Raw genomic sequence first — 72,089 nt, 5'->3', positions numbered from 1 at the left:
AAAGCGATCTATTTATGGGTTGAAACAAGCTTCGAGGAGTTGGAACATCCGTTTTGATGAAGCCATTAAATCCTTTCGTTTTATCAAAAATGAGGATGAGCCATGTGTATATAAGAAGGTTAGTGACAGTGCTATCACTTTCCTTGTCTTATATGTGGATGACATACTGTTGATGGGTAATGACACAGGTATGTTGACGACTATAAAGGTATGGTTGTCAAATACATTCTCCATGAAAGACTTAGGGGAGGCAACCTATATTCTTGGGATTCGCATCTATAGAGATAGAGCGAAAAGAATAATTGGTTTATCCCAAAGTCTATACTTGGAAAAGGTGTTAAAGAGGTTTAACATGCTTGATTCCAAGAGAGGATTGTTACCAGTGAGACATGGTATCCATCTTTCTAAAGAGATGTCTCCAAAGACACCAAGAAAGAGATAAGATGGCCAGATTCCATATGCTTCAGCTATTGGAAGTTTAATGTATGCAATGTTGTGTACTAGGCCTGATATCGCATATCTTTATTAGTTTGACTAGCGGTATCAACCCAATCCAGTTTGGAACATCGATAGTATCAAGAATATCCTTAAGTACTTGAGAAGAACTAAGGATTTATTCTTGATTTATGGAGGTGGAGACTTGCAATTGGATGGTTATACTGATTCTGATTTCCAATCAGATATCGATGATAGGAAGTTTACCTCTGGATATGTGTTCATTTGTAATGGAGGAGCAGTCAGTTGGAAGAGTTCCAAACAGAGCACGACTGCAGATTCCACTACAGGTGAGTATATTCTTTGCATCGGATCTTTGCAAAGAAAGTCGTTTGGATAAAGAAGTTCGTGATGTAACTTACAGTAGTTCCTTCCATTGAGTCAGCGGTTCCACTACCCGTGATAATAATGGAGCGATCATACTGAGCTAAGGAACTAAGGTCTCACCCAAAATCCAAACACATAGAAAGGCACTACCACATTATCAGAGATATAGTTGGGCGAGGCGATATAGCCATGCAGAAAATAGCATAAGCTGAAAATCCAGCTGATCCATTCACTAAGCCTATGTCACAGACTCAGTTAGACCGACATCTTGAGAAGATAGGTCTAAGATATTGTAATGAATGGCTCTAGTGCTAGTGGGAGATTGTTAGTAGTATGCCCTAGAGCATATCATTTAGTATGTATCTTGTACATATTTTTATTAATAAAAGGCATTTCCACTTTTCCGTTTACATAATATATTTATGTGTAATAGAAAAGGTCCATTGATATTTTGTTAGAAATATTATTCTTAAGTTGTTAAGAATATGAGTGACAATATTTCTAGCACGAAGTATCATAAATAGGTTCACAATCGAGGATACTTCATAATGAGGACATGACTTATCCAGAAAGATTGTATTCATGTTTGTTCCCAAGTTATTTATATGAGATATAAATAAGATGGAATGGTGAGTCTCATGCCATATAACAAACATTATAGGCACTTATAAATGATAAGTAGGCCGAACCAGTGACACTTATGACAAGCACATGGAGTTTACTCTTGTCAATGTTTTGTCATAAATCATATCAGTGCATATAATCTTTAGACCTAAGATAACACAGTTATCTTGTATATAGATAGTTTGAGTTTGATACTGCTTTCATACTTGTACTGTGTATGGGTATATGGGCATGTGTTGGCTCCTACTAGTTATATATGGATCAAGATGGAATCTGTTCCTCTAAGTAAATAGAAATAAAATCCTATGTTCATTTAATTGTTCTTGATGTTTCAAGTTCCTGGCCAGGACAGATAGATTTATTCAGAAAAGAGTTTCTGATGAGAAAATCTTTTTAATCAAGAACTGGAATTAAAAGAGAACATAATATTCATAGCAAATGGAGTTTGACATAAACCATGACTCCAGCTTGAGTTGGGATTTTGTAACAGAGAGATTCTAGTGCATGGTAACATATGATTATAGGTTCATTTAAGGTAAACCTTATTACTAATTGGGTGGCCATGGCATGCTATGCTAGGTGTTAACCATGGTCTATGAGGTTCATAAAATGATTTAGAGAAATCATTTATGGTAAGAAAGAGTTCTGATGATATTAAGAGTTGATATCATGTCTCATTGCCAATTAGTGATGAGCCTAGTAAGTCACACACATACACAAGTAATCACCAATTTAAATATGATTTAATTAATTAATTAAAGAGTTTAATTGATCAATTAAATAGGTTTGGTTTGCAATTAAATTGCAAAGTCCCTAGCATGACTTGAAACCAAATCTAGATTATTGGATGTATAATATAAGTTAAATTTATATTTAAAGTGTTTAAATATGAATTTAATTAATGAGAAATTAATTAATAGAGATTAATTAATTAATTTATATTTGATATAAATTAATTAGAAGAAGAAAATAATTATTTTGGGTTAAGAACTCAAAATTAAGACACAGGGGCATTTTGGTCATTTTGCAGTGTGACACGTGGCACCATGAGATGGTGACACATGGGATTACACATAAGCTTGCCAAATGTTTTTTAATCATGTAAGATGATTAAAATCAAGATTAAATATAGGTTTGACACTTGGCACAATGTGATTGGGTCACTTAAACCTAGAGCTAATCAAAAGGTGACATGTGACAAGGGTTTAATGTGTTAACCTAGCTATTTAAGTGTTGTTATGAGAAAATAAAATACAACCAGCAGCCACACACCTTTGTCACGCCACTTTGAGGGTTTTCATCTCTTCTTCTTCATCTCTTATCAATTCAAAGAGATTAGCCATCAATCTCTTGAATTAAGAACACTAGAAATTGTTTCTAGTGTCCTGTTTACATCTTTAATCTCTTAAAAGGCAGAACTTGATTTTCTAATTAATAAAAAAAGCTTTAGAAGCTATTCAAGGGCTGCCATAGGTGTTCTTGGTGTGGACAAGCTAGAGGGACAACATCTGGTGTCCTGAAGATGAATCTCAAAGGCGCAGACATTTGCGATTGCATCAAGAGGTTAGTGTAATCGTTCTTGATTTAATCTAGGGTTCTAAAATTAATCTGATTAATTTTAAAATCTTAAATGGCAAATAGAGATCCAAAAACATATTAAAAGAGTTTTAATATGTTGTTTATCATTGAAATCAAATAGATAAAAATAAATCTTGCATGATGCATGTGACCCTAGGTGAAATTTTTTGAATTCAATGGTATAAACTTGTGTTTTTCACGCTTCCGTTCTATCACAAATTACAATCAATTCAATCGCATAACCTAGCTCATTTACATGTCCAAACTCAAACTCTTGCACACATGTACAAGCTGCCATAACAAGCACCATAATTCAATTATATGATTCCATAAACCAAGCCATGAAATACATATTTTGGGTTCACACTTCAAGTTGCCGAATTGTAGTCTTCATCAATTTGCTTTCCAAGCTTCCAAAGTTAAGTATACATTCACATATACATCTAATATGCATCACCCAATTTATTCCTACACACATAAACACTTAATCAACCCTTTATTCTACCATTTTCAAGCAAGGATAAACTATTCTTATGGAGTTTCCATGGCTGCCAAAAATAAACATCTCCCTTAGAACATCAAACCTCAAAAATCTCTTCGTAATTCAAGTACCCATAACATCCTCACAAACTTTAATGAAGCAATAATAAAAAACACATACTTACTACTTTGGAAACTCTTCAAAAGTTCACCAAAACTTGGTCTTCTTGCTACCTATCTACTGCCCAAGGTGTATGGGCAACTTTTATTGAAGGAAAGTGCAAGGAAGGAGGCTTGGATCAAGCTTGCATGGAGCTCCAAAACCATGCGGCCATGGAGTTCTTCATTCCTCCATTTTCGGCTGAATTTGAGAGGTTGAAGAAGAAGATGAATCTGGTGTTCTAAATGAAGAGTAAGTGGTCTACTTATGTGAGTTAGTGGGGCACTATATAAGATTTAATATTAATTTAATCTAAAGTTTCATTTTCCTTCATTTAACTCTCAATTTTTGCTATTTACATTAGGTACTACCAATTTAATTTTTCATGAAATTTTTCAAGTGTAATATCATGTATTTTTAATGGACATTTAGGTCAAAAGACAACTCGGGGTGTCAAATGACCACAATGCCCCTGTTCGGGTTGCATTCCCGATTTTTCGGTAACACCGAGTTTTATCGTTTTCTCTATTTCTCACTTTTCTTTGTACTAATTAATTTATTTTTCTTTTGATATTTCTAATAGTATTTATACTTCAATAGACATTTATTTAAGTCCTAAAAATATTTTCAGGTTTCCCCGCGGTCCAGGGCTAGTCAATGGTCCATGCCGCGACTTCCCGGTGCGGCCACCCATCGCTAGGGTTCTCAGCTCGTTTAACTTGGTTACATTTCATTGCTATTATTTTTCCTTTGCTTTTCTTGTATTTTTTTTTCTTGTATTTCATTATTTTATGTCTCCTCACTCAAATCTAAGTGTAGTTATAGGCATCCTAGCTGTCTAGACAACACTGGTCACAGGAACAGTAGAACGCACTACCGAACATAGGGGTGTTACATATTTTTCCAAGAAAATTGCATCTCTACTTATCACAACTCTTTGTGATTGTGGAAGATAGAAATAATATCCAAAACTGTCTTTTGGATATCCAACAAATCTACTTATTTCGGTCCTTATTTCCAATATATTAGTTTTCAGCTTCTTGATAAAAGTTGGACAACCTCATATTTTAACATGTTTAAGGGATGGTTGTCTTCCATGCCATATCTCATTAGGTGTGGAAGAAACTGATTTAGTTGGAATCCTGCTAAGAATATACAATGCAGTTTCTAATGCATATCCCCATAAGGAAATAGACAAATTAGTGAAGCTCATCATGTTGCGTACCATGTCCAACAAAGTACGATTTCTTCTCTCTGACACACCATTCAACTGTGGTGTACCTGGAGGGGTCAATTGTGAAATTATTCCCTATTCCCGAAGGAACTCATCAAACTGGGTACTTAAGTATTCACCAGCTCAATCAGATCGAAGGGTTTTAATACTTTTTGCTATTTGATTTTCTACTTCAGCCTTGAATTCTTTGAACTTTTCAAAGGATTCAGACTTGTATTTCATTAAATACAAATATCCAAACCGAGATTTATCATTAGTAAAGGTAATGAAGTAGTAATATCCACCTCTAGCCATTTCTCTAAATGGCCTGCACACATCACTATGTATGAGTTCCAAAATATCTTTAGCTCTTTGCCCTTGTCCCACAAAGGGAGATCTTGGTATTTTGCCCTGAAGGCAGGACTCACAAGTTGGTGATGGTTCATTCCCTAAAGTGGACAAAATCCCCATCTTTCCAACTTAGTGATCCTATCTTCTGCTACATGACCTAATCTCAAGTGCCAAAGTTGTTTTAGATTAAGGTTGATATTTTCTATTGCATTAATTTCTTATTCGGTGCTTGGAGCTGTTTTGCATTCATTATCAACATAATAAAATCCATTTTGCAAGGAACCCAAACATACAATTTTATTACCATAATAAATTGTATATACATCATTTATGAATCTAAATTCATAACCATCTCTAGTTAAACTAGATATAGAAATGATGTTTTTATATATGTTGGGTACATACAAAACATCCTTTAAATATAAAACATTATCATCAAAATGACTATGTACAATAAGAGAAGTAGATCTGATGGCTTTGGCATCAACACTTGATCCATCGCCAATCTTCAGCCTTACTTCTCCATGATCCAAGCTCCTATGATTTACTAGTTCCTGCACATCAGAAATTATATGTGAATTAGAACCAGGATCAATGACCCAAGTAGAATTAGTATGATAAGCAATACCAGAATCTAAGAAATAAGAAACAGCTATACCTTTAGAAGGTTTTGCCTTCTTGTTCTTCACCAACTCTAGGTATTCTGGGCAATTTCTCTTCCAGTGCCCATCCTTTTGACAGTGGAAAAACTTTACCTTGTCAGCAGGAGCTGCTTCCACCTTCTTCTTCATAGTTTGGCTCTTTTTGCCCACTCTACCAGAAGGACCAGGGACAGAAGGCGACTTTGTAACACCCTCACTGTAGCAATTCCGCACAGTCTACTGTTCCGGTGACCAGTGTCGGTCCGGACAGCTAGAACGTCCAGAAAAATATATAAACTAAGGTAAAGAACCATAATTAACTCAAATATTAATAAGAAAAATTTAGGAAAAATTTTTGAAATAAAATACAACCAAGTTAAACGAGCCGGTGCCCAAGCGATGGGTAACCAGAGTGAAGTTGCGGTTCTCGCAACGAGGAGCCCTAGACCCGAGGGAAAAATTATAAAATAATTTTTGGGACTCTAGAGAAGGGTCATTGAGGTTCCTATGGCATTAGAATGCCAAGAAAATACTTAGAAAAATTTTTCAATCGGTACAGACAATTTTGACCCGTTAAGCCAAACGGAGGGCATTTTGGTCATTTCGCCTTCAGAGGTGATTTTTGGCCGACTTGTCCAGTTAAGTAAATAATTATTATGATCTAAAATATGAATAAATATTGCTAAAAATTAAATTGAAAATGAGTAGAGAAAAGAAGAAAAGAAAAATGAAGGAAATTAGGGATAATGACATCACATGATGTCATTTACATACCCTCCACCAATCACCATTCAATAAGTCTTTTTTTAAAGAATTAAAAGAGACAAATGGACCCAAAATTCTGCTGTTTCCTTCTTCTTCTTCAGCCAAAACGTGAATCTCTCCCTCTTCTCCCTCCATTGATTTTCAAACAAAAGCTTCAAATTTCCATGCTTCCTCACCCTAAAACCCCTAAGTCCCTTCACTAAAAACTTGTCTCTACCTCTTGGGAAGTGTTTGGCAGCCAAGAAGAAGAAAGAAAGTGAAGATTGGGACTTGGAAAAATCTGCCTACAAGAGGTTAAAGTGAGGTTAGTGCACATATGTATTTAAAACACATGAATTCCATGTTAGAGATGTGTAATAGGTAAGAAATTGTGGAATAAATGAACCAAACCCATGTGTATGAATGCCATGAATTTTGGCAGCCATATTGAAGGAATAGAAATGAGGGTTTTTTTGGACTTAGAGTGGATTAGAAATGATGTTTAAGATACATATACACAAGGATAATAAATTGGTATGCTAACTAAGGCATCTTGTAGAAAACATAAGGTGAAGCTAGGGTTTTGGGGGAGTGAAAATTGATTTGGCTTATGAAATTGTTAGAGCACATTTTAATGGTCATTTAGTGACCATTTAAGGTAAGTTGACCATATTATGGACTGAAAAATAGGATTGCAAAGTGAAGTTGTAGGCTGCCCTAGGACAGCAGCAGAGGGACTGAAAATTCAGTCCACTTGCACTGCCATAACTTGGGCTGTGTTGGTTCAATTGGTGTTTGGTCAATTGGACATGAAACTAGGCTTATAATGGCACATTTTTTCTGAAGAAACCATGCCCAAAAGACCAAAGCAAGAGGACCAAAACTTGGCCCCAATCCGGACACCCTGCAACAGCCACTGCAGAATTGACCAAATGAACAGTAACTGTTCATTTGGCCATAACTCACTGTAGATTTGGTTAATTGACCTGAAATTTTTACAGCAACAAGATAAGATATAGACAAACAACTTTCATGAAGAAACCTACCCCAAATAATGCCATTAACCCATTCAAATGATTGGGCAAAATTAAGTTATCAAACCTGCAACTCTGCAGATTTACATTTGAACAGTAATGTTTGGATGACTATAACTCCCTCTAGAAAACTCGGATTTAGGCGATTCTTGAACCGATGAAAACCTAAGGCATAGAAGAACATTTCATATGAAGAAAGTTAGGCCAAATTATGAACTTAACTTGATCAAATTACTGACTAAAGTTGGACCAAAATCTGCCAAAACCCAAAAGTGCAGCATGAACAGTGCACGTGAACAGTAAACTTATTTTGGCCATAACTTGAGCTACAAAACTCCAAATGGAGTGATTCAAAAAAAGAAATTCAACTAGACAGAATAAGGAACAACTTTCATGTTTACCATTTCCTCAAATTCCCACTGCAAAAATAACAAATGGAACAGTAAAGATGAAGCATGAAAACCGAAAATTTTGCTCAATTAGCATTAAGCTTAAAAATGGTATTGGCAACCAATACCAACAAGTTTGAAATACAAAATGTGGTATGTTTGGGGTGTTAAAACCAATACACCTATTTTCTATCCAAAAGTCAATATTTTTGTTGACCAATGAGGTAAATAGTGACACCAAAACTAAAAATTGGCAATTTTGCCAAAATGACCTAAACTTTGAGAAAGTGACTAAAACCAACAAGTTTTGAATGCAAAATGTGGTATGTTGGGAGTGTCAAAACCAATGTACCTATTTTTTATGCAAAAGTCAACATTTTAGTTGACTAATGAAATAAATAGTGACATGAAAACTTGAAATTCAAAAATTGTGAAACTTAAAAGTGCAAAATGCCCTAGTAGGCCTAATGTGATTGGTTTGGATAGATTGGCATGCCAATAGGGTATTGTTTTAGCAGTACTGCGAAAGGCTTTATGCCATATTCATGGCTTTATGCCCGTATTCATGGCTTTTATGCCCGATTATGTGATATCATGGCTTTTTAGCCATACTGACTGCATACATGGTTGACGTTCTGCGTCCCATGGTATGACGGCCCGAGGCACCGCGGTGTCGGTGCCAACGACGTTATCGATCCGATCGTTCAAGATAGGTTACTTGGGCATGGAAAAGTATAATCAGAATCGAACTGATTGTTAAAGAAAATACGAAAATTAAATATCAGGAATGATTACGATAGAATACAAAGAAACTCAAGATCAGGAAGAAAATAAATAAACAAAATGCATAAAGAAGTTAATATCATAAAACGTAATTAGCCCTCGACTAAACATTAAGTTGGTAATTATTCAGTTCTTATGAACACAATGGCTAAGAAATTATGATTTTTATTTGCATATTATTTCTTTCTATTTTATTATTTGCACCACTAAGCTTTATGCTTAGCGCGTCGCTTTTGCAACGCGTAGGTACTGAAGATACTGATCGAGAGCCAGTAGACCACAGATTGGGTAAGTCCATCCTACAGTTCTGCATAGTATCCGTGTCACCTCACAGGCTACAGTGCATTGGTAGGACACTAGGTGTTATTTTGGTATTTTGTAATTGATCTTATTTTCTCATGTATAAATGAACTTATGAAATGTAATTTGATGCTCATGTAAATAATGAGAATTGTGTTTGTAAATGAAAAAGTGAATGTTTATCTGTGATATATATATGATTATCACATGAAATGAATGATTGAGAAATGAATGTGAACTGAAAAATATTGAGATTTTGATAAATGGAGTTGAGATGAATGAATAAGAATATAGGAAGTGTTTTTCACAGGTTCCGAAGAACGGTTTTCTCCATTTTTAGCCGGTACTCTGCCGGATTTTCTTTAAAATTTTCGGAACCTCAAATAAATTACAATTTCAATAAATGAATTATATTTCACAAATTATTTTCAAAACTATGATAAAAATGAATTAAGATAAAATAGAGTGCTCCGGCACACTGAGTGGCATAACTTGCTCGGCTACACTGTAGTCGGGTAAGGGGTGTCACATTTAGTGGTATCAGAGCGCGGTTTAGGCTTTTCTGGACCTAGATAGATTGCATATCATGCACAGCATTCATAAGAGTCGAGGTGACACTATTGCAGATCTGTATTTCCCGTTTATTTTAGGTTAAGGTATGGAATAAGAAAGTGAAGAGACAATGAGATAGCGAATGGAGATGAGAAGCAGACTGTATTTAAGATGAAAAAGGATGAGTGCAGAACTGTTTAATGATAGGATTGAGACTAAGGAGAAAGTGAAGTAGGATAACATGGAAAGGTAAAGAAATAAAGAGGTAGTAGCTCCTCGGCTATTTACACTGGGTAAATTTCGAGGACGAAATTTAAATGAGAGGGGAAGAATTGTAACACCCTCACTGTAGCAGTGCACGATCTCTTATTCATTGACGATTTGGTCCACAGCTAGAACGTCCGGAAAAATATTTAAACTAAGGTAAAGAACCATAATTAACTCAAATATTAATAAGAAAAATTTAGGAAAAATTTTTGAAATAAAATACAACCAAGTTAAATGAGCCGGTGCCCAAGCGATGGGTAACCAGAGTGAAGTTGCGGTTCTCGCAACGAGGAGCCCTAGACCCGGGGGAAAAATTATAAAATAATTTTTGGGACTCCAGAGAAGGGTCATTGAGGTTCCTATGGCATTAGAATGCCAAGAAAATACTTAGAAAAATTTTTCAATCGGTACAGACAATTTTGACCCGTTAAGCCAAACGGAGGGCATTTTGATCATTTCGCCTTCAGAGGTGATTTTTGGCCGACTTGTCCAGTTAAGTAAATAATTATTATGATCTAAAATATGAATAAATATTGCTAAAAATTGAATTAAAAATGAGTAGAGAAAAGAAGAAAAGAAAAATGAAGGAAATTAGGGATAATGACATCACATGATGTCATTTACATACCCTCCACCAATCACCATTCAATAAGTCTTTTTTTAAAGAATTAAAAGAGACAAATGGACCCAAAATTCTGCTATTTCCTTCTTCTTCTTCAGCCAAAACGTGAATCTCTCCCTCTTCTCCCTCCATTGATTTTCAAACAAAAGCTTCAAATTTCCATGCTTCCTCACCCTAAAACCCCTAAGTCGCTTCACTAAAAACTTGTCTCTACCTCTTGGGAAGTGTTTGGCAGCCAAGAAGAAGAAAGAAAGTGAAGATTGGGACTTGGAAAAATCTGCCTACAAGAGGTTAAAGTGAGGTTAGTGCACATATGTATTTAAAACACATGAATTCCATGTTAGAGATGTGTAATAGGTAAGAAATTGTGGAATAAATGAACCAAACCCATGTGTATGAATGCCATGAATTTCGGCAGCCATATTGAAGGAATAGAAATGAGGGTTTTGTTGGACTTAGAGTGGATTAGAAATGATGTTTAAGATACATATACACAAGGATAATAAATTGGTATGCTAACTAAGGCATCTTGTAGAAAACATAAGGTGAAGCTAGGGTTTTGGGGGAGTGAAAATTGATTTGGCTTATGAAATTGTTAGAGCACATTTTAATGGTCAATTAGTGACCATTTTAGGTAAGTTGACCATATTATGGACTGAAAAATAGGATTGCAAAGTGAAGTTGTAGGCTGCCCTAGGACAGCAGCAGAGGGACTGAAAATTCAGTCCACTTGCACTGCCATAACTTGGGTTGTGTTGGTTCAATTGGTGTTTAGCCAATTGTACATTAAACTAGGCTTATAATGGCACATTTTTTCTGAAGAAACCATGCCCAAAAGACCAAAGCAAGAGGACCAAAACTTGGCCCCAATCCGGACACCCTGCAACAGCCCCTGCAGAATTGACCAAATGAACAGTAACTGTTCATTTGGCCATAACTCACTGTAGATTTGGTTAATTGACCTGAAATTTTTACAGCAACAAGATAAGATATATAAAAACAACTTTCATGAAGAAACCTACCCCAAATAATGCCATTAACCCATTCAAATGATTGGGCAAAGTTAAGTTATCAAACCTGCAACTCTGCAGATTTACATTTGAACAGTAATGTTTGGATGACTATAACTCCCTCTAGAAAACTCGGATTTAGGCGATTCTTGAACCGATGAAAACATAAGGCATAGTAGAACATTTCATATGAAGAAAGTTAGGCCAAATTATGAACTTAACTTGATCAAATTACTGACCAAAGTTGGACCAAAATCTGCCAAAACCCAAAAGTGCAGCATGAACAGTGCACGTGAACAGTAAACTTATTTTGGCCATAACTTGAGCTACAAAACTCCAAATGGAGTGATTCAAAAAAGGAAATTCAACTAGACAGAATAAGGAACAACTTTCATGTTTACCATTTCCTCAAATTCCCACTGTAAAAATAACAAATGGAACAGTAAAGATGAAGCATGAAAATCGAAAATTTTGCTCAATTAGCATTAAGCTTAAAAATGGTATTGGCAACCAATACCAACAAGTTTGAAATACAAAATGTGGTATGTTTGGGGTGTTAAAACCAATACACCTATTTTCTATCCAAAAGTCAATATTTTTGTTGACCAATGAGGTGAATAGTGACACCAAAACCAAAAATTGGCAATTTTGCCAAAATGACCTAAACTTTGAGAAAGTGACTAAAACCAACAAGTTTTGAATGCAAAATGTGGTATGTTGGGAGTGTCAAAACCAATGTACCTATTGTTTATGCAAAAGTCAACATTTTAGTTGACTAATGAAATGAATAGTGACATGAAAACTTGAAATTCAAAAATTGTGAAACTTAAAAGTGCAAAATGCCCTAATAGGCCTAATGTGATTGGTTTGGATAGATTGGCATGCCAATAGGGTATTGTTTTAGCAGTACTGCGAAAGGCTTTATGCCGTATTCATGGCTTTATGCCCGTATTCATGGCTTTTATGCCCGTATGCATGGCTTTTATGCTCGATTATGTGATATCATGGCTTTTTAGCCATACTGACTGCATACATGGTTGACGCTCTGCGTCCCATGGTATAATGACGAGGCACCACGGTGTCGGTGCCAACGACCCGTTATCGATCCGATCGTTCAAGATAGGTTACTTGGGCATGGAAAAGTATAATCAGAATCGAACTGATTGTTAAAGAAAATACGAAAATTAAATATCAGGAATGATTACGATAGAATACAAATAAACTCAAGATCAGGAAGAAAATAAATAAACAAAATGCATGAAGAAGTTTATATTATAAAACGTAATTAGCCCTCGACTAAACATTAAGTTGGTAATTATTCAGTTCTTATGAACACAATGGCTAAGAAATTATAATTTTTATTTGCATATTATTTCTTTCTATTTTATTATTTGCACCACTAAGCTTTATGCTTAGCTCGTTGCTTTTGCAACGCGTAGGTACTGAAGATACTGATCGAGAGCCAGTAGACCACAGATTGGGTAAGTCCATCCTGCAGTTCTGCATAGTGTCCGTGTCACCTCACAAACTCTGATTGCATTGGTAGGACACTAGGTGTCATTTTGGTATTTTGTAATTGATCTTATTTTCTCATGTGTAAATGAACTTATGAAATGTAATTTGATGCTCATGTAAATAATGAGAATTGTGTTTGTAAATGAAAAAGTGAATGTTTATCTGTGATATATATATGATTATCACATGAAATGAATGATTGAGAAATGAATGTGAACTGAAAAATATTGAGATTTTGATAAATGGAGTTGAGATGAATGAATAAGAATATAGGAAGTGTTTTTCACAGGTTCCGAAGAACGGTTTTCTCCATTTTTAGCCGGTACTCTGCCGGATTTTCTTTAAAATTTTTGGAACCTCAAATAAATTACAATTTCAATAAATGAATTATATTTCACAAATTATTTTCAAAACTATGATAAAAATGAATTAAGATAAAATAGAGTGCTCCGGCACACTGAGTGGCATAACTTGCTCGGCTACATTGTAGTCGGGTAATGGGTGTCACAGACTTCTTCTTATTGCTTTTCTTCTTCTTCTTGGTCTTACTAGAAGAAGAAGAAGCAACAAGTGCCACTTCCTTTCCCTTCCTGCAAGGTATATTGCCTTGGCCAATGATAAGAATGTTCAGAAGACCAGCCAAAGTGCACTCCTGTTTAGTCATATGGAAGTTTGTGATAAAACTTCAAAAAGACTTTGGCAAGGATTGAAGGATCAAATCTGTTTGAAGAGAAAATTCCATGGAAAAATCCAATGCCTCCAGCTGCTCTATAAGCCGGATCATGGTATGGATACGTTCTCCCAAATCTTGGCCTTTATGCATTTTCATTATGAATAGTTTTTTTGATATCTCATATCTAGCCAACTTATTGTTTTCACTAAACAAGTCTTGAAGGTGACTCAGTATTTCAGAAGATGTTTGCATTTTCTCATGTTGTTTCTGTAACTGATTAGTCATTAAAGCAAGCATATAGCACTTGGCTTACATGTCACCTTTATGCCACTTTCTCAAAGTGTCATGTTTTTCTTCTGTGGCCTCAGGTGGTAGTGCACTAGGAATCTTAGAATCAAGAATGTATCCTATACGCTCAAGATAGAGAACAATTCTCAAATTCCTTAGCCAATCAGAAAAGTTAGGTCCGATGAGCCTATTGTCATCTAGTATGCGTGATAACGGGTTGGACCTTTGTGCCATAATTATCAGATTCAATTACTGCAGAAAAAGGCAATATTCATATTAGTTATCTTGTATCAAGTAAATTAACTACCAATATGATTATGGTCTTTCAATCAAATTGGTCCTCCCACTAACTTGGCGACTTCTACACTTTCAAAGTAGGAAACATAAATCCTAGTTGGATGGATTTCTAGTGGGTGATTGAATTCTTATATATTGTTAACCATCCTCAAATCACATTTTCTTGGATACTTTTAACAACATATAAATGAACAACACTTGCTCATCACATCTTATGTGAAATTCAATCAATAAATTTTGGCTCCTAATGCTTAAAACCTCAGGTGCATCCATTTTTGGCCTTTCTTGCATTAGTTAAGTTGAGCCCACTAGGCCAGTGAGTATGGAAGTTTGAACTTTGTTGACCTCAGGTACATCCATTCTTGATCACCAAAGTACCCACATGCTCACAACATCACATGCTTTAACAATTAAATTTAGAAAATCTCTTAGACTACGAAAACTATCCCTATGTAACCATAGCTGACAGTCTAAGTATCTAAAATTTCCAAATTTAATTGCCCTCGTGGAGAGCTATGATATAATTACCATAATTATATCATTACCAACTTAATCATTTGTTGGAAGATTTTGTGATCAGCTTAATTACTATTAAGGTCTCACTTTGCACATTATCCATTTGGCATGCATATATCTCATACAAGCATCCATTCATATACATCTCATGCATACATGGATAATAAATAAAATGGTATGATCATGGACTTTCTAAGGGATTCAATTCTAAGCCACCAAGAATTGAATTAAGGCATTTCTTGAAGGAGCGAAAGCATGAAAAATATAAGTTTATATCATTGAATTCAAAAAATTTTCACCTAGGGTCACATGCATCATGCAAGATTCATTTTTATCTATTTGATTTCAATGATAAACAGCATATTAAAACTCTTTTAATATGTTTTTGGATCTATATTTTCCATTTAAGATTTTTAAAATAATTAGATTAATTCTTTAGAACCCTAGATTAAATTAAGAACAAGTGCACCAACTTCTTGATTCACTGCAGTGTGTTTGACACCTTTGGGATGTGTCTAGGACACCAGATGTTGTCCCTCTAGCTTGTCCACACCAAAATCTCCTATAGCAGCCCTTGAACAGCTTCAAAAGCTTTTCCTGTGAATTAGAAAATCAAGTTTTTCCTTTTGAGAGATTACAGATGTAAACAGGACACTAGAAATAATTTCTAGTATTTTTATTTCATGATATTGTTTGCTAATCTCTTTGAATTAATGAGAGATGAAGAAGAAGAGAAGGGATGGCAGCCAAGGGTGGCAGTACAAAAATAGAATGAGCAGCTTGTGGTGTTTGTTCTTTCATCCTTACACTTATATAGCTAGGTCACCACTTAAAACCCTTGCCATATGTCACCTTTTGATTAGCTCTAGGTTTAATTGACCCAATCACATTATGCCAAGTGTCAAACCTATATTTAATCTTAACTTTGATCATCTTACATGATTAAAAGACATATGGCTCTCATGGTGCCACGTGTCACCCTATGAAATAGCCAAAATACCCCTGTGTCTTAATTTTGAGTTCTCAACCCAAAATAATTATTTCTCTTCTTCTAATCAATTCATATTAAATATAAATTAATTAATTAATCTTTATTATTTAATTTCTCATTAATTAAATTCATATTTAAATACTTTAAATATAAATTTAACTTATACTATAAATCCAATAATCTAGATTTGGTTTTAAGCCATGCTAGGGACTTTGCAATCTAATTGCAAACCAAACCTAATTAATTAATTAATTAAACCCTTTAATTAATTAATTAAATCATATTTAACTTGGTAATTACTTGTGTATGTGTGTGACTTACTAGGCTCATCACTAATTGGCAATGAGACATGATATCAACTCTTAATATCATCAGAACTCTTTCTTACCATAAATAATTTCTCCAATTCATTTTATGCACCTCATAGACCATGGTTAACACCTAGTATAGCATGCCATTGCCACCCAATCAGTAATAAGGTTTACCTTAAATGTGAAGGAGTGGAAGCATGAAAAACACAAGTTTATATCATTGAATTAAAAAATTTTCACCTAGGGTCACATGCATCATGCAAGATTTATTTTTATCTATTTGATTTCAATGATAAACAACATATTAAAGCTCTTTTAATATGTTTTCGGATCTATATTTGCTATTTAAGTTTTTAGAATTAATTAAATTAATTTTAAACCCTAGATTAGATCAAGAACAAGTGCACTAACCTCTTGATGCACTGCAGTGTGCTTGGCACCTTTGGGATACGTCTTTAGGACACTAGATGTTGTCCCTCTAGCTTGTCCACAGCAAGATCACCTATGGCAGCCCTTGAACAGCTTCTAAAGCTTTTTCTATGAGAAAATCAAGTTTTGCCTTTTGAGAGTTTAGAGATGTAAACAGAACACTAGAAACAATTTCTAGTATTTTTAATTCAAGAGATTGTTTGCTAATCTCTTGGAATTGATGAGAGATGATGAAGAAGAAAGAATGGCCACCTCAAGGGTGGCAGCATAAAGGGAGGCAGCAGCTGGTTATTTTTTGTTCTTTCATCCTTACACTTATATAGCTAGGTCACCACTTAAAACCCTTGCCACATGTCACCTTCTGATTGGCTCTAGGTTTAATTGACCCAATCACATTGTGCCAAGTGTCAAACCTATATTTAATCTTAATTTTAATCACCTTATAAGATTAAAAGACATTTGGCAAGCTTATGTGTAATGCCATATGTCACTATCTCATAGTGCCACATGTCACCCTGTGAAATGACCAAAATGCCCCTGTGTCTTAATTTTGAGTTTTCAACCCAAAATAATTATTTCTCTTCTTCTAATCAATTTATATCAAATATAAATTAATTAATTAATCTCTATTAATTAATTTTTTGTTAATTAAATTAATATTTAAACACTTTAAATAAAAATTTAACTTATACTATACATCCAATAACCTATATTTGGTTTCAAGTCATGCTAGGGACTTTGCAATCTAATTACAAACCAAACCTATTTAATTAATCAATTAAACTCTTTAATTAATTAATTAAATCATATTTAATTTGGTGATTACTTGTGTATGTGTGTGACTTACTAGGCTCATCACTAGTTGGCAATGAGACATGATATCAACTCTTAATATCATCAGAACTCTTTCTTTACCATAAATGATTTATCTAAATCATCTTATGCACCTCATAGACCATGGTTAACACCTAGCATAGTATGCCATGGCCACCCAATTAGTAATAAGGTTTACCTTAAATGAACCTATAATCATATGTTACCATGCACTAGAAACTCTCTATTACAAAATCTCAATTCGAGCTGGAGTCATGGTTTATGTCAAACTCCATTTGCTATGAATATTATGTTCTCTTTCAATTCCAGTTCTTGATTAAAAGATTTTCTCATCAGAAACTCTTTTCTGATTAAATCTATCTGTCCTAGCCAGGAACTTGAAACATCAAGAACGATTAAATGAACATAGGATTTTATCCTTATTTACTTTGAGGAACAGTGTCACACCCTACTCCTCTGTAAGGCATAACATGATCCCGTATTATACCTAATGAATTACCAACTTTGTCTACTGATAACCCATTAAATACACTATAAGGGATTTTTAAACTTTTCTTACTTCATTTTACAGTGGTGAGCACTATTTACAGGTGTTAAAAACTTTTTATGAACTGACTTGAAACAGTTAACACATTTAGACTATTAGTAATTTCTGTAAAAATTTTGGCAGAGTGCCATCTGTATTTTGGATAAAACAGTTCTTCAAAAAACCTGTAAAAGCACTTCAATATAATTCTCAATCTCCACTTCAACAGTTAAACAACACAAATTCTTTTTCAACTGAAATCCACAATAATTTTTCAAAGACTGAGATAGAAGAAAGATAATACAATTTTTACAAGTCAAAATACTCATAATTTACTTTACAACTTCAATGTACAATTTTAATTTACAACTGCTCAAAACCAAGAACAATATATACATACAGTGAACATACATTACAGTTTAAAATGAAAAATGTGGTATACTCAATATACCCGATGATCTCTCGCTGAATGCACTAGTAGCCTAGTCTGCTTACTGTCATCCGTCTGTCTACTGCGGCAATGGAAAGCTATCGCTGAGACAATGTCTCAGTGGTGCACAACATTAACAAATACAACTTTAAATCAAATTTCATAAATCATATAAATGATGGATACATAAAACCATAGTTAAATTCAAGACAATGAGTGTCATAAGGAATTTAACACAATATCACATTAAATCTCAGTAATCAAAACATAGTTAAATTCAAAAGACAGTTAATGTAACACCCTCTCGGTAACCACTCCGTACATCCTACTGTTTCGGTCACCGGTGTCGGTCCGGACAGCTAGAACGTCCGGAAAAATATTTAAACTAAAGTCAGGAACCATAATTAACTCAAATATTAATAAGAAACACTTAGTAAAAATTTTAGAAATAAAATACAACCAAGCAAAACGAGCCGGTGCCCAAGCGATGGGTAACCGGAGGGAAGTTGCGGTTGTCGCAACGAGGAGCCCTAGACCCGGGGGAAAAATTATAAAATAATTTTTGGGACTCTAGAGAAGGTTAATTGAGGTTCCCATGGCATTAGAATGCCAAGAAAATACCTAGAAAAATTTTTCAATCGGTACAGACGATTTTGACCCGTTAAGCCAAACGGAGGGCATTTTGGTCATTTCGCCTTCCGAGGTAATTTTTGGCCGACTTGTCCAGTTGAGTAGATAATTAATATGACATAAAATATGAATAAACATTACTAGAAATCAAATTGAAAATGAGTAGTGGAGGAAAGGAAAGAAAATGAAGAAAAAGCTTAATTATGACATCATGGTGATGTCATTAAGAAAAGTTTGACCAATCAAAATTTAACCATCCATTGACTAACAAATAAAAAGGCAAATAAAGACAAAAATAACACAAAATGCAGCAGCCATCCCTCTCCCCTTTCACCAGCCGAAAATTCTTCTTCTTCTCCCTCCATTGATGTGCCATCAAAAGCTCCATTTCTCCTTTGTTTCCACCACTAAACCCTAACCCCTTTCATTAAACCTTGACCATATCACTTGGAGAAGCTCTTGGCAGCCAATAAGGAGAAATAAATTGGAGTTTAGGGCTTTGGAAATTCTGCCCAAACAAGGTTAGTGCATATATGTAGTTAAAATACATTAATTCCATGATTTAGGCTTGTAATGAATTAGAAATTGTGAAATAATGAAACAAATTCAATGTGTATCTCCACCAAAGAATTCGGCAGCCCTAATAGAGGGATGGTTTTGGATGTTTTTAATGGACTTAGCATGAATTGGAGGTTATGTTTAAGCTATATATCTACATAGATGTTGAATTAGGGTGCTAAGTGAGGTTTATGGGTAAATTGCATTGGACATTAGGGTTTTGAGGCATGAAAAATTGACTTGGCTTACCAAACTATTAAAGGACACTCTAATAGTCAATAAGTGACCATTTGAGGTATGTTGACCACAATTTGAACTTAAAAATGGAGTGGCAAAGTCAAGGTGGGAGCTGCCCTATGACAGCAGCAAATGGACTAAAATTTCAGTACAATTATACAGCCATAACGTTGGCTGTGTTAGTCCAATTGGTGTTTGGCCAATTGGACATGAAACTAGGTTTATAATGGCACATTTTTGCTGAAGAAACCATGCCCAAAGGACCAAAGCAAGAGGACCAAAACTTGGCCCCAATCCGGAACCCTGAAACTGATTCTGCAGAATTGGCCAAATGAACAGTAACTGTTCATTTGGCCATAACTCACTGTAGATTTGGTCAATTGACCTGAAATTTTTACAGCAACAAGTTAAGATATAGACAAACAACTTTCATGAAGGAACCTACCCCAAATTATGGCCAGAACCAATCCAACCAAGTGACTCTAGTTACTGTTCATGCACTGTAGATATGGTAATTTTCTGCAGAATGCACATTCGGCCAGCTTGGGTCTTTGGACCATATCTAGAGCTACAAAACTCCAAATGGAGTGATTCAAAAAAGGAAATTCAACTAGACAAAATAAGGAACAACTTTCATGTTTTACATTTCTTCAAATTCCTATAGTAATGTGTCCAATGGAACAGTGAAGTTGACTCACCAAAACTAAAAATTCTGCTTGTGTTGAGTTACACTTTGGAATGGTATTAACACTTAATGCCAACAAGTTTTAAACACCAAATGTGGTATGTTGGGAGTGTCAAAGTCAATGTACACATTTTTATTCTAAAAGTCAACATTTTTGTTGACCAATGATGAATAGTGACACCAAAAATTTGAAATTCACAAATTGAAGAATTTAAAAGTTTCAAATGCCCTAGTATACCTAACAAGATTGGTTTGGATAGTTTGGCATGCCAATAGGGTTCAGTTAGCAGTACTGCACATGGAAAAAATGCCATTCTGTGATTTCATGGCTTTTAGCCATTCTGACTTTGCATTGAGACTTGGCCTTGTGCCTGAGTTTATTCTGACTTGGTAGTTGTTACATTGCACACCGGGTGATGCATATGCGGCCGATGGTGTGATGGCCCGAGGTACTAGATACCCGGTGCGGTTTACGTTATCGATCCGATCGTCTAGTGTAGGTTACTTGGGCAACCAAATGAATGAAAATGAGCAATGTAGAAGAAATAAAAGAATGGATATATAAATACATGACAAACAAAACATGTACATGCAATACATATTTATATCTGTTATTTCTTGTTATTTTCTTATTGCACCACTAAGCATTATTGCTTAGCGCGTTGCTTTTGCCATGCGTGAGTCTTGGAGATCGATCGTGAGCCCGATGTAAACCACAGGTGGGTGAGTCCATCCTGCGATTACATGCGATGTCCGTGTCACCTCACTACCTGCAGTGCATTGGTAGGGCACTAGGTGTCATTTTGTCATTTTGATATTTTGTAGCAGATTTTTATTGTTTCATATGTATTTGAACTCATGTAATATATTTTGATGTCCATGTAAATAATGAAAGTTATGTCTATGAATGCAAAATTTGAGCATGTATTTATCGCTTGTATATGAGAAATGGATGTTTGTGAAATGAAAAGATTATTGAGAATTTGCTATTGAGAAATATTGTTGAGATTTTGGATATTGGAGTTTGAGATGATGGAATAAAAATATTGGAAGTGTTTTTAACAGGTTCCGAAGAACGGTTTTCTCCATTTTTAGCCGGTACTCCACCGGATTTTCTTTAAAATTTTCGGAACCTTAAATGAATGATACTTTTGATAAATGGTTTAAATAAATTGTATTTCATAAATTATATGCAAAAGCATGATATAAATTAATTGAGGAATATTAGAGTGTGCCGGTACACCGTGTGGCATTACTTACTCGGGTATACTGTACTCGGGTAAGGGGTGTCACAGTGAATGTCAATAAGAATTTAAACTCCAATTCACAATATCACAATAAAATCTCAATAGTCAAAACATGGTTAAATTCAAAAGACAGTGAATATCAATAAGAATTTAAACTCTAATTCACAATATCACAATAAATCTCAATAGTCAAAACATGGTTAAATTCAAAAAACAATGAATGTTAATAAGAATTTAAACTCCATTTCACAAATTATCAAATCGCATAATAACACAATTTAGTAGAATAATTTAAGAATACAGTGTTCCCAATTCATTCACAACTTAAGCCATGACACAAAATTTCTGATCAATGCCGCGTTGTACACCACGACAAAGCAATCACAAACCCACTAATCAAAATCAATGAGGAAGGGAGCTAGCTATATAATGAGTACTCATCCGATCACCTCAACTGGTAAACCAGAGAGGGAGAAAAATAAACGATCACGACTCCATAAATGGAGAAGGAAAATAAATGATCACAACCCCATAAATGGAGAAGGAATGATACGATACTCTCATGCTAAGTGTGAACACAAAATCAATTCTAAACATTTTATTCAAATGCTTCATGAGAATCTAATAAATTTCCAAAGTCATAATTTCATTCACAAAATGGCAACACAATTCATAAGTAACTTCAATTTTCACAAATCACACTAAATAATTTTTTTCCACAGTTTCAAACCATTTACAATGCTTTTCAAGCAATGAGTATCCATTTAAACACATTTCCATAATTAAAAACAATAATATACAAATAGTCATAATTTATTTCAATTGAAAAATTTAAAAGAAATAACTGTTGTGCACAAACCTCTGATATCTGTCTCCTGGTCTTGACTCAGTGTTTTCTTCCCTTTCCCTGAGTCTTTGCTAACTGAGAAACACAATTTAAAGTGTTTCAGTACTTAATTAAACTGTCTCTAACGATAATGCTTGATAATTAATTTACTGAATTCTATTATTTGCTTAGTCAACCTAATATGTCGACCCTCGATGCATTCTAGGTGAAATAGGTTTTAAGGTTACCGATATGTCACATTCGATAGTCTTTTAGGGTTGGTACATGTTACCAAATTCATTGCCATGTATCTTGCATTTTCTTGCAATTTGTTGGAATCCGGGATACTAGTTTGACCTAGCCGGACGACCTAGTTCCCTCGGTTTTCAGGTTTTGGTCAAAACTACAAACTTATAGATCTATGTCTTATTGCACGCGGAGAAAAATTTCAAGTCATTCTAAGTTATGTAGACCAAGTTATGGTCATTTTACTATTGCTGGTCAAATTGCATCAAAATTGGTCACTTTAGGTCACTTTAGGTCATTTTAAGTTCGGCCAGTTTTTAGACCCGAACTTGTGAAAGCTGTTTGACTTGCTTATGGTCATTTCTGGGCTTTTGTGTCTTCATAAGACTTGTAGATATGGGTCTTATCTATTCATGGTCAAAATTTCAGGTCAATTGGACCTGTTTTGAGTGAGTTATGGCCTAAACACTAACTGCTGCCCAAATGGTCAATTTTCAGGCCTCAATTGCACTTAATCCGGATTTGGTCATTTTTCAAGCTACCTTCCAAGCAGAATTTTGGCAAGCTTCCTTGATGAAAGTAGGCACATTTTGTGCCTAATTTCACCTCCAATTGGTATCATACCAGTTGGAGCCACACACTTAAAGTTCTAGGCCTAAAACTCAAACTGCCTTATTTCATTTCTTTCATACACATCAAGGATCACTCCTAACACTTACCAAACTCAACATTCAAGTCAATTCTGGTTGTACCATAACCTAAACATAATTTACAACATATTATAGGTCATTTTGGCAGCTTACAATTTTCAACTCAATTTACAACAATTCAATCACCTAACCATAACACTTTTTTCATGTCCAACTTCACACCATCATATATACACTCAAATTGCCTTAACATTCAACACAATTCAACATTAATATACCATAAACCAAGCATGAATTCCAGCATTCTTCAAGAGTTAACAACCTGCCGCATTAGTGCATTTACAATCCATTAATTTCCAAGCTTCAAATTTCAATTCACATTTACATATACTATGTATACATCACCCAAACAATTTCCTACACAATATACATTTAATCAATCATTTAATTCATCATTTACAAGCAAAAATAAACTGCCTTCAAAGTGTTTCCATGGCTGCCAAAAGTACACATCCCCATTCAACATCAAACCTCAAAAATTTCTCCATAAATCAAACACCCATAACATCCTTACAAACTTTAATTAAACAATAATCAAAAACACAAACTTACCACTTTGGAAATTCTTCAAAACCACACCAAAACATCTTAAAATTGCTATCAAACTCTTCCTTGTGATGTGGGGATAAACTTTAATGAAGCAACCTTGGTGTTTGGAGGTGGAAATGGAGGAGATGTGGGAGCTTGAATCAAATGTGGCAATGGAGGATTTGGGAGCTCTTCACTTCGGCAATGATGGTTTTGAAGGTTGAAGATGAAGTGTGAGTGGAGTAATCTGCCCACTTAATGCATATTATAATCCTTAGTGGTCCACTCACATAAATTAAATCATATTATATGTTTTAATTGATAATTACTCCATTTACCCTCCATTTTTGCTATTTACATTTGGTACCCCTAAATTAATTTTTCATTATATTTTTCAAGTGTAATATTATTTATTTTTAATGGACATTTAGGTCAAAAGACAACTCAGGATGTCAAATGACCACAATGCTCCTGTTCGGGTTGCATTCCCGATTTTTCGGTAACACCGGATTTTGTCCGTTTTTCGATTTCTCACTTTTCTTTGTACTAATTATTTAATTTTTCTTTGATATTTCTAATGATATTTATACTTCAATAAATATTTATTTGAGTCCTAAAAATATTTTCCAGGGTTCCCCACGGTCCAGGGCTAGTCAACGGTCCACGCCGTGACTTCCCGATGCAGTCACCCATCCCTAGGGTTCTCGGCTCGGTTAACTTGGTTACATTTCTTTGCTATTATTTTTCCTTTGTTTTTCTTGTATTTTCTTTTCTTGTACTTCATTATTTTAGGTCTCATCACTCATATCGAAGTGTAGCTCTAGGCATCCTAGCTGTCCGAACAACACTGATCACCGGAACAGTAGAATGCACTACCGAAATTAGGGGTGTTACAATTCTCCCCCCCTTAAAATAAATTTCGTCCATGAAATTTTACCCAATAGCCATCTTACAATAGTCATACATTTATTTTCTCCTTTCTATATGATCGTATAATATTCTTTTCCTCAAATTTGTACAAGACTTTTAACAATCTGATACAACGTTTTATTTGTTTGGATAACACCAATCTCTTCTTACTATTGTGCTGTCTAATATTTCGGTTCATGTTCCTTTTTGAATGACCCTTGAGGTCATGTTAGAATCATTTATATAGTCATTGGTCCTCTGACCATTCTAGTCCATAGTCTTCCTCACATTCGTAATATTTCTTTGTTATATATGAATCAACTGTTCAAATCTCTACTTCCATAACTCTTTTTATCTGTCAATATTCTATAACTTACTTCCTTTTGTACTGAATTATAACCTTTCGATATTCTAACTTTTGAGTTTTAGATCCCTAAGTAGGATTTTCAAACTTATTCCTAATAATTAAATTATGTCCTGGCATAACTATACCAAAACAGATGCCGTTGGCAACTATTCTCATCTAGGTGTACTATCGAGTAGTACGTAGCTTTACACAATAATCTCAAGTTAGTACTGTAATCTACAACTTACAGTATAAACATCAAGAACATTGCATAGTTACTACGATACATTCCAATAGATCAAACTTTCCTATCTTTTATCCTTTTCGAATTCACTGATATTCGAACTTATTCTGATTACAATATCCATTAGCAATTACTAACAGTAACATCCTTGCCCTCATCTAGGGCAATTCCATTACTGCATCTTACTTTTACATCCTCTTGCCTTACATTAAGTAGGCCCGCCAATTAGCTTTATAATTTATGGTGTGTCAGAAAATACTTTTCGCCGATAAACTCTTCCAAAACTAATTTCACTTATTATCACAATCCTTATCCTAAAGGACTAATCACTAATGCATCAAAATTTATTTCCCTGTAAAGGAATAATAATAGAACATATAATTCTAACACTAACATAAAAGCATTCAGACTCCAGGTCAAACAATACATAAACAAAGAGTGCCATCCTTCTTCTTAACAACAATAATGGTGCTCCCGTGGTGACACACTAGGGTGGATGAAGCCTTTTCAAGTAGTTCTTGCAACTGTACCTTCAACTCCTTCAACTCTGCTGGTGCCATTCTATATGGTGTTATGGAGATTGGATCCACACCAGGCATAACATTAATTTCAAACTGCACCTCTCTTTTCGGAGGTAATCCTGGCAATTCATCAGGAAACACATCTGGAAAGTCATATACTGTAAGGATGTCCCTCAATGCTGGACTCCCCACTTGGGTGTTTACCACATGTGCCAAGTATGCTTCACACCCCTTTCTAATCATTTTTCTAGCTAGTGCAGCCGAAATGACGTTTGATGGCAATAACTGCCTCTCCCCATGTATTACCACATCACTGTACTGAGGGAGGCCAAAAGTGATTGTCTTCAGCCTACAGTCAATCATGGCATGATGCTTGGTTAACCAATCCATGCCCAAGATGACATGATAATCTCTGAAGGGCATTTCAATGAAATCAGATAGAAAAGTGTGTCCTTGGATCACCAAAGGACAATCCCTATACATTCTATTAACCCTGACCTCCTGTCCTAACGGACTTGTTACTAGCACCTCAAAGTCCATTTTTGTACATGGAACAGCAGTGCAATCAATGATGCTAGCACTCACATAAGAATGGGTAGAACCCGGATCAAATAACATAAACACATCTTTATTAAAAGTTGAGAAGGTACCAGCCACAACATCAGATGTCTCGGCCTCTTCTCTATGTCTCATTGCATAGATTCTGACTGGAGCACTATCTTGCTCTGAATGTTTCACTGTGCCTTGGCTGCCTACTGGGCTACCTCTACCCCTACCTCGACCTCTGCTGGGTGGTTGTGAACTTCTGGTGACAGGGCTCTGAACTGACCCTTCTGCAGAAGTAGGAGGTGGTCCAACTCTGCGACTACTGGTGCAGTCCTTGGCAAAGTGTCCTATGCCTCCACAGTTATAACAGGCTCTAATAGCCTTATAACATATCCCACCATGATATCTTCCACAAGTTTCACATTGGCGGGAATGGTAGGAACCTCTGTTACTCTGCTGACCAGATAGAGGAGGTTTCTGTCCTGAATGTCTTCCCCTACTAGACTTCTTGCCACCTCTGCTGTGTCCCCCATAGTTCTTCCTCTTTCCAGTAGGACCACTAGAACTCTGTTCTACTGATTTTCCCTCTTTCTCTGTCTTCTCTGATTTCTTTTCTCAGAGCCGCTTGCACTCAATTCTTTCCAACTCTAGGGCTTGAGAAACAAGTTCAGAGAAGTTAGTGTGTTTGAATCCGACTACTTATAATCTGATACTGGGCTTCAAGCCAGTTTCAAACCTCTTGCATCTCCCTCTGCTGGTAGCAAGTAAACTTACTGCATAATAGCTCAGGCAGGAAAATTCTATTTCATACTCAGCCACTGATCTACTTCCCTGTTTCAGACTTAAGGAACTCTTGTAGCTTCTAGTCTACATAAGCATCAGGGACATATTTTTGTCTGAATTCCCTGAGAAAGTCATTCCATGTTAGCACTGCAGGTTCTACCAGACTGTGGGGAATGGTTTTCCACAGTCATAAGCATCCCCCTGTAGCAAAGATACTGAGTATTCAAATCTGTGTTCCTCTGTACAATGCAGTTTCTTGAATACCCTATCCATTCTCTCTAACCACTGTTCTGCCTCTAGAGGATCTACTGTCCCCTTGAACTCTGTAGCCCCATATTTCATCAATTTGTCATACTGCCTAGCAGAAGACTGTGGTTGTACCACTGGTGTCTGTATTGGGACTTGAGTAGGCACATTACCAGCCATTTGTTGGAACATTGCAGCCATCTCCGAGCGAATCGAGCAGAAATCATGCAGATGCTGCGGCGATCTTTGAACCACTGACATTATGTAGGGTTGGGGCATCCCTTTGCACCTCAGCCTTTATAGATTGATCGATTGAACGATCACCCTCTTCCATAGTCAATTCGAGGATCTTAGACCTCCTAAACAAATAACACAAGGAGATTTCCTCCCGTTAGTGCATATTTATAATGTAATGTACTGTATGTATCAAACAATGATATTGAGCAGTTGTACTATGAAGAAAGAATATTCAAATAACATGTGAAAACAGAATTTAAAAACTTTGCTCTAATACCACTAAAACATGTCACACCCTACCCCTCTGTAAGGCATAACATGATCCCGTAGTATACCTAATGAATTACCAATTTCGTCTACTAATAACCCATTAAATACACTACAAGGGATTTTAAAACTTTTCTTACTTCATTTTACAGTGGTGAGAACTATTTACAGGTGTTAAAAACTTTTTGTGAACTGACTTGAAACAGTTAACACATTTAGACTATAAGTAATTTCTGTAAAAATTTTGGCAGAGTGCCATCTGTATTTTGGATAAAACAGTTCTTCAGAAAACCTGTAAAAGCACTTCAATATAATTCTCAATCTCCACTTCAACAGCTAAACAACACAATTTCTTTTTCAACTCAAATCCACAATAATTTTTCAAATACTGAGATAGAAGAAAGATAATACAATTTTTACAAGTCAAAATACTCATAATTTACTTTACAACTTCAATGTACAATTTTAATTTGCAACTGCTCAAAACCAAGAACAATATATACATACAGTGAACATACATTACAGTACAAAATGCAAAATGTGGTATACTCAATATACTCGATGATCTCTCGCTGAATGCACTAGCAGCCTAGTCTGTTGCCCTATCCGTCTGTTTACCTGCGACAACAATGGAAAGCTATCGCTGAGACAATGTCTCAGTGGTGCACAACATTAACAAATACAACTTTAAATCAAATTTCATAAATCATATAAATGATGGATACATAAAGCCATAGTTAAATTCAAGACAATGAGTGTCATAAGGAATTTAACACAATATCACATTAAATCTCAGTAATCAAAACATAGTTAAATTCAAAAGACAGTGAATGTCAATAAGAATTTAAACTCCAATTCACAATATCACAATAAATCTTAATAGTCAAAACATGGTTAATTCCAAAGACAGTGAATGTCAATAAGAATTTAAACTCCAATTCACAATATCACAATAAATCTCAATAGTCAAAACATGGTTAAATTTAAAAGACAGTGAATGTCAATAAGAATTTAAACTCCATTTCACAAATTATCAAATCGCATAATAACACAATTTAGTCGAATAATTTAAGAATAGAGTGTTGCCAATTCATTCACAACTTAAGCCATGACACAAAATTTCGGATCAATGCCGCGTTGTACACCACGACAAAGCAATCACAACCCCACTAATCAAAATCAATGAGGAAGGGAGATAGCTATATAATGAGTACTCATCCGATCACCTCAACTGGTAAATCAGAGAGGGAGAAAAATAAACGATCACGACTCCATAAATGGAGAAGGAAAATAAACGATCACAACCCCATAAATGGAGAAGGAATGATACGATACTGTCATGCTAAGTGTGAACACAAAATCAATTCCAAACATTTTATTCAAATGATTCGTGAGAATCCAATAAATTTCCAAAGTCATAATTTCATTCACAAAATGGCAACACAATTCATAAGTAACTTCAATTTTCACAAATCACACTAAATAATTTTTTTCCACAGTTTCAAACCATTTAAAATGCTTTTCAAGCAATAAGTATCCATTCAAACACATTTCCATAATTAAAAATAATAATATACAAATAGTCATAATTTATTTCAATTGAAAAATTCAAAAGAAATAACTGTTGTGCACAAACCTCTGATATCTGTCTCCTGGTCTTGACTCAGTGTTTCCTTCCCTTTCCCTGAGTCTTTGCTAACTGAGAAACACAATTTGAAGTGTTTCAGTACTTAATTAAACTGTCTCTAACGATAATGCTTGATAATTAATTGACTGAATTCTATTATTTTCTTAGTTAACCTAATATGTCGACCCTCGATGCATTCTAGGTGAATTAGGTTTTAAGGTTACCAATATGTCACATTTGATAGTCTTTTAGGGTTGGTACATGTTACCAAATTCATTTCCATGTTTCTTGCATTTTCTTGCAATTTGTTGGATTCCGGGATACTAGTTTGACCTAGCCGAACGACCTAGTTCCCTGGGTTTTTGGGTTTTGGTCAAAACTACAAACTTGTAGATCTATGTCTTATTGCACGCGGGGCAAAATTTCAAGTCATTCTGAGTTATGTAGACTAAGTTATGGTCATTTTACTGTTGTTGATCAAATTGCATCAAAATTGGTCACTTTAGGTCACTTTAGGTCATTTTAGGTTCAGCCAGTTTTTGGACCCAAACTTGTGCAAGCTGTTTGTCTTGCTTATGGTCATTTTTGGGCTTTGGTATCTTCATAAGACTTGTATATATGTGTCTTAACTATTCATGGTCAAAATTTCAGGTCAATTGGACCTGTTTTGAGTGAGTTATGGCCTAAACACTAATTGCTGCCCAAATGGTCAATTTTCAGGCCTCAATTGCACTTAATCCGGATTTGGTCATTTTTAAAGCTACCTTGCAAGCAGAATTTTGGCAAGCATCCTTCAAGAAAGTTGGCACATTTTGTGCCTATTTTCACCTCCAATTGGTCTCATACCAATTGGATCCTCACACTCAAAGTTCTAGGCCTAAAACTCAAATTGCCTTATTGCATTTCTTTCATACACATCAAGGATCACTCCTAACACTTACCAAACTCAACATTCAAGTCAATTCTGGTTGTACCATAACCTAAACATAATTTACAACATATTATAGGTCATTTTGGCAGCTTACAATTACATTCAACGAACACCATAAAGTGCAGAATTTTTCAACTCAATTTACAACAATTCAATCACCTAACCATAACACTTTTTTCATGTCCAACTTCATACCATCATATATACACTCAAACTGCACTAACATCCAACACAATTCAACATTAATATACCATAAACCAAGTATGAATTCCAGCATTCTTCAAGAGTTAACAACCTGCCGCATTAGTGCATTTACAATCCATTAATTTCCAAGCTTCAAATTTCAATTCACATTTACATATACTATGTATACATTACCCAAACAATTTCCAACACAATATACATTTAATCAATCATTTAATTCATCATTTACAAGCAAAAATAAACTGCCTTCAAAGTGTTTCCATGGCTGCCAAAAGTACACATCCCCATTCAACATCAAACCTCAAAAATTTCTCCATAAATCAAACACCCATAACATCCTTACAAACTTTAATTAAACAATAATAAAAAACACAAACTTACCACTTTGGAAATTCTTCAAAACCTCACCAAAACTTCTTAAAATTGCTATCAAACTCTTCCTTGTGATGTGGGGATAAACTTTAATGAAGCAACCTTGGTGTTTGGAGGTGGAATGGAGGAGATGTGGGAGCTTGAATCAAATGTGGCAATGGAGGATTTGGGAGCTCTTCACTATGGCAATGGTCGTTTTGAAGGTTGAAGATGAAGTGTGAGTGGAGTAATCTGCCCACTTAATGCATATTATAATCCTTAGTGGTCCACTCACATAAACTAAATCACATTATATGTTTTAATTGATAATTACTCCATTTACCCTCCAATTTTGCTATTTACATTAGGTGCCCCTAAATTAATTTTTCATTATATTTTCCAAGTGTAATATTATTTATTTTTAATGGATATTTAGGTCAAAAGACAACTTGGAATGTCAAATGACCACAATGCCCCTGTTCGGGTTGCATTCCCGATTTTTCAGTAACACCGGGTTTTGTCCGTTTTTCGATTTCTCACTTTTCTTTATACTAATTATTTAATTTTTATTTGATATTTCTAATGATATTTATACTTCAATAAATATTTTCCAGGGTTCTCCGCGGTCTAGGGCTAGTCAACGGTCCACGCCGTGACTTCCCGGTGCGGTCACCCATCGCTAGGGTTCTCAGCTCGCTTAACTTGGTTACATTTCTTTGCTATTATTTTTCCTTTGTTTTTCTTGTATTTTCTTTTCTTATATTTCATTATTTTATGTCTCCTCACTCATATCGAAGTGTAGTTCTAGGCATCCTAGCTGTCCGGACAACACTAGTCACCGGAACAGTAGAACGCACTACCGAACTTAGGGGTGTTACAAATAGATTCCATCTCGATCAACACCTACCTTCATATATAACTAGTAGGAGCCAACACATGCCCATATACCCATACATAGTACAAGTATGAAAGCAGCATCAAACTCAAACCACCTATATACAAGATAACTGTGCTATCTCAAGTCTAAAGATTACATGCACTTATATGATTTATGATAAAACATTGACAAGAGTGAAGGAACGGAAGCGTGAAAAACACAACTTTATACCATTGAATTCAAAAATTTTCACCTAGGGTCACATGCATCATGCAAGATTCATTTTTATCTATTTGATTTCAATGATAAAAAACATATTAAAAACTCTTTTAATATGTTTTTGGATCTGTATTTGCCATTTAAGATTTTAAAATTAATCAGATTAATTTTAGAACTCTAAATTAAATCAAGAACGATTACACTAACCTCTTGATGCACTGCAGCGTGTCTGCGCCTTTGAGATTTGTCTTCAGGACACCAGATGTTATCCCTCTAGTTTGTCCACACCAAAAACACTTATGCCAGCCCTTGATCAGCTTCTAAAGCTTTTTCTATTAATTAAAAATTCAAGTTCTGCCCTTTAAGAGATTAGAGATGTAAACAGGACACTAGAAATAATTTCTAGTGTTCTTAATACAATAGATTGATGGCTAATCTCTTTGAATTGATGAGAGATGAAGAAGAATAGATGGAGAACCTCAAAATGGCATGACAAAGGAGAGGAGTGGCTGCTAGTTGTTTTTCTTTTTCATAACAACAATTATATAGCTAGGTTAACACATTAAACCCTTGCCACATGTCACCCTTTGATTAACTCTAGGTTTAAGTGACCCAATCACATTGTGCCAAGTGTCAAACCTATATTTAATCTTGATTTTAATCATCTTACATGATTAAAAAACATTTGCCAAGCTTATGTGTAATCCCATGTGTCACCATCTCATGGTGTCACGTGTCACACTATGAAATGACCAAAATGCCCCTGTGTCCTAATTTTGAGTTCTTAACCCAAAATAATTATTTTTCTTCTTCTAATTTATATCAAATATAAATTAATTAATTAATCTCTATTAATTAATTTCTCATTAATGAAATTCATATTTAAACACTTTAAATATAAATTTAACTTATACTATCCATCCAATAATCTAGATTTGGTTTCAAGTCATGCTAGGGACTTTGCAATTTAATTGCAAACCAAAACTATTTAATTAATCAATTAAACTCTTTAATTAATTAATTAAATCATATTTAAATAGGTGATAACTTGTGTATGTGTGTGACTTACTAGGCTCATCACTAATTGGCAATGAGACATGATATCAACTCTTAATATCATCAGAACTCTTTCTTACCATAAATGATTTCTCTAAATCATTTTACGCACCTCATAGACCATGGTTAACACCTAGCATAGCATGCCATGGCCACCTAATTAGTAATAAGGTTTACCTTAAATGAACCTATAATAATATGTTACCATGCACTAGAACCTTTCTGTTACAAAATCCAAACTCAAGCTGGACTCATGGTTTATGTCAAACTCCATTTGCTATGAATATTATGTTTTCTTTTAATTCCAGTTCTTGATTAAAAAGATTTTCTCATCAGAAACTCTTTTCTGAATAAATCTATCTGTCCTGGCCAGTAACTTGAAACATCAAGAACAATTAAATGAACATAGGATTTTATCTCTATTTACTTAGAGGAATAGATTCCATCTTGATCAACACCTACCTCCATATATAACTAGTAGGAGCCAAAAGATGCCCATATACCCATACATATCACAAGTATGAAAGCAGTATCAAACACAAACTACCTATATACAAGATAACTATACTATCTCAAGTCTAAAGATTATATGCACTGATATGATTTATGACAAAATATTGACAAGAGTAAACTCCATGTGCTTGTCATAAGTGTCACTGGTTCGGCCTACTTATCATTTATAAGTGCCTATCATGTTTGTCATATGGCATGAGACTCTCCATTCCATCTTATTTATATCTCATATAAATAACTTGGTAACAAACATGAATACAATCTTTCTTGATAAGTCATGTCCTTATTATGAAGTATCCTCGATTGTGAACCTATTTATGATACTTTGTGCTAGAAATATTGTCACTCATATTCTTAACAACTTAAGAATAATATTTCTAACAAAATATCAATGCACCTTTTCTATTACACATAAATATATTATGTAAACGGAAAAGTGGAAATGCCTTTTATTAATAAAAATATGTACAAGATACATACTAAATGATATACTCTAGGGCATACTACTAACAATCTCCCACTAGCACTAGAGCCGTTCATTACAATATCTTAGACCTATCCTCTCAAGATGTAGGTCTAACTGAGTCTGTGACATAGGCTTAGTGAATGGATCAGCTGGATTTTCAGCTGATGCTATTTTCTGCATGGCTACATCGCCTTGCCCAACTATTTCTCTGATAATGTGGTAGCGCCTTTCTATGTGTTTGGATTTTTGGTGAGACCTTAGTTCCTTAGCCTGTATGACTACTCCATTGTTGTCACAGTGTAGTGGAACTACTGACTCAATGGAAGGAACTACTGTAAGTTCTGTCACGAACTTCTTTATCCAAACAGCTTCCTTTGCAGCATCTAATGTAGCAATATACTCAGCCTCTGTAGTGGAATCTGCAGTCGTGCTCTGTTTGGAACTCTTCCAACTGAATGCACCTCCATTACAAATGAATACATATCCAGAGGTAGACTTTTTATCATCGACATCTGATTGAAAATCAGAATCAGTATAACCATCCAATTGCAAGTCTCCACCTCCATATATCAAGAATAAATCCTTAGTTCTTCTCAAGTACTTAAGGATATTCTTGATAGCTATCCAGTGTTCCAAACCTGGATTGGATTGATACCTACTAGTCAAACTAATAGCATATGCGATATCCGGCATAGTACAAAACATTGCATACATTAAACTTCCAATAGCCGAAGCATATGGAATCCTGGCCATCTTATCTCTTTCTTCAGATGTCTTTGTAGACATCTCTTTAGAAAGGTGGATACCATGTCTCACTGGTGACAATCCTCTCTTGGAATCAAGCATGTTAAACCTCTTTAACACCTTTTTCCAAGTATAGACTTTGGGATAAACTAATTATTTTTTTAGCTCTATCTCTATAGATGCGAATCCAAAGAATATAGGTTGCCTCCCCTAAGTCTTTCATGGAGAATGTATTTGACAACCATACCTTTATAGTTGTCAACATACCTGTGTCATTACCCATCAACAGTATGTCATCCACATATAAGACAAGGAAAGTGATAGCACTGTCGCTAACCTTCTTATATACACATAGCTCATACTCATTTTTTATAAAACCAAAGGATTTAATGGCTTCATCAAAACGGATGTTCCAACTCCTTGAAGCTTGTTTCAACCCATAAATGGATCGCTTTAGCTTACATACCTTGGAACCATCTTGGGATTCCAAACCCCTAGGTTGTTCTATGAAAATGTTTTCTTCAATGTATCCATTGAGAAAAGCTGTTTTGAAATCCATCTGCCAAATCTCATAATTATAGTATGCAGCTATTGCTAATAAAATCCTAATTGATTTAAGCTTGGCAACAGGTGAGAAAGTCTCCTCATAGTCAACTTCTTGCCTTTGGCGAAACCCTTTCGCTACTAGCCTTGCCTTATAGGTCTCTACCTTTCCATCAGAACCAATTTTCTTCTTGAAAACCCGTTTGTTCCCTATAGGTACAATACCTTCAGGTGGGTCAACAAGATCCCAAACTTGATTCTTATTCATGGAATCAATCTCGAATTTCATAGCATCAATCCATTTTGAAGAGTCTATATTTGATATAGCTTCTTCATGGATAAGTGGATCATCTCCATGATCTACTTTTTCATGAGTACACAACTCTTATTCTTCTTCATGAAGGAAACCATATCTCACTAGTGGGTGGGATACCCTAGTTGTTCCACGAGGAACAGCTGTAGATGTTTCATCAGCGGGTATAGGTTGACTAGATGGATCTATATCCATCTGATCTATTGGTTGGTCAGAATTTTCCAACTCTAACTCTATTTGCCTTCCTTTGCCTCCTTCTTGAACAAACTGTTGTTCAAGAAATGTGGCATCTCTACTTATCACAACCTTTTATGTAGGAAAATAAAAATAATATCCAAAACTATCTTTTGGATATCCAACAAATCGACCTTTTTCTGATCTGGTCTCCAATTTATCAGTGTTCAGCTTTTTGATATAAGCTAGACAACCCCAAATCTTAACATGCTTAAGACTTCATTTTCTTCCATGCCATATCTCATAAGGTGTGGAAGAAACTGATTTTGATAAAATCCTATTCAGAATATACAAAGCTGATTCTAATGCAAATCCCCAAAAGAAGATTGGCATATTAGTATAGCTCATCATACTACGTACCGTATCCAATAGGGTACGATTTCTCCTTTTAGATACACCATTCAGCTGTGGCGTTCCTGGAGGAGTCAGCTGGGAAACAATGCGGTGCTCTCTCAAGTATTCATCAAATTCAGTACTCAAATATTCACCTCCACGATCTGATCGAAGAGCTTTAATACTCTTTCCTGTTTGATTTTCTACTTTAGATTTAAATTCTTTAAACTTTTCAAAGGATTCATGTTTGTATTTCATCAAATACAAATACCCAAACCTTGATTTATCATCAGTAAAGGTAATAAAATAATGAAAGCCTTTTCTAGCCATTTCCTTAAATGGACCACATACATCACTATGTATTAGCTCCAAAATATTTTCAGCACTTCGCCCTTGTCCAACAAAGGGTGATCTAGTCATTTTGCCCTGAAGGCAAGATTCACAAGTAGGAGTAGGCTCATAGCCCAATGAGGATAAAATCCTCATTTTCTCCAATTTTGTAATCCTATCTTCTGCAACATGACATAACGTTAAGTGCCAAAAATATTTTAAACTTGAGTTGGTTTTTCACCATGGCATTGCATTCTTTTAGATTGCTATACTCTAGGCAGTGGAAACACTTTCTTACTGGTAATGGAAATTCTTTCCTGTTGGCAATGGAAACACTTTCGTGTGCCTTTGTCAGCTTTGGTCTTCCTTTTCTGTTTAGCTATTTTCTTGGAAGGACCAGGAATCTAAGGTTTCTTTTTCTTATTGCCCTTCTTCTTGTTGGACTTTCTAGCAGAAGAAGATGCAATCAAAACTACCTCTTTTCCTTTATTACCTGGCATATTCTTTTGGGCAATAACCAGCATGTTGAGTAAACCAGCTAAGGTGCATTCCTGTTGAGTCATATGAAAATTTGTTACAAAATTCCCAAAAGACTCAGGAAGGGACTGAAGAATCAAATCCGTCTGTAGTTGGAAATCCATGTTGAAGTCAAGATGTTCCAACTGCTCAATCAGCCGAATAATCTTGTGGACATGATCCCCAACATTCTGTCCCTCAGACATCCTCATACGTAATAGCAATCTAGATATCTCATACCTAGCATTCCTGTTGTGCTCACCATATAACTCTTGTAGGTGAAGGAGGATCTCACTCACACTCAACATGTTATCATGCTGCTTTTGTAACTCATTACTCATGGAAGCAAGCATGTAACACTTAGCTCTCATATCATGCTCCTTCCACTTATCCAAAGTTTCATGTTCCTCTTGTGTGGCCTCTGAAGGTAAGGGACCAGGAACATTTGAATCTAGAATATATCCTATATGTTCAAGGATCAGTACAAGTTTCATATTTCTTAGCCAATCAGACAGATTAGGTCCTGTCAACCTATTGCGATCAAGTATGCTTGCAAGGCTATTGGATGGTGGTGGTTGTTCTGTGCTCATTTTTATCAGAAAATTAACTACAGAAAATAACTAGATTAATTAGCAAATGTATAATGTAATTAACCAAAATGATTATGGTCTTTTAATCAAATTGGTCCTCCAACTAACTTAGCGAATCCTACACTTCCAAAGTAGAAAACGGAAATCCTAGTTGGATGGATTTCTAGTGGGTGATTGAATTCTTATAATTCTATTGATCATCCTCAGGTACATCCATTATTGGAATTACAATAAACTATAAGTGAGCAACTCCTTGCCCATCACATCTCATGTGAGGTTCAATCCTTTACCTGGCCCCTAACGCTCAAAATCTCAGGTACATCCATTATTGACTTATCTTGCATTAGTTAAGTTGATCCCATTGAGCCAGTAATTATGCAAATAATTTTAATATCCTCAGGTACATCCAATATTGGCCACCAAACCATTTACATATTTACAACATCTCATGCTTAACAATTATTCTTAAGAAAATCTCTTAAATAAATTGCATCTTATGCAACTATTTAAAATTTCTTAAAATAATTGCCCCAATGGAGGGCCCATGTTATAATTACTTTAATTATAGCATTTCCAACTTAATCATTTGTTTGGAAGATTTTATAGTCATTCTAATTACTATTAAGGTCTCACTTTGCACATTATCCATTTAGCATGCATATATCATATAATTGCATACATTTCCATACATCTCATGCATTCATGGATAAGCAGTAAATATGGTATGATCATGGACTTTCTAAGGGATTCAATTCTGAGCCACCAAGAATTGAATCAAGGCATTCCTAGGTGCATTTCATTCATTCATTTTACAAGAGTTGCTGAAGGAGTACATAATCAACACTTGATCTTGAATTCCTCCCACTGGTCCCACTAATGCTCTTGACCTCCTTGAACTTCTTGCAATCCAATATTACATAGTAATCCTTGGCATACCAAGGCAAATTTACAAGAACTTAAATAAATGAAATTACAACCCAAAAATTATTACAAACTTAATAATACACGCCCAAAATAAATTAAAATAAATTAATTAATTTACAATCCCAAAGAAACATAAAAGAAATAAATCCACTTACATTGGTCTTTTATAGTCCATGATCATCCATCATGCATATCACTATTTAACAATTAAATAAAATATACATACTTAAATTAAATTGAATATCTCATATTCAACTTAAAAATCCAGATTTGAATATGATTCAAATAAATTTAAAAATTCATATTTGAATCTCATTCAAATAAATTTAAAAATTCAGATTTGAATCACATTCAAACAACTTTAAAAATTCATATTTGAATCACATTCAAACATTTTTTTAAAAATCAGATTTGAATCACATTCAAACATTTTTTAAAAAATCAGATATGAATTTTATTCAATCAATTTTAAAAAATCATATTTAAATATGATTCAATCAACTTTAAAAATTCAGATTTGAATCACATTCAAACAACTTTTAAAATTCAGATTTGAATCACATTCAAACAATTTTTTAAAATTCTGATTTGAATCATAATTTAATTGTGTGATAAAAATTCTAATTAAACAATTTAATTAGACATAAAATGGATCTTAGATCATACAACAATTGCACATTCACCATCCATTTACCTTTGCAGACCATTGTGGTGCATCAACCATGCGCACCATGGTGTTCATCATTTGTGGCGCCACCTTGGCTTTGCAACCAGCAATGAACTTTTGATCTCATGATCAAACACACAATTAAATCATATAAACATTAATCTAAATGGCAAATATAGTGGCTCTGATACCAATTGAAGGAACGGAAGCGTGAAAAACTTTTCAAAAATTTTATACCATTGAATTCAAAAATTTTCACCTAGGGTCACATGCGTCATGCAAGATTTATTTTTATCTATTTGATTTCAATGATAAACAACATATTAAAAACTCTTTTAATATGTTTTTGGATCTGTATTTGCCATTTAATATTTTAAAATTAATCAGATTAATTTTAGAACTCTAGATTAAATCAAGAACGATTACACTAACCTCTTGATGCACTGCAGCTTGAGATTTGTCTTCAGGACACCAGATGTTATCCCTCTAGTTTTTCCACACCAAAAACACTTATGCCAGCCCTTGATCAGCTTCTAAAGCTTTTTCTATTAATTAGAAATTCAAGTTCTGCCCTTTAAGAGATTAGAGATGCAAATAGGACACTAGAAATAATTTGTAGTGTTCTTAATTCAAGAGATTGATGGCTAATCTCTTTGAATTGATGAGAGATGAAAAAGAATAGATGGAGAACCTCAAAATGGCATGACAAAGGAGAGGAGTGGCTGCTTGTGACACCCCTTACCCGACTACAGTGTAACCGAGCAAGTTATGCCACTCAGTGTGCCGGAGCACTCTATTTTATCTGATTTCATTACAGTTCTTGATTTATTTATTCAAAAACTTTATTGAAGATTTAGGCTATTTTTATTTTTATCAAAATCTAACTAAATTGGAAATTTCAAAAATTTTAACGATAATCCGACAAAGTGTCGGCTGTAATTTGGACTAACAGTTCTTCTGAACCTGCCAAAGACAATTTCAATATATACTCAATTTCCCAAACTTAATAGTCTCAACAATTTTCAATCATAATGTATCTCAATACAGCATCCAGATTTCTCAGAAATCTCATTAGATTTTCAATATCTCAATATTCACAAGTATAATCTCATTATAACTCAAATTCAATTCACATACTAAAATACTTACTTTGAATAGCTTCCATGATTCATAGGTTAATTACATGAGTTATTTTGTACAAGATATACAAATAATTTACAATGTGCTAGGAGTGAACAATATACATAACATGTATAAAATGAGCCCTATCTAAATGCAATGCTGAGGAGGTGACAATCTTGAACTCTTCTGACACTTCTGCAGATCTGGACTCCAAAAATCTCAATCGATACCATCTGGTTTTACCTTTTCACTGCGCGAGGAAACAATTCCATCGCGCTAAGCATTTCTGCTTAGTGGTGCAATAATATAACCAGAAATAATATATACAAGTAAAGAAAGAAATAAATGATAGTTCAGATACTCAAGAATCAATTTAATTTGGTATGGTATTTCTAGTATCAACGATCTTATATACTAGTTTGTTCCTCTTTTGGAAATGCTTAGTTTATAACTTTTCAGTAATACTAGCAGGTATATAATGTATTCTATCTGTATTGTATTTTAAGTCCTGCATTTGCTCGCAATTTATATTTTTGTTATGTTTCTTTTGCTAATCTCTTTTGCTTATTCATTCAATACTTAATTTAATTGTACTGGATTTTCATTATACTTAACTTAAGTTATTGTTTAGTCGAGAGCTAATCATATTTTATGATATTAACTTCTTCATGCATTTCATTAATTATTTTCTTCATGATCTTGAGTTTCTTTGTATTCTATCGTAATCATTCCTGATATATAATTTTTGTATTTTCTTTAACAATCAGTTCAATTACAGTTATACTTTTCCATGCCCAAGTAACCTATACTGGACGACTGGACTGGATAACGGGTCGTTGGCACTGGACACCGCGGTGCCTCGGGCCGTCATACCATGGGACGCAGAACGTCAACCAGGTATGCAGTCAGTATGGCTAAAAAGCCATGATATCACATAATCGGCATAAAAGCCATGAATACGGGCATAAAAGCCATGAATACGGGCATAAAGCCACGAATACAGGCATAAAGCCTTTCCTTCGGCAGTACTGCTAAAACAATACCCTATTGGCATGCCAATCTATCCAAACCAATCACATTAGGCCTACTAGGGCATTTTGCATTTTTAAGTTTCACAAATTTTGAATTTCAAGTTTTCATGTCACTATTCATTTCATTAGTCAACTAAAATGTTGACTTTTGCATAAACAATAGGTACATTGGTTTTAATACTCCCAACATACCACATTTTGTATTCAAAACTTATTAGTTTTGGTCACTTTCTCAAAGCTTAGGTCATTTTGGCAAAATTGCCAATTTTTTGTTTTGGTGTCACTATTCACCTCATTGGTCAACAAAAATATTGACTTTTGGATAGAAAATATGTACATTGACTTTGGCACTCCAAACATGCCATATTTGGTGTTTAAAACTTGTTGGCATTAAGTGTTAATACCATTCCAAAGTGTAACTCAATACTAGTAGAATTTTCAGTTTTGGTGGGTCAACTTCACTGTTCCATTGGACACTGTTACTGTTGGAATTTGAAGAAATGTAAAACATGAAAGTTGTTCCTTATTTTGTCTAGTTGAATTTCCTTTTTTGAATCACTCCATTTGGAGTTTTGTAGCTCCAGATATGGTCCAAAAACCCAAGCTGGCCGGATTGCCAAATCTGCAGATTTACCATATCTACAGTGCATGAACAGTAACTAGAGTCACTTGGTTGGATGGGTTCTGGCCATAATTTGGGGTAGGTTCCTTCATGAAAGTTGTTTGTCTATGTCTTAACTTGTTGCTGTAAAAATTTCAGGTCAATTGACCAAATCTACAGTGAGTTATGGCCAAATGAACAGTTACTGTTCATTTGGTCAATTCTGCAGAATTCAGTGCAGGGTATCCGGATTGGGGCCAAGTTTTGGTCCTCTTGCTTTGGTCTTTTGGGCATGGTTTCTTCAGCAAAAATGTGTCATTATAAGCCTAGTTTCATGTCCAATTGGCCAAACACCAATTGTACCTACACAGCCCAAGTTATGGCAGTCCAAGTGGACTGAAGTTTCAGTCACTTTGCTGCACTAACAAGGCAGCCTACACATTCACTTGGCTATACTATTTTTCAGTCCAATTCATGGTCAACATACCTAAAATGGTCACTAATTGACCCTTATAATGTTCTTTCATAATTTCATAAGCTAAATCCAAATTTCACTTCTCAAAACCCTAGCTTCCAATCCATGAATCATGCAACACATCCCAATTAAGGTCATCAATCATTCATATGTCACTATCTAAGCTTGTATTTAGGTTTTAGCCCAATAAAACTCATCAATTCCTCATCCTATAAGTGCTGGCCAAAATTTGCTTCTCAATTTCACACATGATTTTCTTCAATTTCTTAATTATTTATTCATATTCAAACTAAATTTCAATAAGTAAACAAGATTAGGAAGTTAATATGCACTAACCTTTTTGAAACCAACCTTGAGCTTGTTATTCTTTAAGATTTCTCCTAGAACCATAATAATCATAATCAATTATAACTTCACTTTCCTAAATTAAATATCCAATAAAAATTCAATAGCATTTCCCCTTAAATTGGACTAAACTCCCATCATAAATCTTAAATCCACAACCCATTAATACCCAATCTGGCAGCTTGTGCATTCAAATTTATATATAATGATCTAACCGTTAGATAAATCCCAAATTTATACCATATATTCAAGACATCCCTATACAATATCAGTAAAAATTTCAGCATCAAATCACTTCTATATCATGAGATATCAAAACATTCATTCAACCCTTCACAATCTGAATTTTTGCAGAAATCAGTCTTACTCAGACAGCTCATGTAAAACAATTTATATCTCATAAACCACAAGTCTAAAATTCACCAAATTTTAACACAGCAGCCTCAACATCCCAAATATCATTTGTACCAAATTTCATAATTTTATAAGCATCCTAACTATTTATTTTTCTCAAATTTCAGTAGCCAAAATTCAGAATTCAACCTACAGACAGCCTGTGTTCAACAATATGTTTCTCCAAATCCAACCGTTGAACAATCACCAAATGTTTACCATAACTTCGACACATACATAGCTTAAACATATCCAAAAATCAGCCTTAGATGTTGAGCCAAACTCACCTGGACGGAAAAGAAATATGCTGCCCTGCTGAACCCCTATTTCTGCTACTTCTCCTTCTCCTTCTTCCTTTCTTTCTTTCTTTCTTTTCCTTTTCTCTCTCTTTCTCTCTTATTGCAGCCCGTATGAAGAAGGAAACTGCTGGTTTCCTTTGTTTTTTTATCTCATTTTAAGTCATTTTTATCTCTTTTTATTGGTTTGTCAAATGGTGATTGGAGGGGGCTTTTAAATGACTTCACCATATGTCATAATTAAGCATTTTCCTTCATTTTCTTTTCTTCTTTTCTCTACTCATTTTCAATTCAATTTTTAGCAATATTTATTCATATTTTAGATCATATTAATTATTTACTTAACTGGACAAGTCGGCCAAAAATCACCTCTGAAGGCGAAATGACCAAAATGCCCTCCGTTTGGTTTAACGGGTCAAAATTGTCTGTACCGATTGAAAAATTTTTCTAAATATTTTCTTGGCATTCTAATGCCATGGGAACCTCAATAACCCTTTTCTGGAGTCCCAAAAATTATTTTATAATTTTTCCCTCGGGTCTAGGGCTCCTCGTTGCGAGAATCGCAACTTCCCTCTGGTTACCCATCGCTTGGGCACCGGCTCGTTTAACTTGGTTGTATTTTATTTCTAAAATTTTTACTAAATTTTTCTTGTTAATATTTGAGTTAATTATGGTCCCTGACTTTAGTTTAAATATTTTTCCGGACGTTCTAGTTGTCCGGATCGACACCGGTCACCGGAACAGTAGAATGTACGGAGTTGCTACCGGGAGGGTGTTACACTGCTGGTTGTTTTTCTTTTTCATAACAACACTTATATAGCTAGGTTAACACATTAAACCCTTGCCACATGTCACCCTTTGATTAGCTCTAGGTTTAAGTGACCCAATCACATTGTGCCAAGTGTCAAACCAATATTTAATCTTGATTTTAATCATCTTACATGATTAAAAAATATTTGGCAAGCTTATGTGTAATCCCATGTGTCACCATCTCATGGTGCCACGTGTCACACTGTGAAATGACCAAAATGCCCCTGTGTCTTAATTTTGAGTTCTTAACCCAAAATAATTATTTTTCTTCTTCTAATTTATATCAAATATAAATTAATTAATTAATCTCTATTAATTAATTTCTCATTAATTAAATTCATATTTAAACACTTTAAATATAAATTTAACTTATACTATACATCTAATAATCCAGATTTGGTTTCAAGTCATGCTAGGCACTTTGCAATTTAATTGCAAACCAAACCTATTTAATTAGTCAATTAAACTCTTTAATTAATTAATTAAATCATATTTAAATAGGTGATAACTTGTGTATGTGTGTGACTTACTAGGCTCATTACTAATTGGCAATGAGACATGATATCAACTCTTAATATCATCAGAACTCTTTCTTACCATAAATGATTTCTCTAAATCATTTTACGCACCTCATAGACCATGGTTAACATCTAGCATAGCATGCCATGGCCACCCAATTAGTAATAAGGTTTACCTTAAATGAACCTATAATCATATGTTACCATGCACTAGAATCTCTCTGTTACAAAATCCCAACTCAAGCTAGAGTCATGGTTTATGTCAAACTCCATTTGCTATGAATATTATGTTCTCTTTTAATTCCAGTTCTTGATTAAAAAGATTTTCTCATCAGATACCCTTTTTTGAATAAATCTATCTGTCCTGGCCAGGAACTTGAAACATCAAGAACAATTAAATGAACATAGGATTTTATCTCTATTTACTTAGAGGAATAGATTCCATCTTGATCAACACCTACCTCCATATATAACTAGTAGGAGCCAACAGATGCCCATATACCCATACGTAGTACAAGTATGAAAGCAGTATCAAACTCAAACTACCTATATACAAGATAACTGTGCTATCTCAGGTCTAAAGATTATATGCACTGATATGATTTATGACAAAATATTGACAAGAGTAAACTCCATGTGCTTGTCATAAGTGTCACTGGTTCGGCCTACTTACCATTTATAAGTGCCTATCATGTTTGTCATATGGCATGAGACTCACCATTCCATCTTATTTATATCTCATATAAATAACTTGGTAACAAACATGAATACAATCTTTCTGGATAAGTCATGTCCTTATTATAAAGTATCCTCGATTGTGAACCTGTTTATGATACTTTGTGCTAGAAATATTGTCACTCATATTCTTAACAACTTAAGAATAATATTTCTAACAAAATATCAATGGACCTTTTCTATTACACATAAATATATTATGTAAATGGAAAAGTGGAAATGCCTTTTATTAATAAAAATATGTACAAGACACATACTAAATGATATGCTCTAGGGCATACCACTAACAAAGAGTAAACTCCATGTGCTTGTTATAAGGGTCACTGGTTCGGCGTAGTTATCATGTATAAGTGCCTATCATGTTTGTCATATGGCATAAGACTTACCATTTCATCTTGTTTATATTTCATGTAAATAACTTGGGAACAGACATGAATATAATCTTTCTGGATAAGTCATGTCCTTATTGTGAAGTATCCTCGATTGTGAACCTTTTTATGATACTTTGTACTATAAATATTGTCACTCATATTCTTAACAACTTAAAAATAGAATTTCTAACAAAATATCAATGGACCTTTTCTATTACACATAAATATATTATGTAAACGGAAAAGTGAAAATGCCTTTTATTAATAAAATATGTACAAGATAGATACTAAATGATATGCTGTAGGGCATACTACTAACAATCTCCCACTAGCACTAGAGCCATTCATTACAATATCTTAGACCCATCTTCCCAAGATGTCGGTCTAGCTGAGTCTGTGAAATGGGCTTAGCGAATGGATCAGCTGGATTTTCAGCTGATGCTATTTTCTGCATGGCTACATCGCCTCGCCCAATTATTTCTCTAATAATGTGGTAGCGCCTTTCTATGTGTTTGGATTTTTGGTGAGACCTGGGTTCCTTAGCCTGTATGACTGCTCCATTATTGTCACAGTGAAGTGGAACTGCTGACTCAATGAAAGGAACTACTGCAAGCTCTATCTCGAACTTCTTTATCCAAACGACTTTCCTTTGCAAGATCTCGATGCAGAATATACTCAAATTTCGGTAGGGGAATCTACAGTCGTGCTCTGTTTGGAACTCTTCTAACTGACTGCACCTCCATTTCAAATGAACACATATCCAGAGGTAGACTTTCTATCATCGATATCTGATTGGAAATCATAATCAGTATAACCATCCAATTGCAAGTCTTCACATCCATAAATCAAGAATAAATCCTTAGTTCTTCTTAAGTACTTAAGGATATTCTTGACAGCTATCCAGTGTTCCAAACCTAGATTGGATTGATACCTGCTAGTCAAACTAATAGCATATGCGATATCCTGCCTAGTACACAACATTGCATATATTAAACTTCTAATAGCCAAAGCATATGGAATCCTAGCCATTTTATCTCTTTCTTCAGGTGTCTTTGGAGACATCTCTTTAGAAGGGTGGATACCATGTCTCACTGGCAACAATCCTCTCTTGGAATCAAGCATGTTAAACCTCTTTAACACCTTTTCCAAGTATAGACTTTGACATAAACCAATTATTCTTTTCGCTCTATCTCTATAAATGCGAATCCCAAGAATATAGGTTGCCTCCCCTAAGTCTTTCACAGAGAATGTATTTGACAATCATACCTTTATAGTTGTCAACATTCCTGTGTCATTACCCATCAACGGTATGTCATCCACATATAAGTCAAGGAAAGTGATAGCACTCTCACTAACCTTCTTATATACACATGGCTCATCCTCATTTTTTATTAAACCAAATGACTTAATGGCTTCATCAAAATGAATGTTCCAACTCCTCGAAGCTTGCTTCAACCCATAAATGGATCATTTTAGCTTGCATACCTCGGAACCATCATGGGATTCAAAACCCCTAGGTTGTTTCATGAAAATGTTTTGTTCAATGTATCCATTGAGAAAAGCTATTTTGACATCCATCCGCCAAATCTCATAATCATAGTATGCAGCTTTTGCTAATAGAATCCTAATTGATTTAAGCATGGCAACAGGGGAGAAAGTCTCCTCATAGTCGATTCCTTGCCTTTGGCAAAACCCTTTTGCTACTAGCCTCGCCTTATAGGTCTCTACCTTTCCATCAGAACCAATTTTCTTCTTGAAAACCCATTTGTTCCCTACGGGTACAATACCTTCAGGTGGGTCAACAAGATCCCAAACTTGATTCTTTTACGTGGAATCAATCTCAGATTTCATAGCATCAATCCATTTTGAAGAGTCTATATTTGATATAGCTTCTTCATAGGTAAGTGGATCATCTCCATGATATACTTCTTCATGAGTAGACAACTCTTGTTCTTCTTCATGAAGGAAACCATATCTCACTAGTGGGTGAGATACCCTGGTTGTTCTACGAGGAATAGCTATAGATGTTTCATCAATAGGTGTAGGTTGACTAGATGGATCTATATCCATCTGATCTATTGGTTGGTGAGAATTCTCCAATTCTAACTCTATTTGCCTTCCTTTGCCTCCTTCTTGAACAAACTGTTGTTCAAGAAAAATGTAGCATTTCTACTCACCACAACCTTTTATGATGTAGGCAAATAAAAATAATATCCAAAACTATCTTTTGGATATCCAACAAATCGACCCTTTTCTGATTTGGTTTCCAATTTATCAGTGTTCAGCTTTTTGATATAAGCTGGACAACCCCAAATCTTAACATGTTTAAGACTTGGTTTTCTTGTATGCCATATCTCATAAGGTGTGGAAGAAACTGATTTTGATGGAATCCTATTCAAAATATACAAAGCTGACTCTAATGCAAATCCCCAAAAAGAGATTGGCATATCAGTATAGCTCATCATACTACGTACCATATCCAATAGGGTACGATTTCTCCTTTCAGATACACCATTCAGCTGTGGTGTTCCTAAAGGAACGGAAGCGTAAAAAAATCAAGTTTATACCATTGAATTCAAAAATTTTCACATAGGGTCACATGCATCATGCAAGATTTATTTTTATCTATTTGATTTCAATGATAAACAACATATTAAAACTCTTTTAATAAGTTTTTAGATCTGTATTTGACATTTAAGATTTTAAAATTAATCAGATTAATTTTAGAATCGTAGATTAAATTAAGAACAAATACACTAACCTTTTGATGCACTGTAGTGTATTTGCGCCTTTGAGATGCGTCTTCAGGACACCAGATGTTATCTCTCTAGCTTGTCCACACCAAGAACACCTATGGCAGCCCTTGAACAGCTTCTAAAGCTTTTTCTATTATTTAGAAAATCAAGTTCTGCCTTTCAAGAGATTCAAGATGTAAACAGGACACTAGAAATAATTTCGAGTATTTTTAATTTAAGAGATTGTTTGTTAATCTCTTGGAAAGATGAGAGAAGAAGATGAAGAAGAGAGAAACCTTCTTGGGTGGCAGCACCAAAGAAAGAGGCTGCTGGTTCTGTTATTTTTAGTTCATAACAACACTTATATAGCTAGGTCAACACATTAAACCCTTGCCACATGTCACCCTCTTATTGGTTATAGGTTTAATTGACCCAATCACATTGTGTCAAGTTTCAAACCAATATTTAATCTTGACTTTAATCATCTTACATGATTAAAAAATATTTGGCAAGCTTATGTGTAATCCCATGTGTCACCATCTCATGGTGCTACGTGTCACACTGTGAAATGACAAAAATGCCCTTGTGTCTTAATTTTGAGTTCTCAACCAAAAATAATTATTTCTCTTCTTCTAATCAATTTATATTAAATATAAATTAATTAATTAATCTTTATTAATTAATTTCTCATTAATTAAATTCATATTTAAACACTTTAAATATAAATTTAACTTCTACTATACATCCAATAATCTAGATTTGGTTTCAAGTCATGCTAGGGACTTTGCAATCTAATTGCAAACCAAACCTATTTAATTAAACTCTTTAATTAATTAATTAAATCATATTTAAATAGGTAATAACTTGTGTATGTGTGTGACTTACTAGGCTAATCACTATTTGGCAATGAGACATGATATCAACTCTTAATATTATCAGAACTATTGCTTACCATAAATGATTTCTCTAAATCATTTCATGTACCTCATAGACCATGGTTAACACCTAGCATAGCATGCCATGGCCACCCAATAACTAATAAGGTTTATCTTAAATGAACCTATAATCATATGTTACCATGCACTAGAATCTCTCTGTTACAAAATCCCAACTCAAGCTGTAGTCATGGTTTATGTCAAACCCCATTCGCTATGAATATTATGCTCTCTTTTAATTCTGGTTCTTGATTAAAAGATTTTCTCATCAGAAAACTCTTTTCTGAATAAATCTATCTGACTTGGCCAGGAACTTGAAACATCAAGAATAATTAAATGAACATAGGATTTTATCTCTATTCACTTAGAGGAAACAGATTCCATCTTGATTAACTCTTACCTCCATATATAACTAGTAGGAACCAACACATGCCCATATACCCATACACAGTACAAGTATGAAAGCAGTATCAAACTCAAACCACCTATATACAAGATAATTGTGCTATCTCAGGTCTAAAGATTATATGCACTAATATGATTTATGACAAAACATTGACAAGAGTAAACTCCATGTGCTTGTCATAAGTGTCACTGGTTCAACCTACTTATCATGTATAAGTGCCTATCATGTTTGTTATATGACACGAGACTCACCATTTCATCTTATTTACATCTCATATAAATAACTTGGGAACAAACATGAATACAATCTTTCTGGATAAGTCATGTCCTTATTATGAAGTATCCTTGATTGTAAACCTATTTATGATACTTTGTACTAGAAATACTATCACTCATATTCTTAACAACTTAAGAATATAATTTCTAACAAAATATCAATGGACTTTTTCTATTACACATAAATATGTTATGTAAACGGAAAAGTGGAAATGCCTTTTGTTAATAAAACATGTACAAGATACATACTAAATGATATGCTCTGGGCATACTACTAACAATCTCCCATTAGCACTAGAGCCATTCAATACAATATCTTAGACCCATCTTCTGAAGATGTCGGTTTAGCTGAGTCCGTGACATAGGCTTAGTGAATGGATCAACTGGATTTTCAGCTGATGCTATTTTCTGCATGGCTACATCGCCTCGCCCAACTATTTTTCTGATAATGTGACAGCGCCTTTCTATGTGTTTGGATTTTTGGTGAGATCTATGTTCCTTAGCCTGTATGAATGCTCCATTATTGTCACAGTGAAGTGGAACGACTGACTCAATAGAAACAACTACTGCAAGTTCTGTCACGAACTTCTTTATCCAAACAGCATCCTTTGCAGCATCTGATGCAGCAATATACTCAGCCTTGGCAGTGAAATCTGCAATCGTGCTCTATTTGGAACTCTTCCAACTGACTGCACCTCCATTAAAAATGAACACATATCCAGAGTTAGACTTTCTATCATCGATATCTGATTGGAAATCAGAATCAGTATAACCATCCAATTGCAAGTCTTCACCTCTATAAATCAAGAATAAATCCTTAGTTCTTCTCAAGTGCTTAAGGATATTCTTAACAGCTATCCAGTGTTCCAAACCTGGATTGGATTGATACCTGATAGTTAAACTAACAGCATATGCGATATCCTGCCTAGTACACAACATTGCATACATTAAACTTTCAATAGCCGAAGCATATGGAATCCTGGCCATTTTATCTCTTTCTTCATGTGTCTTTAGAGACATCTCTTTAGTAAGGTGGATACCATGTCTTACTGGCAACAATCTTCTCTTGGAATCAAGCATGTTAACCCTCTTTAACACCTTTTCCAAGTATAGACTTTGGGATAAACCAATTATTCTTTTCGCTCTGTCTCTATAGATGCGAATCCTAAGAATATAGGTTGCCTCACCTAAGTCTTTCATGGATAATGTATTTGACAACCATACCTTTACAGTTGTCAACATACTTGTGTCATTACCCATCAACAGTATGTCATCCACATATATGACAAGGAAAGTGATAGCACTGTCACTAACCTTCTTATATACACATGGCTCATCATCATTTTTGATAAAACCAAAGGATTTAATGGCTTTATCAAAATGGATGTTCCAACTCCTCGAAGCTTGCTTCAACCCATAAATGGATCACTTTAGCTTGCGTACCTTAGAACCATCTTGGGATTCAAAACACCTAGGTTATTCCATGAAAATGTTCTATTTAATGTATCCACTAAGAAAAGCTGTTTGAACATCCATATGCCAAATCTCATAATCATAGTGTGCAGCTATTGCTAAAAGAATCCTAATTAATTTAAGCATGGCAACAGGCGAGAAAGTCTCCTCATAGTCGATTCCTTGCCTTTGGCAAAACCCTTTCGCTACTAGCCTTTCCTTATAGGTCTCTACCTTTCTATCAGAACCAATTTTCTTCTTGAAAACCCATTTATTCCCTATAGGTATAATACCTTCAGGTGGGTCAACAAGATCCCAAACTTGATTCTTATACATGGAATCAATCTCGGATTTCATAGCATGAATCCATTTTGAAGAGTCTATATCTGATATAGCTTCTTCATAGGTGAGTGGATCATCTCCATGATCGACTTCTTCATGAGTAGACAACTCTTGTTCTTCTTCATGAAGGAAACCATATCTCACTGGTGGATGAGATACCCTAGTTGTTCTATGAGGAACAGCTGTAGATGTTTCATCAACGGGTGTACGTTGGCTAGATGGACCTATATCCATCTAATCTGTTGATTGGTCAGAATTTTCCAATTCCAACTCTATTTGCCTTGCTTTGCCTCCTTCTTGAACAAATGATTGTTCAAGAAATGTGGCATATCTACTCACCACAACCTTTTATGATGTTGGCAAATAAAAATAATATCCAAAACTATCTTTTGGATATCCAACAAATCAACTTTTTTTCTGATCTGGTTTCCAATTTATCAGTGTTCAGCTTTTTTGATATAAGCTGGATAACCCAAATCTTAACATGCTTAAGACTTGGTTTTCTTCCAAGCCATATCTCATAAGGTGTGGAAGAAACTAATTTTGATGGAATCTTATTCAGAATAGACAAAGCTGATTCTAATACAAATCCCCAAAAGGAGATTGGCATATCAGTATAGCTCATCATACTACGTACCATATCCAATAGGGTACGATTTCTCCTTTTAGATACACCATTCAGCTGTGGTGTTCCTGGAGGAGTCAGCTGGGAAACAATGCCGTGCTCTCTCAAGTATTCATCAAATTCAGTACTTAAATATTCACCTCCACGATCAGATCGAAGAGCTTTAATACTCTTTACTGTTTGATTTTCTACTTCAGATTTACATTCTTTGAACTTTTCAAAGGATTTATGTTTGTATTTCATCAAATACAAATACCCAAACCTTGATTTATCATCAGTAAAGGTAATAAAGTAATGAATACCGCCTCTAGCCATTTCCTTAAATGGACCACATACATCACTACGTATTAGCTCCAAAATATTTTTAGCCCTTAGCCCTTGTCCAACAAAGGGTGATATAGTCATTTTGCCCTGAAGGCAAGATTCACAAGTTAGAGTAGGCTCAGAGCCCAATGAGGATAGAATCCCTATTTTTTCCAATTTTGCAATCCTATCTTTTGCAACATGACATAACCTTAAGTGCCAAATATATTTTGAACTTGAGTTGGTTTTCACCATGGCATTGCATTCATTTAGATCACTTACATTCATTTTGTGTTTGTCATTATTATCTAAATAATGAAGACCTTCATTCATATAACCCTTATATATTTATTTCCAAAATAAATATTGCAAACATCATCTGTGAATTGAAATTCATAGCTATTTCTAGTCAAACTAGATATAGAAATGATGTTCTTAAAAGCATCAGGTACATATAAAATATTATCAAAACACAAAACATTTCCAAACATGTAAAAGGACTTAGATCCTATGGCTAAAGCTTCAACAGTTGAACCATTGCCAAATCCAAACTCTAACATCTTGAGAACGCAAGCTGCTACTATTTGCTAGTTCTTGCATATCATTAGAAATGTGAGAACTGGCACCAGTATCTAAAACCCAAGCTGTAGATGAACTATGTGTATCATCAGAATCTAAATAACAAGATATGAATATACCTTCCGAAGGTTTATCCTTCTTATCCTTCAGAGAAGCAAGATACTCTGGGCAGTTCCTTTTCCAGTGCCCATCCTTCTGGCAGTGGAACCACTTTCCTTTGCCTCCATCAACTTTAATCTTCCCTTTTTGTTTAGCTATTTTCTTAGAAGGACCAGGAATCTGAGGTTTCTTTTTCTTATTGCCCTTCTTCTTGTTGGACTTTTCAGCAGAAGAATATGCAATCAAAGCTACCACTTTTCCTTTATTGCCAGGTATATTCTTTTGGGCAATAACCAGCATGTTGAGTAAACCAGCTAAGGTGTATTCCTGTTTAGTCATATGAAAATTTGTCAAAAAATTCTCAAAAGACTCAGGAAGGGACTGAAGGTTCAAATCAGTCTGCAGTTGGAAATCCATGTTGAAGTCAAGATGTTCCAACTGCTCAATCAGCCGAATCGTCTTGTGGACATGATCCCCAACATTCTGTCCCTTAGACATCCTCATGCGGAATAGCTGCCTAGATATCTCACACCTAGCATTCCTACTGTGCTCACCATACAACTCTTGTAGGTGAAGGAGGATCTCACTCGCACTCTGCATGTTCTCATGCTGCTTCTGTAACTCATTACTCATGGAAGCAAGCATGTAACACTCAGCTCTCATATCATGCTCCTTCCACTTGTCCAAAGTTTCATGTTCCTCTAGAGTGGCCTCTGGAGGTAAGGGACTAGGAACATTTGAATCTATATGTTCATGGTTTAGGACAAGTTTCAAAATTTTTAGCCAATCAGAGAGATTAGGTCGTGTCAACCTATTGTGATCAAGTATGCTTACAAGGATAATGGATGGTGGTGGTTATTTTGTGCTCATTATTATCAAAAAATTAACTGTTGAAAATAACCAGATTAATTAGTAAATGTATGATGTAATTAACCAAAATGATTATGGTCTTTTAATCAAATTAGTCCTCCCACTAACTTAGCGAATCCTACAGTTCTAAAGTAGAAAATGGAAATCCTAGTTGGATGGATTTCTAGTGGGTGATTGAATTCTTGTAATTCTATTGATCATCCTCAGGTACATCCATTATTGGAATTACAATAAACTATAAGTGAGCAACTCCTTGCCCATCACATATCATGTGAGGTTCAATCTTTTACCTAGCCCGTAATGCTCAAAATCTCAAGTACATCCATTATTGACTTATCTTACATTAGTTAAGTTGATCCCATTGAGCCAGTAATTATGCAAATAATTTTAATGTCGTCAGGTACATTCAATATTGGCCACCAAACCATTTACATATTTACAACATCTCATGCTTAACAATTATTTTTAAGAAAATCTCTTAAATTAATTACATCTTATGCAACTATTTAAAATTTCTTAAAATAATTGCCCCAATGGAGGGCCCATGTTATAATTACTTTAATTATAGCATTTCCAACTTAATCATTTGTTTGGAAGATTTATGGTCATCCTAATTACTATTAAGGTCTCACTTTGCACATTATCCATTTAGCGTGCATATATCATATAATTAAATACATTCCCATACATCTCATGCATTCATGGATAAGTAGTAAATATAATATGATCATGGACTTTCTAAGGGATTCAATTCTGAGCCATTAAGAATTGAATCAGGGCATTCCTAGGTGCATTTCATTCATTCATTTTACAAGAATTGCTGAAGGATTACATAATCAACACTTGATCTTGAATTCCTTCCACTGGTCCCGCCAATACTCTTGACCTCCTTGAACTTCTTGCAATCCAATATTACATAGTAATCCTTGGCATACCAAGGCGAATTTACAAGAACTTAAATAAATGAAATTACAACCCAAAAATTATTACAAACTTAATAATACACGCCCAAAATAAATTAAAATAAATTAATTAATTTACAATCCCAAAGAAACATAAAAGAAATAAATCCAATTACATTGGTCTTTTATAGTCCATGATCATCCATCATGCATATCTCTATTTAACAATTAAATAAAATATACATACTTAAATTAAATTGAATATCTCATATTCAACTTAAAAATCCAGATTTGAATATGATTCAAATAAATTTGAAAATTCAGATTTGAATCTCATTCTAATAAATTTAAAAATTCAGATTTGAATCACATTCAAACAACCTTAAAAATTCATATTTGAATCACATTCAAACAATTTTTAAAAAATCAGATTTGAATCACATTCAAACAATTTTTAAAAATTCAGATCTGAATATTATTCAAGTAACTGTAAAAAATTAGATTTAAATATGATTCAAACAATTTTAAAAATTGAGATTTGAATTACATTCAAACAACTTTTTAAATTCAGATTTGAATCACATTCAAACAATTTTAAAAATTCTGATTTGAATCAAAATTTAATTGTGTGATTGAAATTCTAATTAAACAATTTAATTAGACATAGGATGAGCTTTTAGATCATACAACAATTGGAAATTAAAAAACCAAACCTTGAGCCACCCATGAAGCCACAAACCTTGCGCACCATGAAGGTGTTCTCTTGCATGCTGCCACACATCCATTGCAACCAGCAATGGATAAATCATCTCATGATTAAAAAACATAATTAAATCATATAATCAAAAATCTAAATGGCAAATAAAGTGGTTCTGATACCAATTAAAGGAACGAAAGCGTGAAAAAATCAAGTTTATACCATTGAATTCAAAAATTTTCACTTAGGGTCACATGCATCATGCAAGATTTATTTTTATCTATTTGATTTCAATAATAAACAACATATGAAAACTCTTTTAATATGTTTTTAGATCTGTATTTGCCATTTAAGATTTTAAAATTAATCAGATTAATTTTAGAACCCTAGATTAAATCAAGAACAAACACACTAACCTCTTGATACACTGTAGTGTATTTGCGCCTTTGAGATGCATCTTCAGGATTCCAGATGTTGTCCCTCTAGCTTGTCCACACCAAGAACACCTATGGCAGCCCTTGAACAACTTCTAAAGCTTTTTCTATTATTTAGAAAATTAAGTTCTGCCTTTTAAGAGATTAAAGATGTAAACAGGACACTAAAAACAATTTCTAGTATTTTTAATTCAAGAGATTGTTGTTAATCTCTTGGAAAGAAGAGAGAAGAAGATGAAGAAGAGAGAAACCTTCTTGGGTGGCAGCACCAAAGAAGGAGGCTGTTGGTTGTGTTGTTTTTAATTCATAACAACACTTATATAGCTAGGTCAACACATTAAACCCTTACCACATGTCACCCTCTTATTGGTTATAGGTTTAATTGACCCAATCACATTGTGCCAAGTGTCAAACCTATATTTAATCTTAATTTTAATCATCTTACATGATTAAAAGACATTTGGCAAGCTTATGTGTAATGCCATGTGTCACCATCTCATGGTGTTGTTAGTAGTATGCCCTAGAGCATATCATTTAGTATGTATCTTCTACATGTTTTTATTAATAAAAGGCATTTTCACTTTTCCATTTACATAATATATTTATGTGTAATAGAAAATGTCCATTGATATTTTGTTAGAAATTCTATTCTTAAGTTGTTAAGAATATGAGTGATAGTATTTCTAGTACAAAGTATCATAAATAGGTTCACAATCGAGGATACTTCATAATAAGGACATGACTTATCCAGAAAGATTGTATTCATGTTTGTTCCCAAGTTATTTGTATGAGATATAAATAAGATGGAATGGTGAGTCTCATGCCATATAACAAACATGATAAGCACTTATACATGATAAGTAGGCCGAACCAATAACACTTATGACAAGCACATGGAGTTTACTCTTGTCAATGTTTTGTCATAAATCATATCAGTGCATATAATATTTAGACCTGAGATAGCACAGTTATCTTGTATATAGGTAGTTTGAGTTTGATACTACTTTCATACTTGTACTGTGTATGGGTATATGGGCATGTGTTGGCTCCTACTAGTTATATATGGAGGTAGGTGTTGATCAAGATGGAATCTGTTCCTCTAAGTAAGTAGAGATAAAATCCTAAGTTCATTTAATTGTTCTTGATGTTTCAAGTTCTTGGCCAGGACAAATAGATTTATTCAGAAAAGAGTTTCTGGAGAGAAAATCTTTTTAATCAAGAACTGGAATTAAAAGAGAACATAATATTTATAGTAAATGGGGTTTGACATAAACCATGACTCCAGCTTGAGTTGGGATTTTGTAACAGAGAGATTCTAGTGCATGGTAACATATGATTATAGGTTCACTTAAGGTAAACCTTATTACTAATTGGGTGTCCATGGCATGCTATGCTAGGTGTTAACCATGGTCTATGAGTTGCATAAAATGATTTAGAGAAATCATTTATGGTAAGAAAGAGTTCTGATGATATTAAGAGTTGATATCATGTCTCATTGCCAATTAGTGATGAGCCTAGTAAGTCACACACATGCACAAGTTATCACCTATTTAAATATGATTTAATTAATTAATTAAAGAGATTAATTGATTAATTAAATAGGTTTAGTTTGCAATTAGATTGCAAAGTCCTTAGCATGACTTGAAACCAAATCTAGATTATTGGATGTATAGTATAAGTTAAATTTATATTTAAAGTGTTTAAATATGAATTTAATTAATGAGAAATTAATTAATAGAGATTAATTAATTAATTTATATTTGATATAAATTGATTAGACGAAGAAAAATAATTATTTTGGGTTAAGAAATCGAAATTAAGACACAGGGGCATTTTGGTCATTTCACAGGGTGACACGTGGCACCATGAGATGGTGACACATGGTGACACATGGGATTACACATAAGCTTGCCAAATGTTTTTTAATCATGTAAGATGATTAAAATCAAGATTAAATATAGGTTTGACACTTGGCACAATGTGATTGGGTCACTTAAACCTAGAGCTAATCAAAGGGTGACATGTGGCAAGGGTTTAATGTGTTAACCTAGCTATATAAGTGTTGTTATGTGAAAGAAAAATACAACCAGTAGCCACTCCTCCTTTGCCACGCCATTTTGAGGCTCTCCATCTATTCTTCTTCATCTCTCATCAATTCAAAGAGAATAGCCATCAATCTCTTGAATTAAGAACACTATAATTTGTTTCTAGTGTCCTGTTTATATCTCTAATCTCTTAAAAGGCAGAACTTGAATTTTTAATTAATAAAAAAAGCTTTAGAAGTTGTTCAAGGGCTGCCATAGGTGTTCTTGGTGTGGACAAGCTAGAGGGACAATATCTAGTGTCCTGAAGACGAATCTCAAAGGCATAAAAATGCTGCAGTGCATCAAGAGGTTAGTGTAATCGTTCTTGATTTAATATAGGGTTCTAAAATTAATATGATTAATTTAAAAATCTTAAATGGCAAATACATATCCAAAAACATATTAAAAGAGTTTTAATATGTTTTTTATCATTGAAATCAAATAGATAAAAATAAATCTTGCATGATGCATGTGACCCTAGGCAAAAATTTTTGAATTCAATGGTATAAACTTGTGTTTTTCATGATTTCGTTCCTTCAATTGGTATCAAAGCCACTATATTTGCCATTTAGATTGTTGATTATATGATTTAATTGTGTGTTATGATCATGAGATGATTTATCCATTGCTGGTTGCAATGGAGGTTTGGCGGCGTGCTTGAAAAACACCATCAATGGTGCGCATGGTTTGGCTTCCATGGGTGGTTCAAGGTTTGGCTTTTAATTCTGCAATTGCTGTATGATCTAAGGCCTATTCTTTAACTAATTAAAGTGTTTAATTAGTAGTTTTAATCACACAATTAAATTATGAGTCAAATTAGAATTTTAAAAATTGTTTGAATGTGATTCAAATATGAATTTTTAAAGTTGTTTGAATCATGTTTAATTCTGATTTTTTAAAGTTGATTGAATAATATTCAGATCTGATTTTTTAAAAAATGTTTGAATGTGATTCAAATCTGATTTTTTAAAAAATGTTTGAATGTGATTCAAATCTGAATTTTTAAGGTTGTTTGAATGTGATTCAAATCTGAATTTTTAAATTTGTTTGAATGAGATTCAAATCTGAATTTTTTAATTTATTTGAATCATATTCAAATCTAGATTTTTAAGTTGAATATGAGATATTCAATTTAATTTAAGTATGTATGTTTTATTTAATTTTTAAATAGTGATATGCATGATGGGTGATCATGGACTATAAAAGACCAATGTGATTGGATTTATTTCTTTTATGTTTCTTTGGGACTGTAAATTAATTAATTTATTTTAATTTATTTTGGGCATGTATTATTAAGTTTATAATAATTTTTGGGTTATAATTTCATTTATTTAAATTCTTATAAATTCGCCTTGAAATGCCAAGGATTACTATGTAATATTGGATTGCAAGAAGTTTAAGGAGGTCAAGAGCATTGGTGGGACCAGTGGGAGAAATTCAAGATCAAGTGTTGACTGTGTACTCCTTCAGCAACTCTTGTAAAATGAATGAATGAAATGCACCTAGGAATACCCTGATTCAATTCTTGGTGGCTCAGAATTGAATCCCTTAGAAGGTCCATGATCATACCATATTTACTGCTTATCCATGAATGCATGAGATGTATGGGAATGTATGCAATTATATGATATATGCATGCTAAATGGATAATGTGCAAAGTGAGACCTAAATAGTAATTAGGATGACCATAAAATCTTCCAAACAAATGATTAAGTTGGATATGTTATAATTAAAGTAATTATAACATGGGCCCTCCATTGGGGCAATTATTTTAAGAAATTTTAAATAGTTGCATAAGATGCAATTAATTTAAGAGATTTTCTTAAGAGTAATTGTTAAGCATGAGATGTTGTAAATATGTGATTGGTTTGGTGGCCAATATTGGATGTACCTGAGGACATTAAAATTATTTGCATAATTACTGGCTCAATGGGATCAACTTAATTAGTCCAAGATAAGTCAATAACGAATGTACCTGAGATTTTGAGCATTAGGGGCTAGGTAAAGGATTGAACCTCACATGAGATGTGATGGGCAAGGAGTTGCTCACTTATAGTTTATTGTAATTCCAATAATGGATATACCTAAGGATGATCAATAGAATTATAAGAATTCAATCACCCACTAGAAATCCATCCAACTATGATTTCCGTTTTCTACTTTGGAAGTGTAGGATTCGCTAAGTTAGTGGGAGGACCAATTTGATTAAAAGACCATAATCGTTTTGGTTAATTACATGATACATTTACTAATTAATCTGGTTATTTTCTGCAGTTAATTTTCTGATAAAAATGAGCACAGAACAACCACCACCATCCAATATCCTTGCAAGCATATTTGATCGCAATAGGTTGACAGGACCTAATCTGTCTTATTGGCTAAGAAATTTGAAACTTGTCCTGAACCTTGAACATATAGGATATGTTCTAGATTCAAATGTTCCTGGTCCCTTACCTCCAGAGGCCACACAAGAGGAACATGAAACTTTGGACAAGTGGAAGGAGCATGATATGAGAGCTAAGTGTTACATGCTTGCTTCCATGAGTAATGAGTTACAGAAGCAGCATGAGAACATATTGAGTGCGAGTGAGATCCTCCTTCACCTACAAGAGTTGTATGGTGAGCATAGCAGGAATGCTAAGTATGAGATATCTAGACAGCTATTCCATATGAGGATGTCTGAGGGATATAATATTGGGGATCATGCCCACAAGATGATTCGGCTGATTGAGCAGTTGGAACATCTTGACTTCAACATGGATTTCCAATTACAGACAGATTTGATCCTTCAGTCTCTTCCTGAGTCTTTGGGGAATTTTGTGACAAATTTTCATATGAATCAACAGGAATGCACCTTAGCTGGTTTACTCAACATGCTGGTTATTGCCCAAAAGAATATGCCGGGCAATAAAGGAAAAGAGGTAGCTTTGATTGCATCTTCTTCTACTGGAAAGTCCAATAAGAAGAAGGACAATAAAAAAAAGAAACCTCAGATTCCTGGTCCTTCCAAGAAAATAGCTAAATAGAAAAGGAAGACTAAAGCTGATGGAGGCAAAGGAAAGTGTTTCCACTACCAAAAGGATGGGCACTGGAAAAGGAACTGCCCAGAGTATCTTGCTTCTCTGAAGGACAAGAAGGATACACCTTCGGAAGGTATGTCCATATCTTATTATTTAGATTATGATGATACTCATAGTTCATCTATAGCTTGGGTTTTAGATACTGGTGCCAGTTCTCACATTTCTAATAATATGCAGGAACTAGCAAATAGTAGCAGATTGCGTTCTCAAGATGTTAGAGTCCGGATTGGCAATGGCTCAACTGTTGAAGCTTTAGCCATAGGATCTAAATCTTTTTACATGTTTGGACATGTTTTGTGTTTGGATAATATTTTATATGTACCTAATGCTTTTAAGAACATCATTTCTATATCTAGTTTGACTAAAAATGGCTATGAATTTCAGTTCACAGATGATGTTTGCAATATTTATTTTGGAAATAAATATGTTGGTTCAGGTTATATGAATGATGGTCTTTATTATTTGGATAATACTGACAAATGCAAATTGAATGCAAGTGATCTAAAAGAATGCAATGCAATGGTGAAAACCAACTCAAGTTCAAAATATATTTGGCACTTAAGATTATGTCATGTTGCAGAAGATAAGATCGCAAAACTGGAGAAAATGGGGATTCTATCCTCATTGGGCTCTGAGCCTACTCCAACTTGTGAATATTACCTTTAGGGTAAAATGACTAGATCACCCTTTGTTGGACAAGGGCTAGGAGCTGAAAATATTTTGGAGCTAATACATAGTGATGTATGTGGTCCATTTAAAGAAATGGCTAGAGGGGGCTTTCATTATTTTATTACCTTTACTGATGATAAATCAAGGTTTGGGTATTTGTATTTGATGAAATACAAACATGAATCCTTTGAAAAGTTCAAAGAATTTAAATCTGAAGTAGAAAATCAAACAGGAAAGAGTATTAAAGCTCTTCGATCAGATCGTGGAGGTGAATATTTGAGTACTGAATTTGATGAATGCTTAAGAGAGCACAGCATTTTTTCCCAGCTGACTCCTCCAGGAACGCCACAGCTGAATGGTGTATCTGAAAGGAGAAATCGTACCTTATTGGATATGGTACATAGTATGATGAGCTATACTGATATGCCAATCTCCTTTTAGGGATTTGCATTAGAATCAACTTTGTCTATTCTGAATAGGATTTCATCAAAATTAGTTTCTTCCACACCTTATCAGATATGGCATGGAAGAAAACCAAGTTTTAACCATGTTAAGATTTGGGGTTGTCCAGCTTATATCAAAAAGCTGAACACTGATAAATTGGAGACCAGATCATAAAAAGGTCGATTTGTTGGATATCTAAAAGATAGTTTTGGATATTATTTTTTATTTACCTACTTCACAAAAGGTTGTGATAAGTAGAGATACCACATTTCTTGAACAATAGTTTGTTCAAGAAGGAGGCAAAGGATGGCAAATACAGTTAGAATTGGAGAATTCTGATCAACCAACAGATCAGATGGATATAGATCCATCTAGTCAACCTATACCCGTTGATGAAACATCTACAGCTGTTCCTCGTAGAACAACCAGGTTATCTCACCCACTAGTGAGATATGGTTTCCTTCATGAAGAAAAACAAGAGTTGTCTACTCATGAAGAAGTAGATCATGGAAATGATCCATTTACCTATGAAGAAGCTGTATCAGATATAGACTCTTCAAAATGGATTGATGCTATGAAATCCGAGATTGATTCCATGTATAAGAATCAAGTTTGAGATCTTGTTGACCCACCTGAAGGTATTGTACCTATAGGGAAGAAATGGGTTTTCAAGAAGAAAATTGGTTCTGATGGAAAGGTAGAGACCTATAAGGCAAGGCTATTAGCGAAAGGGTTTCGCCAAAGGCAAGGAATCGACTACGAGGAGACTTTCTCGCCTGTTGCCATACTTAAATCAATTAGGATTTTATTAGCAATAGCTGCATACTATGATTATGATATTTGGCAGATGCATGTCAAAACAGCTTTTCTCAATGGATACATTGAAGAAAACATTTTTATGGAACAACCTAGGGGTTTTGAATCCCAAGATGGTTCCAAGGTATGCAAGCTAAAGCGATCCATTTATGGGTTGAAATAAGCTTCGAGGAGTTGGAACATCCATTTTGATGAAGCCATTAAATCCTTTGGTTTTATCAAAAATGAGAATGAGTGTAACACCCTCCCGGTAACCACTCCGTACATCCTACTGTTCCGGTGACCGGTGTCGGTCCGGACAGCTAGAATGTCCGGAAAAATATTCAAACTAAATTCAGGAACCATAATTAACTCAAATATTAACAAGAAAAATTTAGTAAAAATTTTAGAAATAAAATACAATCAAGTTAAACGAGCCGGTTCCTAGCGATGGGTAATCGAGGGAAGTTGCGTTCTATAACGAGGAGCCCTAGACCCGGGGGAAAAATTATAAAATAATTTTTGGGACTCCAGAGAAGGGTAATTGAGGTTCCCATGGCATTAGAATGCCAAGAAAATACCTAGAAAAATTTTTCAATCGGTACAGACAATTTTGACCCGTTAAGCCAAACGGAGGGCATTTTGGTCATTTCGCCTTCCGAGGTGATTTTTGGCTGACTTGTCCAGTTGAGTAAATAATTAATATAACATAAAATATGAATAAAAATTACTAGAAATCAAATTGAAAATGAGTAGTGGAGAAAAGGAAAGAAAATGAGGAAAAAAGCTTAATTATGGCATCATGGTGATGTCATTAAGGTTATTTGGACCAATCACAATTTAACCACCCTTTGACTAACTAAATAAAAGACTAAATGAATACTAAATTTACCAAAATTTGCAGCAGCCCCTCTTTATTCCCTACCCAGCCGAAACACACCTAGAAACCTCCATTGAAGTTCAAATAAACAAGCTCAAATTCCTACCTTGTTTCACCCTAAAATCATAACCTAGCTTCACTAAAGTTTGTTCTAGTACCTTGCATGGTCTCTTGGCAGCCTAGAAGAAGGAAGAAATTGGAGTTTAGGGCTTTGGAAATTCTGTCCAAACAAGGTTAGTGCATATATGAAGTTTAAAACTCATTAGTTCCATGATCTATGCTTGCAATGAATGAAAAATTGTGAAATAATGAAACAAATCCATGTGTATCTCTACCAAGAATTTAGGCAGCCCTATGGCAGATTGAGGTTGATTGTTTGATAAGCTTAGAATGGTTGGAAATCATGGTTAAAGTATTAACATGCATGGAGACTTAAGTAAGTATGTTAATCAAAGTGTATGAGTAAATTTAGTTGAACATTAGGGTTTAGGATGGTGAAATTGTGAATTAGCCTTGGAAATGGTTAGAGGACTTTTTAATGGTCAATTAGTGACCATTTTAGATAGGTTGACCCTAATTAGAACTGAAAAATGGGATGGAAAGGTGAAGGTATAAACTGCCCTATGGACAGCAGCATAGGAACTGAAATTTCAGTCCCTTTGCACTGCCATAACTTGGGCAGTGGTAGTCCAATTGGTGTTTGGCCATTTGGACATGAAACTAGGCTTATAATGGCACATTTTTGCTGAAGAAAGCATGCCCAAAAGACCAAAGCAAAAGGGTCAAAACCCAGCCACAATCCGGAACCCTGAAACTGAATTCTGCAGAATTTGCCAAATGAACAGTAACTGTTCATTTGGCCATAAGTCACTGTAGATTTGGTCAATTGGTCTGAAATTTTTACAGCAACAAGTTAAGACATAGACAAACAACTTTCATGAAGGAACCTACCCCAAATTATGGCCAGAACCCATTCAACCAAGTGACTCAAGTCACTGTTCATGCACTGTAGATATGGTAAAATTCTGCAGACTGCATATCCGGGCAGCTTGGGTTTTTGAGCCATATCTGGAGCTACAAAACTCCAAATGGAGTGATTCAAAAAAGGAAATTCAACTAGACAAAATAAGGAACAACTTTCATGTTTTACATTTCTTCAAATTCCCACAGTAACAGTGTCCAATGGAACAGTGAATTTAGGGCACCAAAACTGAAATTTTCTGCTAGTGTGGGTTACACTTTGAAATTGCAAAAACACTTAATGCCAACAAGTTTTAAACACCAAATGTGGTATGTTGGGAGTGCCAAAGTTGATGTACACATTTTTATGCTAAAAGTCAACATTTTTGTTGATCAATGATGAATAGTAACAAAAAAAAAAGTTGAAATTCACAAATTGACGAAGTTAAGAGTTTCAAATGCCCTAGTATACCTAACAAGATTGGTTTGGATAGTTTGGCATGCCAATAGGGTTCAGTTAGCAGTACTGCACATGGCAAAAATGCCATTCTGTGATTTCATGGCTTTTAGCCATTCTGACTTTGCATTGAGACTTGGCCTTGTGCCGATATTATTTACGACTTGTTAGCCGCTCATGCACACCGGGAGATGCATATGTGACCAATGGTGTGACGGCCCGAGGTACTAGGTACCCAGTGCCAGTTTACCCGTTATCCAGTCCAGTCGTCTAGTGTAGGTTACTTGGGCAACCAAATGAATGAAAATGAGCAATGTAGAAGAAATAAAGGAATGAATATACAAATACATGACAAACAAAACATGCACATGCAATACATATTTATATCTGCTATTTTCTTTTATTTTATTATTGCACCACTAAGCATTATTGCTTAGCGTTGCTTTTGCCACGCCGTAGGTACCGGAAATCCCGATCGTGAGCCCGTGAGACCACAGATCGGGTGAGTCCATCCGACAGCTTCCGCTGTCCGTGTCACCTCACTACCTGCAGTGCATCGGTAGGGCACTAGATGCCATTTTGTCATCTTGTAATTAACTTTTTATTTTCTCATATGTATTTAGGATTTATGTAATGTATTTTGAGGTTCATGTAAATAATAAAGATTTATGGTTATGTATGGTATTAATTTGAGTATTTAATGGTTGTTTATATATGAGAACCCTGAGAAAGGGATGTTTTGAAAAATGAAAAGGTTGTTGAGACCTGAAATTGACAAATTACTGAGATATTGATATTGAGTTTTATTGATGATATTGGAGTAGAGAATGAATGAAATTGTATATTGGAAGTGTTTTTAACAGGTTTCGAAGAATGGTTTTCTCCATTTTTAGCCGGTACTCCGCTGGATTTTCTTTAAAAATTTTCGGAACCTTAAATAAATGATACTTTTGATAAAGGGTTTAAATAAATTGTATTTCATAAATTATATGCAAAAGCATTGTATAAATTAATTGAGGAATATTAGAGTGTGCCGGTACACCGTGTGGCATACTTACTCGGGTATACTGTACACGGATAAGGGGTGTCACATTTAGTGGTATCAGAGCACGGTTTAGGCGTTTCTGGGCCTAGATTGAGTCCATACCATGCATTGCATTTGTAAGAGTCGAGGTGACACTAACGCAGATCTGTTTATCTTTCTTATTTTAAATAGGATATGGATCCTTCATCTCAAAGAGCCGTTGAGGAGGAAGTGGAGAGTCATGCTCCACCTGCAGCAGCTGAGACTGGGGGCATGAGAGAATCTGCTCCGCCAGCTCAAGCAGAGCCTACTCAGCCTCCACAGGCCATGTTCCAACAAATGGCCGACTTCTTTAGGCAGATGGCTGGGGTAATGCCAGCACCACCACCACCACCACCAGCTCCACAGCAGAAATCACACCTGGAAAGGTTAAGAAAATTTGGGGCAGTGGATTTCTATGGTAAGAGAGAAGATGACTCATGGCAATGAGAATTGGTTGAACAGAACGGGCAGAGTACTAAAACAACTTCACTGCACTCCAGAGCAAAACCTGGAAGCTGCCATCTCTTTACTACAAGACGATGCTTATGAATGGTGGGACACTGTGTCCAGTGAAGTGCAGCCAGAAGCTGTAACTTGGGATTTCTTTCTCTCGGAATTCAAGAAGAAGTATGTGGGTACTGTATACCTAGAAGAGAGAAGAAGGGAATTTATTAACTCGAGGCAGAGCTTGTCGTGGCTGAATATGAGAAGGAATTCGTCCGATTAAGCCGCTACGGAAGGGAGATAGTCCCAAATGAAGCTGAAAGATGCAAGAGATTTGAAGAGGGACTAAATGACAATATTAAGATCCAGCTCACTGCCTTGGGAATCACAGAATTTACCAAGTTAGTGGAAGCTGCAATAAGAGTTGAAAAAGTGAGAATTAGTGAGTGGACTAGAAGAGAGAGACAGCAGAAGAGGGGACTGGTCGGACGAGTTCAGCCTCTGCATCGTGGAAGAAGTTCAAGGTTCCTCCAGCACAGAGTTCAGCTCACCCACAGGCCGTGGTCGCCTCAGGGGCCTGTGCCACGCTCACCCCTAGGAGAGGTCACCCACACCATCGGTGGGCGCTCTGAGGATGGGGTTCAGGGACCAGCCTAACATCTTCTCGCATGTCCACACCACAAAGATGGCATAAGGGGAGTGTTGAGAGTGATCGGTGCTCGCTTGAGGTGTGGGTCAACAGAGCATCGCTTGAGGAACCGCCCACGCAGAACTACTACACCGCTCCGACACAAGTAGACAGCACTGCTCCGCACCACCAAGGGGTAGAAGGTCCGTAAATCTGGCCGTGGGACCATCTCGAGGCCTACATCCGAGCCAGAGAGGCCGATAATGCACCACCGCCGTAAATTATGCCTTGAGAGCTCAGAGGAACAAGATGCCCGGACGTCATCGTGGGTACGTTCTCCTCTACAATACTCCTGCATGCATTGGTGGATCCAGATCCACTCATTCTTACTTTTGCATCAACCTACCCGTAGAACGGGGGATATTGGTAGGGGAGAGTGACCAAGACATTCTGGTCACTAATCCATTGGGCCACAGAGTGGTCGTGAACAAAGTATACAAGGGTTGCCTGTTGAGGATTCAGGGGTATGAATTCTGGCGCACCTAATTGAGTTGCCCTTCCATGAGTTTGACGTGATATTGGGAATGGACCGTTGTCACGTCATCGTGCAATAGTTGATTGCAAATTGAAGAGAATTTCTCTAAAAACTTGAGGGTAATGAGATCACGCTTGTGGGGAAAGGACAGATTTCTTGTCCAATGTCATCTCAGCCACAATTGTAAGAAGAATGATGAGAAAATGCTGTGAAGCCTACCTAGCACATGTGGTGGATACTAGGCAGGCTAAGCTAAACCTGAGTGACATACCCACAGTAAGAGACTTCCCAGAGGTATTTCCTGAAGAATTGCCTGGTTTGCCACCAGAAAGGGAAGTTGAATTTGCTATTGAGACAATGCACAAAGACCCATTTCCATTGCTCCTTATAGGATGGCACCCACTGAATTGAAGGAGTTGAAAACTCAGTTGCAAGAGTTGCTTGATAAGGGGTTCATACGCCCCAGTGTGTCACCATGGGGAGCTCCAGTGCTGTTCGTGAAAAAGAAGGATGGGACTTTGAGACTTTGTATTGATTACCGGCAGTTGAATAAAGTGACTGTGAAGAACAAATATCCGTTGCCTAGAATTGATGATCTGTTTGATCAGTTAAAGGGAGCAGGAGTATTTTCTAAGATTGATCTCGCATCGTATCATCAATCGAGGGTGAAGGATGTAGATGTGCCCAAGATCGCATTCAGACCCGGAATGGTCATTATGAGTTTGTTGTGATGCCCTTTGGCTTAACAAATGCAACAGCGTCATTCTTGGTCCTTATGAAACGTATCTTCCATCCATAACTAGATCGGTTCGTAGTGGTCTTTATTGTTGATATTTTGGTGTATTCCAAGAGCAGGGTAGAACTTGTTGAGCATTTGAGGATTGTTCTGCTAACCATGAGAGAAAAGAAGTCAGATGCTAAGTTGTCCAAGTGTGACTTTTGGTGGATGAGATTGCATTCCTTGGACACATAGTGTCGTGTGATGGGATTAGGTGGATCCCAAGAAAATAGAAGCGATGATGGAATGGAAGCCTCCCAGAATACAATCGAGGTCAAGCTTCTTGGGGCTAGCCGGGTATTACAGAAGATTTGTGAAGGGATTTTCCTAATAGCCGCTCCAATGACTAAGTTGTTACACAAGAATGTCGATTTGACCGAATGACAAGTGTCGCACCAGTTTTGAGAAGTTAAAGGCTATGTTGACAGAGGCACGGTGTTAACAAAGGTCGTCGAGAAAAGACTTTGTGGTCTACAGTGATGCCTCTCATAATGGGTCAGTGTGTATTGATGCAAGAGGGAAGGTGGTCGCCTATGCTTCCGAGCGATTAAGGCCACATGAACAGAACTACCCTACCCATGATCTAGAGCTTGCAGCAATTATCTTTGCACTGAAGATATGGAGGCACTACTTGTATGGGGAAAAGTGCTACATTTACACAGACCACAAAAGCCTGAAATATTTGCCAACCCAGAAGGAGCTCAACCTTAGACAGAGGCGATGGATTGAGTTCCTGAAGGATTATGACTGTGTAATTGATTACCATCCTGGGAAGGCAAATGTAGTTGCTGATGCTTTGAGCAGAAAATCCATGACAGCCTTGAGATCATTGAATGCCCGTCTATCCTTGGTTCGAGATGGAGCTATTTTGGCTGAGTTGCAAGTGAGGCCAAACCTGCTACAGCAGATTTTAGATGGGCAAAAGGCAGATGAAAAGTTAATGGCTATTATGAGCAAGATCCCAGGGGGAAAAGCAGTTGACTATGGGGTGAAAGCAGATGGGTGTCTGTATTACAAAGGAAGACTGTGTGTACCAGATGATGGGGAATTGAAGACCAGTATTCTAAAAGAGGCACACACCAGTGTATATGCTATGCACCCAGGAAGTACAAAGATGTATCATGATCTGAAACTCCAGTATTGGTGGCCTGGTATGAAGAGAGATATCGGTGACTATGTGACTAAATGCTTGACATGTCAGCAAGTCAAGGCAGAACATCAAGTTCCATCAGGTTTGCTACAGCCTATATGCATAACTGAATGGAAATGGGATCGGGTCACCATGGATTTTGTAAGTGGTCTACCTCTCACCCGGAAGAAACATGATGCAGCATGGGTGATAGTTGATAGGTTGACAAAGTCAGCACACTTTCTGCCAATTAGGACTGACTACTCACTAGAGAGGTTAGCAGAATTGTATATTAGTGAGATAGTTAGACTGCATGGAATCCCACTTTCCATCATATCGATCGAGACCCAAGGTTTACATCGAGATTTTGGAAGAAGTTGCATGAATCCTTGGGTACACAACTCCATTTCAAAGATGCCTTTCCATCCTCGCACGGATGGGCAATCAGAAAGAGTAATCCAGGTAAACAATTGAAACCCATGAAATTGATACAAATATTGAATTGAAATGATAACAATAACGTGAAATACTTGTCAGGTCCTTGAGGATATGCTGAGGAGTTGTGTCATTGAGTTTGAGGGAAGTTGGGATAGATACCTCCCACTGGCAAAATTTGCATACAACAATAGCTACCAAGCTAGCATTCAAATGGCCCCATATGAAGCACTGTATGGAAGAAAATGTAGAACTCCAGTGTGCTGGACTGAATTGGGCGAAGACAAACTGGTAGGGCTGCACTGTGAAACAGCCGAGGAGAAGGTGAAATCAATCAAAGCCAACTTGAAGGTTGCCTCGCATGCATGTAAATCCTATGCCGACCTGAAGAGAAAAGAAATAGAATATGGGGTTGGTGACAAAGTGTTCCTCAAGGTGTCACCATGGAAGAAAGTATTGAGGTTTGGAAGGAAAGGTAAGTTAAGCCCTAGGTTCATTGGCCCATATGAAGTCATTGAACGTGTGGGTCCAGTGGCCTATAGGCTAGCTTTACCACCAGAGCTGGACAAGATCCATAATGTGTTCCACGTGTCTATGCTCAGAAGATATCGCTCAGATCCTTCACATGTTATCTCCAGGGAAGAAATTGAAATACAACCGGATTTGACATATGAAGAAGAACCTCTACGAATCCTGGCTCAGGAAGTAAAAGAGTTGAGGAACAAGCAAATTCCATTGGTGAAAGTGCTTTGGAGGCACCACAACACCGA

The sequence above is a fragment of the Hevea brasiliensis genome, chromosome 4 (assembly GCF_030052815.1).
Source record: "Hevea brasiliensis isolate MT/VB/25A 57/8 chromosome 4, ASM3005281v1, whole genome shotgun sequence".
In the NCBI taxonomy this organism is placed as follows: domain Eukaryota; kingdom Viridiplantae; phylum Streptophyta; class Magnoliopsida; order Malpighiales; family Euphorbiaceae; genus Hevea; species Hevea brasiliensis.
The sequence above is the reverse complement of the archived record's forward strand: the minus strand, read 5'-3'. Positions refer to the sequence as shown.